General features: G+C 62.1%; 1 protein-coding gene across 1 annotated transcript; it reads right to left on the bottom strand.

The window, feature by feature from the left end:
• Positions 1-4,845: 4,845 nt before the first annotated feature.
• On the bottom strand, positions 4,846-49,374 carry JPH3 (junctophilin 3; the record flags this gene model as incomplete). The annotated part of the gene is made up of 5 exons (XM_081275676.1): positions 4,846-5,181; positions 9,326-10,206; positions 13,956-14,080; positions 32,914-33,691; positions 48,993-49,374. 5 exons carry the CDS (start codon positions 49,372-49,374, stop codon positions 5,101-5,103), a joined length of 2,247 nt encoding a protein of 748 aa, XP_081131802.1. The 3' UTR covers positions 4,846-5,100.
• Positions 49,375-65,323: the final 15,949 nt, after the last annotated feature.

Here is a 65,323-nt window from a genome sequence, read left to right as displayed (position 1 = left end):
AGCAGACGTTACCTTTGGCTGTGTGTGTGGGGGTGCAGTAAGCAAGGGGTTTACCTGCACCAGGGAAAGAACTGAATAAAAGAAAATGCAGACTAAGACGGTTCTAGGTCAGAGTTCACAAAGAGGCATCTACACTGCGGCCAGCAGTTTCTCGTCTGCAGCAAGGGTCACTGGCCATGCAAGGCTCACCACGCCATGTGGGTCGGGGCAGCTCAGTAGAAAGGTGGGATAGCCTTTCAGGGTCAGGCACTCCCAGCCCCCAGGGAGCTTCTGTCTGCAGGCTGGGTGGACGGCACCTGGCCCCGATGGCTGCCCACAGCCTGTGGCATGCGGGCTGCATCTGCTGGGGTGTGGCATGCTCCGGAGGGTGGGTCTTACACAGGGACCTGCATGCAAATAACTGGGGACTCCTGGGCACTTGGCCTCAGATGGAGGGACTGACAGAGGGTGCCCTGCACACCACCCCACCCTACTGTGCCTTCACACCTGTCTCCTCCCTCCAGCCTAAGTCCACATCTGAGGAGCCACCCTGGGCAGTGGAGATCAGCCCTGCTTGCTGACCAGCAGCCGCTAAATGGACTCAGCTGTGGAAGGGTCATTTGTGAATGAGGGGTGGATGGCATTCTAGAGGGAGACAACCCATTGGTGTGAGTGACATTGGCGGGTGAGGTTGAGCACAGTGCTCTGTGGAAAGCCTCGCCTGTTACATCCCGCCACACGGAGGGCTGCGGGGCGTGCCTCCGGCCTCCGTGTGGTCTGACCTTCGTCCCAGGTGAGGCAAGGTCACCAGAGCAGGCAGAACGTGGTGTGCTTCCTGCAGGGAAGATGAGCAGCATCCAGCAGAGACCCTGCCTTAGCCACCATGGGTCTAGGAGGCTTTCCTGGTTTGGGCTGCAACTGTCACCAAGCAGTGGTGGCAGCTGGAGGCGCATGTCCCCATGTGGCGGTGGGTGCAGACCTGAGGGAGCCCACTGGAGCCCGCAGCCAAGGTGGGATGTTGGTTCCTGAGCCAGGGCAGGGCAAGGGCGTGCGGGCCGGGCATGGCCAGAGTGAGGTAGTGTGACGGTACCGCCTGCCCTGCCCTCCCAGAACCCAGCACCCAGGCTCCACACGCAGCTTACCGCCCCAGTGGACTGCTTACTCTTGCATCTTAGAGCTCCTCTGGGCTTTCACAGAGCAGCACAGCAAGCCTTTGTACCTGGCCGGGCTGAGGTTCCCGTGTTCCAGCCTTCCTCCGGGGGCCTTACCCGTCCTGCCACACACTGCCCCCTCCTACCTGCATCTCTTCAGGTGCCATTGTCCTGCAGCTCCCCAGGAAGGGCCAGCACAGGGGCTTGGGGCTGCAGGCTGTTTTCCTGCCTTTCAGACATCTCTGTCCCCGAGTTGTACCTCAGGCATGCTGCTACACTGGGAAAATGCAGATCAGCTTTTTTCTCCGAAACAAAGGCAACTTTACTGTTTCTTGCTTCTTTTAAGGCTGAGTTGGCGACACGTCTTGGCACTTGGGGACAGATTGTTTTCTCAGTCTGCACGACCTGCCTGGCAGGCCTGGGCAAGGGGACAGAGCTGGGTGCACACCTGAGTTCCTGGGCAGCAGAGCTCAGACTCACTCCCTCCTCTGCCTGGAGTCCAGGAGGCGGTCCTCGTCCTGCGCAAGGTGGAGGGGGACCTCCTGAGAACAGTCTGTTCACTCTGCTTTGTGAGGCGCAGGTGCGTCAGCTGTGCCTTCCGGTCGGCAGGGAAGCCAGGAGCCACATAGCACGACAAAGGAGGGTCTCGTAGGCACCTTTATGCTGATTTTCTGAGACCAAAGGCAAGAAGGGCGGAAGACGAGACCTGTGAAGAGTTAAAGAAACTGAGCTTTATCTAGAAGAGAGAGGTGCCCCTGGCGCTGTTGTCGTGAAGTGTTTTATTGCACAGGTGAAGTGACATGAGTAACCATCCCGTGATGTTTTGGAGCAGATCAGAGGTCCTGGCCTGTGGTGCTGTTAGCCCTGGAGGGCAGCCCTGGCCGCTGCAGCCCGCAGGTCCACGTGGGTACAGGCCTGCCAGAGAAGTAATACTGGTGCTGACTCAAAAGTGTTGGACAGCCCCAAACCCAAACTAAACAAGCACCCAAAGCCGAAATGTTTCTTGTGTCTCCCAGATGCTCTTCTCGGCACCCAGGTACCTCAGGCTTGGCACCTGCAGGCTCGGGACCACGTCCTTCCGTCTTCATGTGGGGTGCCCTGTAGTCTGTCTAAACTGGAGCCATTTTGCAGGTGAAGAGGAGCAGGGAGGTTGGGGCCAGGGTGTGTGGCACCCTGTCCAAGTGCCACAGCCTGAGGGAGGTGTGGTGGGGGGAGCCAGCGCAGCCTGGCCTGAGACTTCACTGAGGAATCCTGGGCTTAGTGCATCCAGGGAGGAGTGTCTGCTCACACCTCGTGCAGCAGGGTTTCAAAAAAGAGCAGTTTATTGGCTGGGCGATGGACTGGGCTGTGCAGAAGGAGCATCAGGCTGTGTCCCTGTGGGCCCCACCCCCGAAGAGTCTGGGCAGTGAGCACTGCCTGGGGCACCATGCAGAACTTCCTGTGCCACTGTCTTCCCCTTCAGTTACATCGGGCTCTGTGCTGCAGGCTTCATCTTTATCTTTGGGGAACCTGTGTGCTAGCAGTTACAAAACCTAGAATCCAAAAGAATGGATGAGCGTTTTCTGGAATGACCCATGCGTGTTACATGACTGACAGAAGTCCAGTGTGCAGGGAGTCCTCAAAGTCTCCATGAAGGACACTGCTCAGCTGTGGGAACACAGCGTCATTCTCACTCCTGGCAGCCCGGTAGCAGGGTCTCAGGAAAGACACGAGGTTCCTCTCTGCATCTGGTTTCCCCTCCTGGAGCAGGCAAGAGGCTGACAGGAAGAAAATGGTTCTTAGGATGTGGCTCTGTGCACTGGGAGTCAGAGTGGGACCTGGTGCTTGGCCCTGCCTGCTGCCGTCCTCAACTGGCCCCACAGTGGCCCACCAGGACCTTGTGGGGGAAGTGGGGGTTCTGGACAGGTGCAGCCACCGGTGCATGCACCAGCTGGAAACCAGCTGTCTAGACGCCAGACCCAGTGGATCTTGGCCTTGCTCAGATCCTCGGACTGCACCAGGAACAGGGGAGATGGCTTCCCCTCTGCAGTTGCTGCAGACTGCAGACAAAGCTCTGGGCAGGGTCTGGTCTTGTCGGTGGTGTCACTGGCAGCAGAGAGTGCTGTGCTGGCCAAGCATCTGCAAGCATGGGTGTGGAGGCACATGTGCCCCTGCCCAGCCTCAGGTTTGTGCTCTGCTTCTCACATACCTGTGGCATGGCCTGAAGGAACCACCTACGTTTGTAGGTCCCCTTTGTGTCATGCAGTTACTGGAATGTACAAAAGAAGTCTCATTGTTTTTACAAAGAGTTGCAAACAATTACAAAACACATCCCCACATGGATGATTCTTAGAGCTGCAAAGAGCAGGAATCTTTATTTGGTTCACTTCAGGTCTGCAGCAACCACTTGATATTAAAAAAGAGGAACGGAAAGATGTACAAAAGATGTAATATCCCTTTAGAAAGGAACATTGTCAGAAATGGATCATCTGCTGAGCATCCCTCCCTCTCCTGTGCCCCCCAAACCAAACTGTGAGAAGGAACGGGGAGTGAATGGATAACGGAAAACAATAGAAACTGAATGTGACTGCAACATGCTCTAATCTTTAGTTTATTTCTGGTTAAAAATATAGCAATCCAGTGCAGTGTAGTAAAGAAGCTCTGCTCGAAAGGCAGCAGAGACGGCTAACGTAAGCAAAGCAAGGCAGGGTCCATGAGACGGACGAGCGCCGGCCTCCCAGGCATGCGCGCAGGCTCCTGCCTACGGACACGCCTGGGCTGCCCTTGGCCACCAGGCGGTCTGGCATCCCTCGTTTGTTTGGATAATGGAACGACCCTGATAGAGAAGGCAGAAACGTAAGGAACCTGTTTTTGTTTGACCAAAACGAGTTGAACATTGCACATTGGGGAGGTGTCAGGTATGCAACAACGTCTAGGAAAGTCAAGCCACTGGGTTTCAATGACATTCCTGTCCCGGGGCCAGAACTGCGCTGGAGTAGCACTGAGGCATCTGGAAGGAATATGCATATCTGTTGGGGAAGTGGAGGCAGGCACAGTACAGAGATGTGAGAACCGTGGAGGTAACAGCAAGAGGTGACAGCTTCTGGGGCGTCACTGCCAGGGACGGAAGCCTGAATATACATCCTGCATACTAAGTGCAAAAGTGCCACATGCTCAGAGCCCAGGCATGATGTCAGACTGTCCATGGCACAGTGGGCCCCAGCCCTCACGCCTGGGGCACAGCCCCGCAGCACTTGGCTGTGCCAGCCAGATCTGGGTCACCCCGGACGCCTGCAGCACAGCCTCCCTGTGTGTGCTGAGCGGACGGCCGGCGGTGACGGTGAGTGAGTGGGGTGGGGCAGGGAGGACTCTGTGTTAAGACTCGGTGTGGGGAGGTGGCCTCACAAGGAGGCCATGGGGCAGTGCCAAGAGGAGGGAGGCCGTGGTCTGGTGTGTGGGAGAAGAGAAGCGTGGTTCTCCTTCCCCTTGAGGATGCAGCACAGATTTGAAGTAGAAAAAGGCCTGGGCTGCTCCCAGCAGGACAGGACACCCTACTCCCCATGCTTGGCGCCCATGCTCAAGGCCAGCTGTTCAGACAGAGGAAAGCAAAGTCACTCGGCCTTCCGTGTTAGCCTGGCAGCTGGGTACCCTGTGAGCGCTTCCTCCACCGCCACCTCTGTCCACACCCAGCGGGAAGGGCGAGGACCACGACTCCTCTGCCGCTGGTGTGCCGGATCCCTTCTCTTTCCACGTCAAGCGGGAGGGTCGGCGTGCTGGCCTCCTTCTGCCATGCCACACAGCATAGTGTTACACAAGCAAAGAATCTGGCTAAAATCCAAAAAACATTACCCAGAAAAAAAGGCAAACTGTGAGTAATACCCAACCGTGGTGTTCTTCTGTGAAAAGACTGGAAGTCCTGGGGCTGTCCGAGCGGGCGTTCCCTTTCCAGTTCCCCTTTGCATACCGTTGCTTCTGCGAGCGGGACAGTCTCTCAGATGAAGAAGTTGATGAACAGGATGGCGACTCCAATGTTGAGCAGGATCACCATGGCCACCAGGATGGGAGCTGAGCCCTGGAAGAGAGCACAGGTGGGTCACCATGTGTGCCAGCATGGAGGGCCAGGACACTGAGGGCCCTTTTCAAAAGCATGGTTTCACAGCACCCGCCCGTCCGCGGTGGCCAGCCACCACCAGCTGTGCTCCCACGCCGAGTGGCCCTCAAGTTCAGAGCCCTTCAGCAGTCCTCCGCGAAGTCACCTTCCCATTAATTCACTCACACTCACAAGCCACCGCCCCTGAGCAACTGCAGCAGCTGACTTCAAAGCCACCGGACTCTTCTAGGAGCCCAGCTTCCAGGCTCCATTCAGGGTGCTTGTCTCAGGTGCAGCCCAGGCCCTGCGTCAGTGCCTGGTCCTGGCCCCTAAATTGCAGGCTGCCCCTGTTGGGCAGGGACAGGTGGAGGCAAGGCCTCTGAGGTAGACCTCAGGAGAGGATGCTGGCAGCTCTGTCCTGTGAGGCTGCTCCTCAAGACCAAGTGTCACCGCAGTGCTGAAGGCACAGTGACCTGCTGCACCGGGGAGGGGCGGGCCACCTCCTGGAGGGGGGCACAGCAGCCCAGCCCCGGGTGTGCCCATAGTGGTGGCCTGATCCCAGAAGACCTCTGCCCCCCGCCACACACACACTGGCTACACCCAAGTAAAGAAGTGGCTGGGAGCCTCCACATCTCCTGGAGTGGAGATGACCTGCGCTAGGGTCCCAAGCTGCTTCCCTGCCCCTCTCCTCCCCTTGTGTCCAAATGTCAGAGCCATGATGAGGTTGGCTTTCCCAGACTGAGCAGGCCCTGGTGGCATCAGGCTTGCAATACAGGCGAGGGAGGGAGCTGGAATGCCTCTCCCCAGAAAGGAAACGCCTGCTCCTCTCCTCTCTCAGAGGAGGCTGGAGGAGTCTGGCAGTTCCCCCAGGGGTTCCCTCCTAGGTGAGGACCCAAGAGAAATGAAAACGAAACGCATCCATGCAGAAGCCTCACGGCTGCTCGTGGCAACAGCACACTGGCCAGAAAGTGGCAGCACACCATGCGTCCCAGACGTGAGCAGCCATGGCAGATGTGGCTGCCCGTGCAGAGGGTATCCACAGGAAGGAGTGCAGCTGGCGTGTGCCCCAACAGTGGGCCGGGTCTTGATGCTGGGTGAGGCGAGCCCAGCAAAAAGCTGCTCACCATATGATCCCATCAGTGTGAAACGCCCAGCAGAGGCAAGTCCGAGTGGGGACAGAGGGACGGCCCAGTGGTCCTCTGCAGTGTCTTTACAGAGGATGGCAGTAGTCTAGAGTCAGTCAGTTGTGATGGGTACACAGCCTAAATACACCAAAACCACCAAACTGCCTGCCCTGGACAGGTGAGCCGTATGGCGCGAGAACTCTCAACATAGCTGTCAGTGAAAACGATGGGTACCCCTTCCTGGAGGAGGTGGCTCCTTCAGAGTCCTCTAGATGCAGCCTCACAGGGCCACCTGAACCCTGGGGTATCCTGGAGGCACAGCTGCAGCCCCTCCCCATGCACATGTGGGCTCCCCACACCCAGCTGCAGAGGAGCAGCCTGATCTTGCCCTCGCCTTCCTCCTATCTGGCTGCCAGCCAGCCTGTAGCTCTTTCTGTCCCCAAGTCAGGCAGTTCTCCCAGCTGCATGGCCAGCTGAGTGACATGGTTGTCCTTGTGGTCAAGGAAGGTCCATCCCTGCCCCGGCTCCCAGTGCTCACCTTTCCAATGCCTGGTGGCCAGGCCCTCGCCCTCCCTCTCCTGGCTCACAGGGCTGGGTGTGCACTGTTATCCTGTCGAAAGGCTGCCAAATGCTGCTGGCTGTCACCCTGTGGTGACACAGCTCTTGCAGGGCCTGGGACGCTCTGTGAGGCAGGGTGCTGATGGAGAGCATGCCACCACGCCGCTCCTCACGAAGGGTCTTTGAGAGCTGGACAGCGGGCAGCCATCTCACCCACGATGGCAAAAGATGCCCTCAGAACCCAGCCTCAGGTCTCCGGCCCACTTAGCTCTGGAGCTGGGCCTGCGTGGCCCCCAGATCCACTGGCCCACTGGGCTCTATCTGCATTGTAGGCAGGGGCACCCTGGTCTGGCCGCCTACCCTGCCCTGCAGCTTACAGCCTGGCATTGAGTTTGCTCATTGGACTCCGGGCAGCAGAGATTTGCTGGGGGGGGGGGGTGTTGGGAATCAACCAGGTTGCTGAACCTTAGCTGTCCCCTGCCATGGGGGAGTCCAGAGCTGGCACCTGTGCCACAGCCTTTCTTCTACAGGGAATCAGGCCCAGAAACACTCAAGGGTCTAGTGGAGGCTGTGGAGTTCACTTGCTGCCAGAGCCGGAGGGAAAGCCTGGACATTCCTGCCCACGGTAACTTCACCCTGAATTGCCAGGACCTGGGGCCTTGCATGGCCAGGTTCCTTTCCACCCCTGCTGCCCTCACAGCAAGGAACCCTGGACAGCCCCAGAGAAGCCGGTAGATCAGATGCTTTCATGAGGGCGGGGACTGCCGTTCTGCCCACTTACCCTGACTGTGGTAAGGGGTAGAGTCCCTGGATGAGGGGAATGCTGCTGGACAGGACATCCCACCTCTGGCCCTGCTGCCAGCCCAGAGCAGCCTGAACTGTGGAGAGCTGTGCCCCAGGGAGGGGATGCAGCAGGCCTCAAGGACCTCAGCACCCACGTCACCCCAACAGCCACTCACTTCCCCACCATGAATGTTGGTGGAGCAGGCCACCTCCCCTCAGACCCAGTGACAGCCCCCAGAATATGTCCCCAGGTTGTGGGAGCAAGTGAACAAGACCCTGCCTGCTTTGGGCAGGAAGCTGGGGCCCCAGGGTGGGCCCTGGAGTCTCCATCTTGGCTCCTGGGGCTGAGGGGGAATACCAACCATGGCTGGGCTGCAGCCCCTGCCTCTGCCGGCAGCCACCCCACTCCAGAGCTGGCCGAGGCTGGCCCCACGTTGGCACGCCAACCAGAGGGGGCTTAATGTCGAAAGCACCCAAAAGAGCCAGTGGGGCTCAGTGGGCTAAATATAGCGTCGATCCGCACCTCCCACCCCTGCCCATCACTCCTCCATCCCAAAATAGCCCCGCGCAGGCACCCTGGCTGCTGCGACAGGGAGGATGAGCGTGAGTGCCAGCAGGAGCCACAGGGGCTGCTGTGGGTGTCTCAGGAGGGGAGGCGCTTTAGGGACCTGCGGAAGTGGCCTCGCAGGCCGCAGTACCTTTGGAGGTACCAGAGACTATCGCTCAGGAGCCCTGCTGTAGCCACGGCAACACACCTGCAGGGGGCCCCCTCCTGAGCCCACACTGTGGGTCCCACCCCCTCCTGGGTGAGCCCATCTCCTGTCTGCCCTGTGGAGCAGCAGCCTTTAGAATTTTTTTTTACCATTGAAGAAAGAAACCAAGAGGTCTGGGCATTGCCTGTGCCTATGGGCAGGCAAGCTGGGGTCCTGCCGAAGACCTCTGGCCTTCTCCATTTTACCTACCCTGCATCCACATGGCCCTCAGCCAAGGAAGCAGGTCCTGGCTCCCCTCTGGGTATAACCTGTGCAAGATCCTGAGACCCCCAGCCCCGTCTGGCTCTGAGGCAGGGGCTATTTCCCCCAAAATGCCCACCCTCCCAGGGAACTCAGGTGGGGAAGATCTGCCCGGATGAAGCATGAGTCTCATGTGAGGTCCTCAAATGGGAGCACGCCCCGGCCTCCCACAGGGTGTGAGCAACCTGGGTGGTCTGAGCCTGACCCCAAGGGTCAGGATGGGGCCCGAGAACCTATGGGGGACAACGGGCACTGCACTCTGGGACCATGCTGGGAGAATGGGGAGAGCCGTGGCTGCAGGGTGAAGGAGGTCAGGAGCGAGGGGGACACCCAGGGGCTGTCCTTGGACTCTGGCTTCCTGGGAGCAGCACAGACATCTGCTTCCTCCCATGGCCCAGTGAGTGCCTGGCCCTGCGTCCAGCACAGATGAAAGGTCTTCAGGGCCAGCCCACTGAGGCACTCTGTCCTGGTCCTCTGCCTTCCTCTCGCCACTGACCCAGAGCAATAGGAGACCCACCCCTGGAGAGGCACTCGAGAGAGACCTACCCCTGGAGAGGCACTCGAGAGAGACCTTCAGGGGGCCACAGGTCAGGAGCTGGGGGACAACCCTGGATTCCCGCCCCTGGGGCTCGGGAGCCCGCCACTTACTGTGCTGGACTTGAGGTCATCCCCGTTCTCCTCATCGGACTCCAGTGCGACAGGCAAAGACTTCTGGGGTGGGGAGAAGGTCAAGTCCCAGCGCAGCAGCCGGGGCTCAGGCCGGTCCCCCAGCCGCAGGCTCTCCAGCTTCTGCACGGTAGGCTCCACGCAGGAGGCCGGCCGCAGGTTCTCCTTGTTCTGGGACTTGGACCTCAGTCTCTGCAGCCCGAAGCCCCGGTCCTCGGAGCGCCAGTCGCCCCCCGCGCCCCGGCCGTGGCGTCTCCTCTGGGGGTGCGGCTCTGGTGTGCAGGAGTCCATCCTCAGCAGGGGCTTCATCTCCAGCTTGTAGTTGCTCAGCTGCTCCTCGTCGGGCTCCTGCAGCTTGGCACCCCCGGAGCCAGGGTTGCCCACCCGGTGGTGGGAAGTCCACGAGAATGTTGGGGGGGACTCCGTCCGCCGCTCCCGGGGCTTGGGGTTCCCGGGCTGCTTGTGGCCCGCACCCCGGGTGCGGAAGTCCTCGGTGCCTTGGCTGCTGCGCAGGGCGCTGCTGCGAACGCCCCTGCAGCCCCCTGCCTTCTCCTCACCCCAGCTGTTCCGGGTGTAGTCCCCTCCCCGGCCCTCCAGGAGCATCTGGATGTCCCCGCCTCTCTCCTCGTCCACTGAGACCTGTCGTGAGAAGTGGGCCGCCCTGCTCCTGGAGGGGGCCGGCGGAGGCGTAGCTGCAGGACTGGCGGGGAAGCTCTGCAGCGGGCTGTCATCCGGGGTCAGGTCTGAAGGGGTGGTGCCCTTGCGGTACAGCTCGGGGCTCTCCTGTTGCAGCGGTGTGCCGGTGGACAGCACCTCGAGGTCATCGCAGGAGCCCTGGTGCTTCGGCCTCTGGTACTCCAGCCCTTGGTGAGGAGAAAGGCACAGTGGGGGTCACCCTGAGCCTGCTCCTCCAAGGCCCCGGCTCAGGAAGGTCCCGGGGCAGGGTGCTCCCTGCTCAGGGGAGGCGCAGGGGCAGAGGGAGAGACTGGTCACAGTGGCTCCCAGGGCCCTTTGGTGGGGCACGCTACCCAGTGTGCACTCTAAGGATGCCTGGGCGGCCCCAGGTCACAGCAATGGCAGTGGACAGCCCTCAGCCTGGTCCCTCATCACACACTGGCTGGCCTCCTACAGGTCCTGAGGCTTGGTGAGGCCAGGCGTGTCATGGCGTGACTACCAACCCCACCTGCCTCAGGCCTGTGCCTTCCCCTGGGATCAGGACCAGCATGGGGCCAGCATGAGGCCAGGTCCGGCCCCTCCCTGCATTGCTCAGGCCTCCATCGTGAACAGACATCTGCCTCAGTCGAGTCCCAGCCCGAGCCTGGAGGCTCAGACAGCCAGGCACCCACACTTCTTTGGCCAGCAGACCTCCGCAGGGCTGGCACCCCGCCTCTGATCGCTGTCCTCAGCCCCGCACAGGCCAGGCCCCAGTGACCGTGGCACAGTCACTTCACATATCAACACAAGACTGTCCCTGATCTCATCTCAGGTGCCCAAGCAGCAGTGAGCAGGGCAGGGTGGTGACCCTGGCATGTGGCCCTGGGCCAGGGACAGCCCCCTAAATTGGTGTCCCCGGGAGTCATGGGGATGTGGGCCAGGCAGTCTCAGAGCCCCTTCCAGTGACTGGTCTTCTGTGGTCACAGGGCTGGGGCTACCCTGGTATCCACACAGAGAGCCAGGCTGGGGATGGGTCCATGCAGAACCACACTAGACCCATGTGTCCACCTCCCAGCCTGGGTTCCCACCTCGCCTGCTTCCCTTCAGGGCCCCACGCTCAGAGCCCCCATAATCGTGCCTCACCACGCCACCCCCTTGGTTGGGGTTGGGCTTCTGAGGGCCACCATCCTTTGCCCAAACACCAGGGGTCTGGCAAGCTGGGACACTGAGCCTGCAAGTGGCCCTGTGGCCTTTCCTGTGAGCCCTGGAGGAAGGCTGGCACCCCAACTGCCAGTACTGCCGTGTGGGGAGGCGGCGCTCAGCTCAAGCTGATGGCACAGAGCTGTGGCTCCTGGAGACGTCATGAAAGGATCGAGGCCAAACCTGGAGCGTGTGCAGCTCAAGGCCAGAGCCTTCATCTTGTGTCCTGCTCTTGGGCTCTGGAGCATGGGCAGCATCACAGGAGTGTTGTGGGCACTGGACACTGCCCGGCAGAAAAGCAGGCTCCTGGTTTGGATGTCCCCACTTCCCCAGTGAAGGCTGCAGGTCCTCCAGGTGCAGGCGGCTTATACGGGGTGGCCCTCTCCCCGGCTGAAACTCTGGGATTTGCTGTCAGAGCAGGTGCAGCTCAGGGTGGGGAGTCAGGCCCTGCTCTGCTTCCTGGCTTCCGGGACCTCGGGCAACCTACTGCTCCCAACCTTGGCTTCATCTGCCAAGAGGAGATGCAGCTTCTGGTTGTGAGGAGTAGCTGCAAGATGCCCAGTGGCCTCAGTGGCCCCCAGTCCCTGGTCTGGGCTCATTTGCCTGTAGTACTCTCTACACAGAAGGCTCAGCACTAATCAGAGATGCAGGATCCAACTCCTGGCAGGAGGCACAGCCAAGAACCCCAGAGGCTCCTGGAAGCAGGACCCGGTGGACAGGTCCCTGGGCCAAGGCTGGGCAGTGTCCAGTGCCCACAGTGCTCCTGTGATGCTGCCCATGCTCCAGAGCCCAAGAGCAGGACACAAGATGAAGGCTCTGGACTTGAGCTGCACGTGCTCCAAGTCTGGCCTCGATCCTTTCATGCTGTCTGCGTGGAGCCAGGCTCAAGCTGCCTCAGCAGCCCGAGCTTCAGTTCTGTCCTGAGGAAGAGGGATGCTTCTAGGAGCCAGCTTCTGGACCAAAACAGCAGCCAAGGCCTGGCCAGCCAGACCCATGGTCCTGGGCCCAGCATCCGCCTCCCAGGGCTCCACGGGGCCACACACTAGGCATAAAACAGCAGACGTTCTCTCTTGGGGGTCCGAGGGGTGGGGTTCTGAAGCCAAGCTGCGGTGGGGCTCTGCCAGGGCTCTAGGGGAATCTGCTCCTGGCCTCTCTGCAGCTTCTGGTGAGCACTCCTGGGCTGTGGCCACACCCTCCTGGCTTGGGTGTCTCTGGGCGGTATTTTAAGAAAACTCCAGGCTGGATTTAGAGCTTTACTGATCCAGGATGATCCCACCTCCCCATCTTGGCCTTAACTGCATCTAGGTAGCCCTTCCTCCCAACAAGCCGCAGGTGGACGATGCTCCTGGGCCATTCAGCGCACCCAGGAGCCTCAGACACTGTGGCCCTCCCTTTCCCTCACAGATGGAGAAACCGAGGCTCTGAGAGGCTAAGAACAGGCCCCAGCAGTGGAGTCAGCTCGCGACCTGTGCATGGGACCTGGGCAACCCATGGGTGGGGACTGTGCACTAAGTCCTCCAGGCTTCTTCGTGTGGCTGGTGTCACCAGGCGCCTAATGGTCTGAGCACAGGGCTGGTGGCCTGTGTCCACCTGGCTCACACACCTGGGCCCAATGTGTCCAGAGAAGAGGCTGGGGTTGGAGGACGAGGGGTGGGCAACTCACAAGAATGCAGACCTGTTAGGACGCCACTTCCTAGCCCAAGGTCACAGCTGAGGTCCCATCAAGGACAAAGCAGAGTCCACTGACTCAGCCACAGGCAGTGGGGACCAGGGGTGCTCTGTGTTCCTGACTGTACCTCTAGCTAGGAGCAGCAGGCTCAGCCAGGACCCTGGACCCACCAGGGAAGAGTGCGGAAGGATGACGGCCACATTCCAGGTCTGGGCCGGGAACACCTGGGGGAGGCGCCCTGGGGCCAGTACAGGCAGGACACCAGAGAAAACAGATAGTGAGGACCAATTTGTCTGCTGGCCCAGCACTGACCCCTGGCTCCATCCCTGCCCCAAGGCCAGGAGGCAGCTCAGGGCTGCAGGGTTGGATCCATCCCCAGACGCCAGCAGCTTTCCACTCAGCCCTCCCGTGTGCTGGTCAGAGGTGCAGACAGGAGGGAGCCCTGTCCCCTGGGCTTTCCAGAGAGGCCAGGTTGGGAGCCAGTGGGCCATGACTCTGACCTCTGCCAGCACAGCCCCTCCACCACACTCCACAGCAGGCCTTCATGACCCTGGGGCCTGTCGTATGGAGTGCAGAAGAGAACACACGGTCCCCATGGGCCCCTGCAGGGAAGGCTGAGGTTCCTGAACCTGATGGGACATGGAAGGAGTTGCTGTCCAGTACTCAGAGCCTCACCTGCCAATGCAGCAACCAGTGGCCACACAAGGCCATTTGCATCTAAAAGCAGACAAGTTAAGACTGAATGAAACTAGGGCCAGCTCCTTAGTCTCACCACGCAAGGCTAGTGGCTGCCATGTTACAGCAAACAGATGGAAATATCCATTATCACAGAATGTTCTAGAAAGACGGCAGCAGACAGGGAGAGGCAGCACACCTGGAAACAGACACATGGACCCTGGGGCCACCTGAAATTTTGAGGAGGCCCTGCCGGGACATGCAGCTCCAGTAAAAGCGGTGACCACCAGTAGGATGTCAGCTTCTGGGGCAGAACCCATGTGAGGCCAGCTGGCTTGTGGCACGGGACACACCTGATGCCCTGACCACCCGGCAGGCACCCAGCCTTTGAAGCCTGGGGGGCAGCAGACTCACCGTTCTCCCGGTGCTGGAAGGAAGGAGAGAACTCTTTGGCAGTGATCCTGGCGATCCGGGCTTCCTCCTGCGCTTTCTGAGCCGCGGTGAGGGCGGCCTCGGCCTTGGCCCGCGAGTGGGAGGTCCTGGGGGAATACGGGAGGAATGAGAAGGGGGACGGGAAGCAGAGGTGGTGGGGTTGAGGCCTCGTGGGTTGAGGCCTCGTGCCCACGATCCTGCACACCCAGTAAGACCAAGAGCGGAGGCTGGTGCACTGCGGCTGCCTTCGGCCCTCCGGACCTTTCTCATTCATTCAACAAACATCACTGGTACCCATCCCCCAGCCCCGGCGTGTCAGATGTGCTGCAGAACGTGTGTGTTCTCGTTATCGACCAGCGTCCTGCATGTGTGCACAGGGAGCCCAGGCCAGGGTGGTGCCACACCCCAGGGGTGCCATGACAGGGGACACCAATGAGTCCGGCGGCAGGAGTGCCCCGATGCCCTCCTGTCAGCACCCCCCATCAACTCTGGCCCAGGACGACCCGAGGTGTGGGTGGGCGGGCTCCCCGCTGACAGAAGGAGACGCCAGTGCCCGTGTGACGGCAAGCGAGCTGGGCGGCTGTGGGCTGCCCCCAGCTCTGCTCTGGTGGCCTCGTCCCACTCATTCCTGCAGGCTGGCCAAGGCCACAGTGGCCAAGGCACCCCGGCCCCAGTCTGGGGACTGCAGGTCTAAGATCCAGGTGCCAGCAGGGAGAACCCGCTTTCTAGCGCAGGGATGACACCTTCCCACTGTGTCCTTGCATGGAGAAAGGGGCAGGGAACTCTCTGAGGCCTCCTCTCAGAAGGCGCTGATCCCATTGTGGGGTCTGCACCCTCGTGACCTGGTCACCTGCCAAAGGCCCTGCCCCAGACACCAGCATGCTCAGGACTGGGTTGGACGCCTGTTGGGGACACTCTGAGTCCTCTGTAGCCCTAAGCTGCCTGATCCCTCTCCCTGCAGCACCTGTCACTAGGGGTCCACGGGCTAAGCCTGGAAACCCTCGAATCTTGGGAGGGACCGGGTTTGCTCTCTTCAAAATCCCTCGGTGCTAACAGGAACAACTTTCCTGGAGAAGGTGACTCGGTCATGGATGCAGACACAGAAATATAAACCGCCACCAGACATGCTTCCAGGAAGTGAAGCAAGGCAGAGGAGCCCGTGGCTCCCAGGCTCCTGCCCTGGCTCCGCCATACTGCTGGGAGGAAGCCCCAGAGACCCGGGAGGAAGCCCTGGGCCGGAATTTAGCGTTGGCAAGATTCTGTCCTCGCATAGTTTTATTTCTTGGAAATGGGAGAATCTGTAATTTCTCAACATAGTTATGGCTGCATGTCCCATGGAATATGAGGACCACCTTCTAGAAGATTCCTTGAAAATCTGGTGTTTGTAATCACACAAAATAGGGGCAGGGAGTCAGAGATAAACCTGTTAATAAAGCACTCATCAATACCTGACTTACTATCTCTGACGAGCCGGTGTCAGCTGTTGCTGCAGGCCGCTGGGCGCAGATGATCAGCATGTGAGCTAATCCTGGGGCTCTCTGCTGCAGTCCCCACCTGGGGACTTTGCGGGACATCTACACTCACCCTAGTCTGGCAGCCTCAGGGTGGCCACCCCTGCCTGCCGCTGCTCAGTGCCTCCTCTGATGCCCAGATGGACAGCCCCACTAACCAGCAAGAGCAGCGGGGTGCCCTGAGGTCTGCAAGGTTGCAAAGTTGACAACGCATTGGTCCAACATGGCCTGCCCTTGTGGAGACACCAGGCCTGGCTGCAGCCTCAGGGAGCCTGGGTGGCCAAGGACCCAAGGCAAGCGACGCACCCCCCCAGTTCACTGACCGCCCAGCCAGGCAGCCTCTCCCTGCCATGGTCCCTGGGTCTCCTTGGCCACAGTGGTTTCACTGAGAAAGAACCCACAGGCCTGCACCCGCCTCAGGGTGGCTCCCAGGCACGCAGAGCTGTGCCACTGTCCAAGGTGCTCCTGCCCCAAGGGGACCTGTGGCCTCTATCAGTCACCCCCTCCCAGCCAACAGTCCATTTTGTCTCCACTCATTCTGGAAACCTCATGCCAAACAGACTTTTTAAGGTTTTCTTTCTTTTTACTTTTCCCTCACCAAGTGGAAGTCACATGACATGGAGGGACACCACCCACTGGCCTTCAGCGCGGGTGCAGCCATCACCTCCAACATTGCATCACCCCCAAGGGAGACCCTGTGCCCTTACCTTTCCCTCCAGTCCCACCAGCGACCTGTGAGGTTCTAAGCCACCATTCAATGCGGACAAAACACCTGCCACTGTCTCAGGACCCAGCCCCTTTGCTGCGGGTGAAATGCTGGCACTGGGCCAGGGCTGACCTCAGGCTGCACCACACGGCTGCTGGGCAGCTGGGCCCGGTCCCCTCCACTCCCGGGTGCTTGCTGGGAACTCCTGCCTCACAGGGTTGTCAGTTGGTAAGGGAGACTTGAATCTGCCCAGGCGAGTGTTCCTGAGGCCTCCACCCAGAGACTGAGCGTCTCAACTTCCCCCAGGAAGCTCCCGGTCACCTTTGTCCCAGGGTCTGGGGTAGGCCCCCAGCAGGAGGCACACAGTGATCAAGAGATTGAGTACTGGGGAGGCGAGGCTGGGGACTCCGAGCCCAGGCTGGAGAGCAGAGGAGGCCCTTCTGGAAGAGCCAGGGCTCGCTGTCCTCGGGCTGCTCACCCTGCACTTGGCTCAGAAGAGGGGGCAGCCCAGGCTCTGACCTGGAGGAAGCTCCCCCCCCACAGGACTCCGGGGCTTCCTCACTGTTACTGATGCACACTCACTGTACAAACGATGGGCTCTGGGGGTTTCTGCGAAGACCCTGATGGGGGCTGCTGCGGCCACAGAAAGTGAGTGCAGCAGAGTCCACGCAGCAGGGCCCAGTGTGGCTCACGGCGGCCCTTTCCCAGGTGGACCTGGATGGTGTGGGGCAGGTGGCGTCCAGCGTCTTCTCTGACAAGAGGCAGGGCGAGCCACTCCATGTGGCTGTGTTGACAACTCTTCCTGCTCTTCGAGCCCTGCACACAGGCTGATCATCTGCGCCCAGCAGGCCCTATGGGTGTGGCCCCCAGGACCAGCTCTGCAACCTGGAGCAGAGGTGGCCGCCAAAAACTTGGATGAGCTCCGTGACCCCGCTCTCTCTGAGCCACACTGTGGGAGGAGATGTGCCTGGGACAGGTCTCCCTGCCCAGCTGGGATGGTGTGGGCTGACGTCCACAGCCAGGAGGAGGCACTTTACTGGCAGAGGCCAGCCGGGGCCAGGCACCCAGTGGGCAAAGGCAGCTGGGTCCTCCTGCAGGGCGCTGCACACACAGGCCAGAACAGGGAGTTCCCAGGCACAGGCTGGCCAGCCGGGAGGCCATGCAACCGAAGGAAGGCGAGGATGGACGATCGGAATGGTGCCCAGCTCGGACCAGAGCCAGAGGACCTGCACCCCAAGAGGAAGGCGTGTGTCCGCACAGCGGGTGTCAGTGAGTGCCAGCACCTCCTGCGCCTGCACTGGGTGCCCTGTGCACACAGGCACGAGGCGTGTGACCACAGACGCGGGCACCATGAGGAGGACAGAGACAGAAACAGCCACGCAGCCCCAGAAAGGTGCCAGGGCACCAACGTCCGTCAGACACAGACTCGATAAAACTGCTGCTGGAGACGCGGGTGCCCCGGCAGGTGAGGGACGGTCGACCCCAGAGCTGGGCTGCGTGCACCCGGGGTCACCTGCCGTCTGCAGATCTTGCTTGTTCCTGAGGGGAGCCTGTTGGGAGGCTGGGAGGAAAGGAGCCCCCAAGAGGGAGCAACCCTGCCTCCACCCTGCTGATGGTCCAGAGAGACAGTTTTGACTCTTGTGCATGTGGTGCTGGGGACGGAACCCAAGGCCTTGCGCCCGTGAGGCAGGCACCCTACCGTAGCTACACCCAGCCCTTTTCATTGTGGGAGTGTGCTAAGTTGCCTAGGCTCAGAGAACCCAGGATTCCCCTCCTCGGCCTCCCAAGTAGCTGGATGACAGGCTGTGCCGCTGTGCCCTACAGAACACGGGAGAACAAGTGTGAGCCCAGCCCTTGGTAAGTGGCCGTCTGTCAGCACCCAGGAAACTTGGGCGCCCTGCACCTTGGCTCTGCCTGGCTCTCCTCCTGGGGCCAGGCTCGCTGTGTCCTGGACTCCAGGACACCCGCCCAGGCTTTTAGGATGGGCAGAGGGGCTTCTGCCTCCAGTGCCTGCCAGGACGGGGAGCAGGTACTACTCGGGGGCCAGGGCAGGACCTGGGGGTCTCTGGCAGAGGAAGGCCCCGGAGCCACAGCGAGGCTCCAGAGGCAGGAAGTCTGCTCCAGGTGCCTTCAGAATGGCCTTTTCACCTCTGGCCCGTCTCCTGAGCCTGCAGGGAAGGGGCTTCCTGGTGGGAGAGGAAGGCATTCTGCCATGTCTGTTCTGCACCTCTGACTCTGCTGCCACGGGCAGCACTGGCAGCTGAGCCTGGGTTCAGGACCCGGACCCACTAGCTCTTTTCCACAACAGCTTTACCCCCGGGACTTTAGAGGAGGGCACACCGTGGCAGGTGTGCGGCCAGGTCCTGCCTTCCTCTGACCACGGCAGGCCTTGCTAGTCAACCGCAGCACTTGGGAGCCCACAGACCCCTGAGTCACGCTCCACGGACAGATGCCTTCGTCCTCATAGATTTGGCCCAGGCCTCCCGCCGAGGGCTGGCTTCGTCACACAGCGCGTGTACCCTGCAGGCCGGTGGCTCTTCCTGGACCCACTGCTCTCTCCCCCTCTCTGTCCCCCTCACCTGACCTGACTCAGCTCTCCCTAAGACCCCAGGTGCCACGGCCCCACCCCAAAGCCTTCCTGCGTGCACCTGCAGTTGAGGTGAGATCCCTGCCAAGAGCTTCGAGAAGCCTCAGATCTGCCTTGAGACAGAACCGTCCTCTCCGTCAACTGCTGGCGTGCCGAGCCGTCTCCTGCTAACCCTGAGTCCCAGGAAAGCAGGGCCACCCTGTCTGCGTCCCCATCATCTAGACAGTGGAGGGACAAAGCATCTCTGGGCAGCATAGATACGCCTTTCCCTTGAAGAAAAGCTGGCGGGCGAGAGCCAGATCTAGGTGAGACAAGGCAGGGGCCAGTCCCTGAGCAGGGTCCTCTGCACGGCACTGGCGGAGCCATCCACCCTCTCGCGGGCTTTAGTCAACACCGAGGAGCTGCTTCCAGCTAAAGAGACGAGGGCGCTAAGTGGAGGGGGAGCCAGCACCACTGCCTCACAGACACGCTCCACCCAGGCTCCACCCAGGCTCCCGCGGAGGCCCAAGGACCAGTGGTGGCCTCGGCAAGTTAACAAACACCAGCATCCCTCACTCTCTCCTCATGTCACTGTCCTGCTTCAACCTCCTGGCCAAGGACTGCAGGGGACACTCGGGGGACCCCCTCCCTGAGGCTGCGGGGGGCCACCTGCTCGGCTCAGCCCCTCCCACGCAGCCCCCCATGGGCTCAGGAAGGCCCACATTTTGCAGATGAGGTTAAGCTGCTTGCTGGGGGCCCAGGAAGAGTCCAGGACACAGGGCAGGTGAGGGGCCAGAGCTGGACAGTAACGGGGCCACCTGGAGGCCAGGCAGGGAGCCTCTGACAGTGCCCTGGATCCAGGTTCTCCCTCCCTCCCCATCCCCCGCATCTGTCCCCCTCGTCCACACCCATCTGGGTGAACACGTGCCGTGACATCAGAGACAGGGCTGGTGGGGGACAGCCGTGGACAGAGCATCAGGGGCTGACTGGGGGCCCAGCTACGAGGGCACACCAGGAACAGGGCCACGGGGCACAGGCAGGGTGTGGAGTCCCCACAGCTCCCCGGGCGAGGAAACCGAGGCCCGTGGAAGTGAAGAGACGCAGCGGGTAGGCAGGAGGTCAGGCTGCAAGCAGAGGGACTCGTGCCCGTCACTGCAGGCCCAGCTCACCCCGGGAGGACGGGCTCCCTCTGCCTGCCTGTGGCTGCTCTCAGGTGGTACGAAGGCGGGCGAGAATCCCAGGGGTTGAACTGTGCCCTGGGACAGACACCCTGGGGCCCAAGCCCACGTCCCCACATGGGGACCTGGCTCGGGGGTCGCGCGGCTATCAGGGCAGATGCTGACCCTGCGTGACTGGCGTCCTCATGGAAAGCGGGGTTTGGACCCAGGGTCAGACCTGATAGGGCAGGCAGAGGACACGGAGCCAGCCGCCACCTGGGAGGAAGGTCAGAGGCTCTCCCCGGCCACTTATTTCCTGTTTGGTTCTGGCCGGGGATGGGCTGTGTGAGCCTGCAGGGGCTCACCAGCCGTGGCAGCAAGACTGAGGTGCTACACACTGGCCCGAAGCAGAACTCCTGGGCAGCCCACACGAGTGGCCCCAGGCCCTTAGCACAGCAGCCAGGTCCCAGCCCTCCACAGCCAACGCCCCTCACGGGCAACCCACAGCACATGTGCCCTCACCCTGGATGGCACCTCATGGCCCACCACAGTGGGCCCTTCCCACCCCTGCCCAGCTGGTCCACAAGGACAGGCGGGGGGGGGGGGAATTGTGGTGGAGGGACTGAGGATGAGGCCAGGTGCGCCTTGCACCAGACCTTTTCATGTCTATTTCGACACAGGACCAAACCAACTTGTCCTGGCTGGCCTGGAACTGCCCCTGCTGCCTCAGCTCCCAGCTGGTAGGGGTCACAGGCGTGGCCACCTCATACAGTGACGGGCAGGATTTTCAGAATATTAGGAAAGTAGAACCTGTCTCAGAGCAAAAGGGGCAGAACAGAAACACAGGTCCCTGTGCCATTACTGTGACGGCATTTCCCCATGCGCATCCCGGGGCTCCTGTGTCCATCCCCGAGGGGCTCCTGTGTCCATCCCGAGGGGCTCCTGTGTCCATCCCGAGGGGCTCCTGTGTCCATCGCTGAGGGGCTCCTGTGTCCATCCCGAGGGGCTCCTGCGTCCATCGCTGAGGGGCTCCTGTGTCCATCCCCGAGGGGCTCCTGTGTCCATCCCGAGGGGCTCCTGTGTCCATCGCTGAGGGGCTCCTGTGTCCATCCCCGAGGGGCTCCTGTGTCCATCCCGAGGGGCTCCTGTGTCCATCCCGAGGGGCTCCTGTGTCCATCGCTGAGGGGCTCCTGTGTCCATCCCGAGGGGCTCCTGCGTCCATCGCTGAGGGGCTCCTGTGTCCATCCCCGAGGGGCTCCTGTGTCCATCCCGAGGGGCTCCTGTGTGCATCCCGAGGGGCTCCTGTGTCCATCCTGAGGGGCTCCTGTGTCCATCCCCGAGGGGCTCCTGTGTCCATCCTGAGGGGCTCCTGTGTCCATCCCGAGGGGCTCCTGCGTCCATCGCTGAGGGGCTCCTGTGTCCATCGCTGAGGGGCTCCTGTGTCCATCCTGAGGGTCTCCTGTGTCCATCCTGAGGGGCTCCTGCGTCCATCGCTGAGGGGCTCCTGTGTCCATCGCTGAGGGGCTCCTGTGTCCATCCTGAGGGTCTCCTGTGTCCATCCTGAGGGGCTCCTGTGTCCATCGCTGAGGGGCTCCTGTGTCCATCCTGAGGGGCTCCTGTGTCCATCCCCGAGGGGCTCCTGTGTCCATCCTGAGGGGCTCCTGTGTCCATCCCCGAGGGGCTCCTGTGTCCATCGCTGAGGGGCTCCTGCGTCCATCCTGAGGGGCTCCTGTGTCCATCCCCGAGGGGCTCCTGTGTCCATCCTGAGGGGCTCCTGTGTCCATCCCCGAGGGGCTCCTGTGTCCATCGCTGAGGGGCTCCTGTGTCCATCCTGAGGGGCTCCTGTGTCCATCCCCGAGGGGCTCCTGTGTCCATCCTGAGGGGCTCCTGTGTCCATCGCTGAGGGGCTCCTGTGTCCATCCCGAGGGGCTCCTGTGTCCATCCTGAGGGGCTCCTGTGTCCATCGCTGAGGGGCTCCTGTGTCCATCCCCGAGGGGCTCCTGTGTCCATCCCCGAGGGGCTCCTGTGTCCATCGCTGAGGGGTCCCACTTGACACCAGCCCGAATGCTCCTGGTGCTCTGTGCCTGCCCTGGGTGAGCTGAGCTCCCAGTCTAACAACCTGGAGCCCAGAACCTGCTGTCTGAGTGCTGGCCGGCTGATGGATCAGCACAGTGGGAATGTCCACACTGCACTCACGTGCCGCGTGGCTGTGACGACACGGCTCCTATAGGGGACCCCCTTCAGGCCACGCGGAGCTGCGCATTTCAATCGCCTTATCTCCAGAGCATCTCGTTGTGCGTGTGAATATTTAAAAATCTGACAGAATCTGAATGAGTGCGGTCAAGGACCTCCGGATGAGGAAGCTCAGCCTCCCCCACCCCATCACGCTGAGGGCCCCAGGTCTCCCGCCCCCAAATAGCTGAGGAACTTGGGGCACGAACGCCACCCACCGAGATGTCCCTCGGCCTGCCCTTTGCTGGAGATGCCAGTGTTCTGCTGGAGACTGTGCCCATTTCCGTCCCCGGAGGGCTGTCCTCCACACTGTATCCAGTTCGGTGGACTGCGACCTTGTCTCCATCTTCCAGCGCTCCCAGGGGGACAGGAGAGTCCACCGTGGCTGCGGCTGGCCGTCCTGCGGTCCGTACGCGGTGGATTCCCTCCTGCTGACTTGCAGGTTTTCACAGTAAGGAGCCAGTCTGTGCCCTGCTTCCCGTTTAGGCACATGGTCTCTGGCGTCTGTTCCAGTGTGAGGCATGAGGTAGGGATCCGACGTCCTTTCCCCTCAGTGGGTCCCAGTCGGCCTGACACCACCTCCTGAATGTCACCCTCCTGGAGGGGCCTCTCCTGCTCCTCTCAGCCCCTCCTCCTGCAGTGCCCTCTCGCGCCCACACAGAGCCTTCCCTGCTCCACGGCCCCTGGTCAGGGACACCCAGGGCAGACTCGGGAGGCCACGGCAACTCTAAGAAAGCCACTTCTCCCACAGACAGATGTCACTGAGGGTCAGGCTCCCTCTGCCTGCCGGCTCTGCTCAGCATCCTGTCCCCGGACGTGAGGCTCACGGCCATCCTCCCCCATGCCACAGGTGGGACGCCAGGCCTCAGGAGACGGAGCCCTTGCCGACAGCTGATCACCTCTGGCTGGGAGCCCAGCAGCCCAGAGAGGAGGCCCTATTAGGGCCAGCTGCACTCTAGGGGTTGGGAGTGGGGGAGAGGGATGCATCCCAGTCGCCATGACAACCCCAGGGCTCCTGGTGCCAACACTCGTTGGTTTTCAAACAGCCTCCACCCTCCTCCCTGGGCCTCCCCTCCCTCAGCCTGCCTGGACCTAGCACCCCACTTCTCCCTCACCCCACAGCACCCCATGCACCAGGGACTGCAGGCATACTGCAGCTGCAAGGAGCCCAGGGACCCACTCAGCAAGGGGCTGTGTCCCCACTCGCCAGGCTGGACCCAGGCCACAGGAGGACAGGGTCAGCTGAGGTCTTGGGCTCGAAAGGGGAGGCTTCCCACTCACGGTAGAGCACAGGTTCAGCTAAGACAGCCCAGTCGGCCTGCCTCTCTAACGCCCGCCTGAAGCCTGAGGTTGTATGCAGGAAGAAGGGACGAGTCCCCACGGTGCCTGCAGAGGGTTCAGGGCCGTCCGGGAGGGACAGCTGTCCCACTGCCAGAACCTCTCACCAATGGCGCTCTGAGAAACCCTCCCTACGCGCCCCTCAGGCACAGTCAGACCCGGGCTTCTATCCACGTCTGTGTTCCTGGGTGAGCACGTCACACCTGACAGATTCCACACACGCGCCAAGCGCGGGCCTGGCCGGGACGGCCCCACGGAGGTTTCCACCGAGGCTGCCTCCTCTGAGGGCTTGAGACCAAGCCCTGAGGGGCTCGGTGTCCTGTCAGCAGTGTTGGACGCACAGTGGGACCCCAGCGGCCCTGTCTGGCCAGCCTGCGAACCACACAAGGCTCAGAAGGAGGACCCACAAGGCTGACCTGGGAAGGGCCCCAGGTCAAGAGCCGGCTACTCCCTGGAAGGCCAGGCTGGCTGCAGGGGCCTGGGACAGCAGGGACCTGGGACAGCAGGGACAGCAGTGAGAACCTCCCTGCCAGCCTAGAACTCTGACCTGCAGTTTGCTTCTTGGAGGGTCTCGAGCCCGGGGCAAATGGAGGTCTTCAGGTGGGCATCACCCTTCGTGCCAGAATGATGCTCCACCATGCTGGTGGCCTTGAGGAGTACCCCCGGCCACTCCTTGCTGCCCCAGCCTGTCTGCTCTTAGAGGTCTAGGAAACAGTGCCCGAGGTGGACTCCAGGGAAAGATACCCACCACGTCTCCATGCCTGGGCGGCCAGACGCGAGGAGCAAGCCTGGGCCTGGACCCAGTCCTTGGACAGCAGGCAACACGGTGCCCACACCTGGGGCTCCAGACAGCCTGGCCTGGGCTCCACCTGCTGCCCAGACACTCGCTGCGAGGCAGGCAGGGGACCCCAGCCTTGCTGGGCCCCAGCTCCCCAGACAGAGCAGCAGGTCCCCAGGGCCCCCGCCCAGGTCACCCACAGGTGGCAGCTGACTTTGTCTCACCACTGTGCCCTGCTGCTCTGCTTCCTGCCCTGAGCAGGTGGCTCTCCCACTCCTCATGCTGCCCACCACCCCTCAGTCCAGGCCTCCTCCTCCCCCTGTGGAAAAGGCGCCCAGCAGAGAGAGAGCTGGGCACACTCCTCACGCCTCCACATGTGCCACCTGTGGGTCACCCTGCCTGGCAGAAGAGCTCTGGGAGGCCCAGAGGCCAGCACTCTCCCAGGGCGCAGCCCGGGGGCCCGCAGGGGATGGGCCTCAGGCTCAAGCCCCGGGCCCTGCTCCTCCCAGCTGTGGCAGGGCTGGGCGTAAAGGTACCAAGGCCCTCTGAGGCCTGGCGTGGAGGAGAGCAGCGTGGCTCCCAGCCGGGCCCCGGGCAGCACCCTACCCCCCACCCTGCAGGCAGACACCTTGAGTCTCAAATCCCACTGACGTGACGGAAGGTCCTGCTGGAGGGGAGGGGCACCAGGGGCTGGAGACCACCCCCAGCCCAGACACAGCCGTCGCCAGGCCCCAGGCCACTGAGGCCCGAGACGGGAGCAGGAGCCGGGACAGCTAGGAGCAGCTGGGAGCCGTTCCTGGCCGGCTTTCAGTCCCTAGAGGCAGCATCGCAGCAGGCCTGAGGACCGAGGAGGGTTGTCACTGTCCGCAGCTCCCTGGGGACAGACCTCAGCTTGTGCCAGGAGCCAGCCAGAGCCTCGAGGGAACATCCCCGGGGCTCTGCCTCCCCTGGGGCCTAAGAGCAGGAGTAAACACCAACCGAAGCCAGCAGGAAGGGACTCTGTCACCCAAGAGGCTGCGGCACCCGTCAGCTCAGAGGCCCCAGTGGTACCCAGAGCAGCTGCCCCCTGAGAAAGAAGGTTAGCCACTCTGCAGGACAGGCTGGGTTCGTCCCCACAGGCAGAGGCCCTGGCTCCTCCCTCCCCAAGTCAGAGGAGCGGCTGAGGCTGGGAAGGGCGTGGGCAGCTGGTGCTGGGTTCCCCATGCAGGGAGCAGCCACCAAGTGCCAGCTGTTTGCCAGGAACGAGATAGATGGGCCAGGAAGGGGATGGTTTCTGCAGGCTAGATGCCCTGGCTCTCGGCGGTGGAGGTTTGGGGCAGGGGTCACCCTGGATACACAGCAGCAGTGGCCTGGGCCCTGAGATGCTTATGCAGGCACCCAGACGGGTCCAGCTCTGTCACTAAGCATCGGGGTAGGTCCCACATGTACCCTGCGCCTTGGCTTCCCCACATGTGGCCGCAGTACCATGAGCACAGGAGGGAGAGCCACCAGCACTCAGGGTGCCACCCAGGGCTCCCGTACACCACTGGCCGGCTGGCACAGACATCTCTCCAGTGACGGCGCGCACTGGGAGCCCCCAGGACAATCCCGTCCAGCTGCCACGATGTCCTCAGAGCATGGACCCATCCCCACTCCTCAGCCAGCCTCCAGGAAAGGATCTGTGTGGGCATGCAGAGGCCGCACCGGGCTCACACCTGGGTCAGGAGGTGGACGGCAGCCTTGGCTCTGGTGCCTGAGGCCCAAGCTGCCAGGGCACACCAGCCGTGTGGCAGGATGGCCGCGTCACACAGGGACAGCAGGGGCAGGGTGAGGTGCCTTGAGACGGTTCTGCAGGCGCTGGAGGACACCACGGTCCACTCTCCCCAGCCTGGGGCCAGGCGAGGCTCTTCAGCAGGGCTGAGGAGAGACGGATGCGCGGGAGCCAAGGGCTGCGCCTGGGACAGGGGTCTCCACCCTGCAGCAGGAGGTGGAGGCCCTGAGTCTCCGAGTCACGGTGAGACAGCACAGCTGACGTGCACTCCAGAACCAGGGCCCAGGGCCTCTCTGTGCCGTGGGTGTCGGGGGCGGGGTCCTGGAGCCTGCCTCAGGTGACTGTGAGGACGCAAGTGCCCAGGGTTACGAGAGAAACTGGTCACGTTGAGATAGTGAGTACTGAAAGTCACAGTTTCCAGGTGCAGTTGTGCACCCGATGACCCCAGAGACTCAGGAGGCTGAGGCAGGAGGACCACAAGCTACAGGCCAGCCTAGACGGTCAGCCAGGCCCACCCGGTCTCGGTGGCACAGCATCCCTGGGCTCAGTCCTCAGTGGGGGTAGGGTGGCATTTGTGAGTTGGACACCTGCATCCTGACTGGCACATGAAGTAACAGCAAGGACGGGGGCTGGCAGTGTAGGACACAGCACAGAGGTGGCCCTGCCTTCCCAACAGGGAATGGCTAGCCCAGGCTCAGAGACCCTGCAGGAGGCCCGAGGAGCTGTCCAGGGTGCTGACCCTGCAGGCTCTCCTGAGCCTCTCCACCAGGAGCAGGCGCCCTGCCCTCAGCTCCTCCGCTCCCCGGCCCTCTACCCCAGTTCTGCAAGATGCAGAGAATTCTGCATCGGATGGTGACAGCTGCACGATGCATCAGACACCATGGAACTACACGCAGATGGCTCAGGTGACGATTTCATGTCACATGGATTTACTGCAATTCCAAAAATTGGAAAAAAATTCAGACAACCAGGGCCAGAGCACATGAGAGACTCACTTTCTAGAACTTCAAATCAACAGGCTGGTCTGCTGCCCTGGGAACCGCCTGAGAGTGGCAGGATGAACACCACCAGGTGGACACACAGGGTGGACGACACACAGCCTCTCCGGCACTCACACCCATCTATGGCCATGACAGACAGCACTAATCAATGGAGGCCTGCCCCCAGCCCAGATCGACCTCAGAATCCTTCCCAACCCAGTGCACAGGCAGCCACCACCAATCAATCTGAGATGGCCGCGAGCCGGTCGCCTGGGGCCAGGCTGCTGGGGCTGCTCCTCCCAACAAGTGCAGACACAGGGTGGGGCCGTCTGGGACCTGGCGTGGGTGCTTCAGCCGAGCTGCGCTAAGTGGTAACCGAGGTCGCTGTGACTGGCACCCCGCCAGCAGTCGCTCCCCGTTCAGCACTTCACATAATTACTCCTCAGGCACCAGCCGGCCACCCCACCGGGCCAGTCACTGACGGGATCCGGGTCGGGAAGGGGAAGACGTGGCTGTGGCAGCCTGGCTGCGGCAAGAGGCCCGACTCCCCAGGTGGGGAAGCGCAGCTGCTCCCACCACCACGCCACCCGCAGGGGCCCGCCCTCCACGACCCGTGACGCGGTACCCTGGACGGCAGGCCAGCCATCCCAGGCACATCCTGGGGACCCGGGAGGGGGAGGGAGGAGGGCAGGGCAGAAAGGTGAGGAGGAGGGAAAGAGGCAGGAGTGCGAGGGAGACAGCGCGAGGGCAGACGGGAGGGCGAGGCGGGCAGGAGGGGAGCCAGGGACGGGCGAGTCCCCCACGCTGACCCTGACCTGGCAGGAGGGAGACAGGAGCCAGCTGTGGCCTGGCACAGCTCTGGCATGATCACTCAGCAGCTCTGCGGCCCACGATCCCCACGTGCTGCTCTCACCTACCCACTCAGTCTGCCAAGCGACCCCTGAGGCCAGTTTGGTGTCTGGCACCTGAGCCCCAGTGACACAGGGAAGGTCTCCCGCTCACAGGAGCGGTCTGGAGCAGGTGAGAGGCCCTGCCAGGCTGGGCAGCAGGGCAGCCGCAGCCCCAGGGTGCTCAGGGCAGACTGCAGAGGAGGGGCCACTGAGGTCCTGAAGAACGGCTCTCCTGGGAGCCACGGTACTGAAGCCACTTCCACCCCCGGTACTGAAGTCACCGGTGGTCACTTGGGCCCATGTGCCCAGGTTACTGACGCCTCCCAGGTCCCGACTGTCCTCACGGCAGGCTGCGCCCACCCTCTTTCTTCCTCCCTGGGGGACACTTCCTCCCTGGTGACTGGTCCCAGCCCGGGGACGGGGCTGCTCAGACAGAGGGGCCTGAGCACCAGTGCCCTCAGGGCGCCTTTAGCACCGGCTTCTACCTCAAGTCAGTGCCACCTGTTTAATGTCACAGTGTTTGATGTGACACAAGGCTGCCTTTCTATTTTAAAGTACAGGGTCAGGACGTGGGGTCCATTCCCTCCCAGTACTGAGCCAGGCGAGGTCCTTCCAGCACGTTCTTCACCTGGACAGAAACCTGCCCCCGGGCACTCACGGCCATGCTGCCTGCCTGGACACCCTGCTCCTCATCTCCCTGGGGCTGTGGCTCTCTGGGTCATACAGGGCCAGCCTTTTGTGCTGTCCTCCTTCCCTGGGCCCCGTGTCCTCAGGGCTCACTGTGCAGATGCCGTGACCTGGGCTCTGGTCAGTCTGCAGGTGCTGCAGGCTGACCCCGTCCCCCACACTCCAGGGGAAGAGCCAGCCGCGCCAGCTGCGTTCGGGGACTGGGCCCTTCAGCAGGTGGCAGGAGGGCCTGGGTGGCGTGTGCCCAGACAGGACGGCTGGGCCTCTAGGAGGCAGGGGAGGAAAGGCCACGAGAGGACCTGGAGCTGAGGAGACCCTGACCCTGTGTGCGCTTGGACTCCCAACTTGGGAGCCAGGAGGGAGGCGCGTCCTGTGGAATGGCCCTGGCCTGGCTCGTTTCCACACGGGAGTGAGTCAGATGACAGCAGAGAGGGTACACGGGTGGGAGGGGCGGAGCTCCAGGCCCGGGCAGGGAAGTCCTGCAGCCCTCTCTCTGCCGTCCCCGACCGCGCAGCACAGACCACAAGCCCTCCTGAGGCCCAGTATGGTGTGCAGGGAGGGGACCCAGCAAAGTCCCCTCTCCCCTGGGATGGCTGTCCATCAGGCCCTGCATCCGTCAGCTACCCCCACAGCAGTGCCGAATGGCCGCACCCCCCAACTGAAAGAGACCCTCGTGGTGCCCCACACACCGCAGCCTCCCCAAGGTTGCCCACCTGCCCTCCCTGGGGACATTCTCGTGAAATGCAAGGGGTGAGCTGAATCGCACCTGGCCTCCGGGGCCCTGGCCAGGCCCAGCTTGGCACCCCCACCTCACCAACCACACCAACCACGTGTCCAAGTGGGAGGAGCCATGGGCAGGTGGCCAAGGGCAGACTGGACACAGGAAGCAGACAGCCAGGAAGAGAAAGCAGCCTCTCCCAGCGCTGGCTAGACCCCAGGCTGGACGGGACGTCACATGAAGTTCAGCCCTCAGACCCCCAAGGGGGGTGAGCTGCACCGCGGCCAGCGCACCCCACCTCACTGTGGGAAACGGAGGCTGATCTGGTACATCCACCACAGGGGAGGACAGCGAGGGCCCCTGCACTGGGTCTCCTACAGGACAGGGACGGGGTGGGTGTTCTGGTAGGCTGCACCTGGGGCGCTGGGGGGGAGCCGCGAGACGCCATCTAACTCGGGTTAGAACTGACCCACAGGGACAGCAGCCGGAGACCCAGCTGCCCCAGGCAGGAAGTGGGGCTCCAGTACGCAGCAAGCAGGGCAGGACCCTGGCTACGAAGGCCAGACGCCCTGCGGGACTGGTGCCGAGGGCCACGGGGTCAGCTTGACCCAGTGACGTTGATGGAGCTGACAGTGACGAGGGTGCATGGCCCCAAGCCAGGAGTCCTGCTGCCTAACTCAGGAGACCACGGGGCAGCTGGTGTCAGCCCAGGCCGCTGGGTAGAGGGGAGGCCCAGGCCTGGCGCTGACCCACAGCAGCTCCGGCCATCTCCTGCTGCAACCGGTGGGCTTGGGGTCAGAATAGAGGGAACAAGGTCCCACCAGTCACCAGATCAATCCAAGCCCTGGGGCTTTTAAATGGTGATGGCTTCTCTTGGGAAGCGAGAGTCCAGGCTGTGGGTCCTGCGCTGCCCTAGGCTCCACCCCCAGGCCCAGGGCTCCCTGGACGTGGTGCCTCAGGACAGGCTCCGTCTCCGCGTCTCCCGCGGTGCCTTTCTGAGCCAGGCAAAGGCCTCTGTGAGGGGAGCAGTGGCCCTGAGCTGCTATCTGAAGCACACGGGCTCACAGGAGGGGACAGGGATGGTGACCGAGCTGACCACACCCGACAGCTGGTCCTCCTGGCCCACAGGGTGAGGACCAGGGGTGCTGAGGTGTGGGTGGGCACTGGCCCAGACTCAGGCCCCCAGACTCAGGCCCGAGGTCTAGATTTCCTGGGTGGCTGGGACGGGTCAGCCAGGAGGCGGCCAGGTCCCTGAGAGGAACCCGCCAGCCCCTCACCCACCTCCTCGTGGCCCGGGATTCTAACGTGCCCGTCTCTCTGCTTCGGTCTCTGATGGTGCCAGGCCACAGCCGCCCACTGGCAGGGCTCTGCTGGCCTGTGGCACCCTCCCTGGATTCAGGAGGCTCGGCCTGCACCACCCCAGCCCGGGCAGCACCGCTGCAGGGCATGACACCAGGGACCAGGCAAAGTGGCCTTCACAGACCCAACGAGTGCCCTGACGAAGGCCTCGCGCTCAGGCGTAAAGCAGGCGGTTCTCCTGGGTCTGAGGTCAGAGGGCAAAGTGAGCCCCAGATATAGCCTGGGCACAGTGAGCGCAGACGTTCCCCATCAAGAGAGGGGAGCGCTGGGAGGACAGGGCACTAGTGTGGCAAACGCAGGAGGCCCGGGCCACGGGAGCCGGGCCTGCGGACACTGCGCCTTCCCAGGCGTCCACGAGAAGCTCCAGGGAAAAGCGGCCACCGTCGGAGGCCAGTCCACGGCAGTAAACAGCTCTCCCCAGGAAAGCCAGGCGGCTGGACACACCGACGCCACAGCAGTCTCTGCCGACCTGGTGGCCGCTGGGTGAGCGACGGGCAGGTGGGGTTCTCCGGGTAGACACCCTGGATGAGGCCAAGTCTCCTCTGGTGGGATGGAGTGGGAGGTGCCAGAGTGGCTTGCGCCCCACAGAACGGTACCAGTTCACAACCGTAAGTCACCGATTTCTGGGGTTTCCATACAATATCCTCAGACCACAGCTGAGGGAGGAAAGAGAGACCACAGCAGGACAGGGCTGTTGTCCTGCAGACACGTGGACAAAGGTCTGAAAACGAGCTACTTCCAAGGAGGTGGACAGCTCAAGTGGCCCTTCACACAAACCCGTCACAGTCCTACTTTCACGAGGAAATGTGAGTGCGTCACTTTAGTGGGGACTAACAAAGATGCCACCCTCCCATTCCACATCTTCCAGCGTCTTAATCTCCTCCAGCCCAGTCACCAGAGAGCCCGGGCAGCGTAGGGCATGGGGAAGTCACCCTCCGCCTCTGATCCAAATGCACACACCACGCAGCGTCTGGTCAGGGACACGGGGACACCAGCTGGCCACCACTCATGGAGGGACCGTCATGGAGCTGCACTCTCTGGACCTCTGCAGCCCACCCCTGCCCCCAGACACCTGCCCACGCCAGGCTGCTCCTGTGGGAGGAGAGGCCTGGGGAAGCCGCTCCCCTGCCTGACCTCCTCGGCCCTCACCCTAAGCAAGCAGGGTCACTCCCAGGGGACAGCTGACTCCAGGCTGCAGGGTTAGTGCCAGAGAGGAGGCACGCCCCGAAGCAGAGGCACTGGGCACGACCAGGCCTCCCTGCCTGCCCTGTCCTTCTCCCCACCTGCCACGGGGACCCCAGAGAGCGTGTTGGGCAAAGCTGGATCCTCCGAGGTCTTTGTTTTAAGACAGGGCCTGGCTAAATTGCTAAGGCTGGTCTCAAACTTGCAATCCTCCGGCCTCAGCCTCCACAAGTACAGGATCTCAGGCCCGCACCACCATACCCAGCCTCCTGCAGGGTCTCTCGAGGTCCCTGCCCCAGGCTGTGTGCGCGTCACACTGTGTCATGACAAGCACTTGCCCTGCTGAGTGGTGCCCAATGGCACGCAGGCACCGCCCCACATGTCCCCTCCACGAGCCTCCAGGGGATCACCCCCATCCACCCTCTGCAGAGCAGGTGACCTGCAGCAGATGCCATTTGAGGGCCCCACTCATCAACCATGGGTGACCCCACGAGGACTAGGTCTCCCCACTGACCTTGCCAGAAGGTCCCACCTCACACCCTTTGCTATAAAGTCTGGGGGCCCACGTAGCAAATGGGCCCGCAGCTCCCCAGGAGCAGGCCCGCGTTCTCCCTGGCCCTAGGCTCCTGCTCTCTGACCACGCCGAGAGAAGCCCTGAGTCCATAAGGCACCCACCACGGCCACCTCTGGACCTGTTCCTCAGGGCCCTGCAGCCCCGCTCAGCCTGGAATTCACTGTCCCACAGCCAGGGCCAGGAAGCCGCTGGCCCAAAGCACCAAGTCTCGCCTGAGCTCCTCCTGGCTGCTCTGTCCACGGGGCCATTGCAGAGCCTATGGAGAATCTCAGGGGCCAGTCTGGGCAGCCGCACAGCAACAGGCACCCCACAGCCCCTCTCAGGCAGCCGCCGTCCCCCGACAGTCCACAGTGAACACATGTAGATGCACGGACAGACGAGAGCCCAGGGGAGGCTGGGGGCCCAGGCCCTTCCCGCCGCCTGCGTCCCGGCCCCACCCTGCCCACGGGCCCCTAGGACCTCTGAGGTCCCATGTGGCATGAGGACCGGAGCCGGGCACGAGGGCCGCCTACCTGGACGCTGCGATCTCGGCCTTCTGCTTGGCGATGGTGGCTGCCCGCTCGGCCGCCTCCACCGCCCGGTCCACCTTCTCGCGGGTCTTGCTGGCGCGCAGCGGGATGAGGTTCTTGCGCTTGCCGCTCACGAGGATGTTCTGCTTGTACTTGCCCTCCTCCTTGGTGCCGTCGGGGAAGGTCATGCAGCCGTAGCCGTGCCGCCGGTTGCTGGCCCACTCGCCCTCGTATCTGAGCCCGTCCGAGCGCTGGCTCACACCAAAGCCTGCACGCTTGTCGTTCTTCCACTCACCCACGTAGGTCTCCGTGGTGGTGGCATCGATGTCGTCCTCGATGACCGCCAGCTCGGCCTCGGCCTCGCCCAGGCTGATGGTGGAGTGGATGTCGCTGGCCGTGGAGCTGACCGTGCTCATGCCCGCCTCGCTGCGGAAGGAGCTCTGCTTGCTGCGCTGGCTGGCCAGGCTGCTCTTGGACTCCGACTTGCGCAGCTTCAGCCCACTGAGCAGTGAGCGCCGGAACAGCCCCTTCTTCTTGCTCTTGAGGGTCTCGGAGTCGCTGTGGGCCACCAGCACGAAGCCGCCCCGGGACACGGCCGGGCTGCCGGCCACCGCTGGGGAGGCGTCCGGGTGCAGCGCGGTGCCGTTGGTGTGCTCGCTGCGCAGGGAGTTGATGGACGTCCTCAGGGGCGAGCGGATCACTGCCGCCATGCCATAGGGGACGCTCTGCCGCACACCATAGCCTTGGCGCATGCCGCCGACCCACTGGCCCTGGTACGTCCCTGGGGAGACAGAGAGAGGGGTCAGTACCCAGGGCAGCGAGCGCCCCGGTTACGGGGACAGGCCAGCAGTCCCTCCACGGACGGCTCTGCCTGCACTCCCACCTTGGCTCACGTGGAGGCCCACGGAACACAGAGCGCTCACCACCTACACCCCGATGGTCACTGTCAGAGACCTGGCTCCTGCTCCCACAGGAGGGGTCCACTCCCTTAGGGACTGGGGCGGGAAAGAGGCACCACTCTGTGGCACCACCAGGCACAGGGCCCAGAGTAAGCCTGCAGCCTGCAGCGCACAGGGGGGCCCTGGAGGGGCCCACAGCCTGGGGTGGCCACAGCACCCTGCCCAGGCAGCTGCAGGGACTCTGCTGGAGGCACCCAGGAGATGTCTCAGGGGGACAGGGCAGAAGGCAGTGTGTGGGGCGGTGTGTGTCCTCAGGTGACCTCAGGCATGACAATCAGCACACCCCACAACCCCGAGGAGGCCAGGGCTGTGACATCCGTATGCCCCACTCTCAGTAGCACTGTCCCAGGAGCCGAGAGGTGGAGGCCCCCGCACGTCCAGAGGCGAGGATAAGGGAGTGCCACTTGCCCCTGCCAGGGACCCGCAGCTGTGAGGAGGGAAGCAGCCCGCGGCCTGCACCACGGGAGCCTTCGGTGTCATGCAACAGGAAGAGCCAGACACAGAAGGCCAGGGCCAGTGGGCCCAGGGACGGGTCCTGGAGGCAAGTGGTCCACAGAGGAAGTCGAAAGGGGCTGCCCAGGCTGGGTGGGGGGGCTTCTGCTGGTGGGTATGAAGTTTCTCCTGGGGCCATGGAAATCGCTGGGACGATGTGCCACACGGCGGCTGACCTAGTGCCCCGAGGCTGCACGCCCACACTGGCTGGAGACCTGGGGCAGCGAGCAGCACTGCCAGCCCGCGGAGGCTAGGAGTCCAGGCCGCCTGGGAGAAGAGGTCAAGATGGCGAACTCCATGCTGCCCAGCGCACAGTAAGAAGGCCCGGCAGGCCTGGCTCTGTGACTGCAGGCCAGTTTCCTTGTCTACACAACAGGAGCCAGCGCCCTGCACCCACAGGTCACTGGAGCACTGCCTGCCCACGCGCAGCCCGGCCGTGCTGGTCCTCAGTCATCCTCACAGCAGGGTCCCTCTGGGTCCCATGCCTGAGCAGGGCACGGCACCTGCGGTGGCCACACTCCCTGCCCCTCCCTGCTGCCTGCCACCAGAGCCACCTCCTCCATACAAACCCCCGCCCAGAGAGTAAAACCTCGAGGTTTGGGGAGACGGAGCCTGACACTGTGGCCCAGGACCCTCCCTACCTTCAGCACACCCCACCTCAGAACGCGGCCGACCTCTCCGGCTTGTCTGTCCCCGAGCCTTGTCTGCAGACTCCTCTCACCCAAGCTGCCCACCCTCGTCCAACCCGCCCGGCCAGAGCAGCTCCTGCCCCTGTTACACAACACGGGCCAACAGTGCCCCTCACCCAGTACCCACCGTCCATGGGCTGGCCGCCGTACAGGCTGAGACGGGCTGGGGACAGCAGCGGGCCCCTGGGTGTTCCAAGTGCATCCTCCCGCTCAACCAGGCCCTGATCTCCCTGAGGGCAGGGCCACGCTGCGGGTTCCTCACTCTCCAATGAGAGGTGGTCCAGACCCGGGCGAGGACAGGTGTGCACAAAGCCTCGACCTGGCCAGAGCCTCGGACAAAGGCCATGAGAGCCCTTTGCACCAAGAGGCAGTGGCACCTACCCTGCACCCCAGCTTCTGCCAAGTGGCTGGGGATGGGGGTCAGAGGTCAGCTTGCCCACACAAAGGGCCCAGGATGGGCATCCTCGTGAGTGGGACTCACCTGGAGCTGGGTACCTGCAGGAAAAGAGGGGTGTGGGGCCGGAGGAGGGCGGGGTGGCCCAGCACTGTGGGACTTGTCCCAGCTGGGGGCGGGGCTGGACATGGGCCCACCCATGCTGGTCATTTGTATCCCAAGGCTGGGTCAGGCGGGGAGTTCTGGACTCCGGACCGTGCTAACGGGGACAGAGACCTGCCAAGGGGGGACGCTGGCAGTAGGAACGGCCTTGCCCAGGGACGGGAGGGCTCCCCTGAAGGAACCAGTGGTAAAGGCCACGCCCAGAGCCTCTGGTGCCAAGGTCATCAGACATCTGGAGGAAGCCTCCACGGGCAGAGGCCACAGGCACAGCTGGATGGGAAGGGGGTACCATCAGGAAAAGCCCTGGGGGGAAGACATCAAGGGACCAGGACCGAACCCTCGAGAGAAAGAGGCTGCAGCCCCAAACGAGAAGACGCAGAGAGCAGGTCAGAGAGAGAAGCCCCCAGGACCCATGAGAGGGTGGCCGGAGTCCAGCCCCGGTGAGCAAGCTGGAGGATGAGTTCTAGATCTTTCAGAAACCAAAACGAAAGGGAAGAGGTGGAAGATGCCAAGGAAGTTCGAGAACCACCCAGGAGGCCTGCGTAGGGGTCTCAGAGAGCAAAGGTGCAAAGGACCAGAGACACCAATAGGACTCAGGGGTCCACGGACACCGGCACGAGCAGGGGAGAGAGCCCCAGCAAGACACGCAGCACAAGGCTGTGGGCCGTCCCACATAGACTCCACAGACGTCCGAGGCCAGGAAAGCAGGCGGCAGGTGCTGGACTGAGCAGCGAGTGGCAGAGGACAGCCGACCCCAACCCAGCGGTGCCCGTGGAAAGCCGCCCACGCGGGCTCCGAGAAGTGACTTCCAGTCCCAATGCTACGCCCATCCATCAACCAAGTCACCAAGTCACACCAATTCACCTTCCATAGTCCTTTCTCAGAAGCCACTGCAGGTGGACTCCACCAACATGAGGGCGGAAAGCGAGAGAAAGGGGAGACGTGAAACCAGCACAGCCCAGGCCAGGGGCTTCCGGAAGAGCCACGGGGAGGGGCGGCCAACCATAAAGGCGCATCCATGCGGGAGTTCCAGGCGGGGATCTGGAGGGTGGTCTCTGGGAGCTGCACTGAGAGGAAGCACGGGAAAACGCAGCTGTCAGGGACATTGCATGACGGGACAGCGCAGGCGAGGCCGGCCCGGGTGTTGGCCATGATGGCGCAGTGTGACCGCCAACACAGCGGATCTCATCTCTGATTTTGTGATCTAACAATACTGAGAAGGCCAAGGAAGGGGGTTCTCAGCAGCTGAGTGTCCCCCTGCCTCAGCAGAAGTCACAGGGGACAAGCCGCCCGCTCCACGCCCGCGGCAGAGGCACCCACCTCTGACGGGCTGAAACTCTGGTCCTGGAAGGGGAGCTGCAGGAGTCCCAGGCCGCCTGCCTCCGAGCACCACCCTGTTTTCAGCTCGTCCTTCACCGTAAACTCTGGGCACATGGCCCTGTTAAGGGCTGAAGGTCTCAGTGGACAGGGACAAAGGACACTTTCGCCAGAGCATCCCCAATGACACTTCTCCTCAGCTGCAGAAACCAAGTGTCAGGGTCTGCACCTGGCCGGGGACTGGGGACCTGAGCCTGGCTGGCAGTGTGAAGGCCTGCACACCTGGAGGCCACTGGGCCTGGGGCCAGCACCCTGTGTCTAGAAGGCCAGGGGAGAAAGCCAGAAAGAGCAGGCCAAGAGAGCAGGCCCGGGTCCCAGAGGAACCACAGTGGGAGCCACCACCGCAGGCCAGAGGAGGCGGGGAGGGGCCAGGGGAGGGCGGCCACTCCAGGAGCCATAGCCTGCTGTCCAGATACCACCACCGCAGGGCCAGCGGGCGTCAAAGGCAAGACCAGACCCCAGTGAGCAGCACACGGGACCCCCACGATCACCCCATGCCACCTGGCATTGGGAACCAGAGACGTGAGGAGCCACACAGGTGAGGCCTGACCAAGGACCACAGCCTCAGAGGCCCCGGCGGCCATGAGTGTCGGCCCGTCCCACATGCCCCATGTGATCCTGGCAAAGCCTCCATCCTGCCCTCCGCTTCTTCTTCTTTAACCAATACTTTTAGAGCAGCTTCGATCCAGGGAAGACGAGCAGGCGACAGGGTCCCCCACACACAGGCTCTGAACCCTGCCTCACCGTCACCTGGCACAGTGAGGCTCCGGCCAGGGGCCCAGACACTGCCTGGGGACCTCCCAGGACACTGAGGCCCAAGCCATAGGGAGGTTGAGGCTGTGGGGGGTGCGGGAGGAGGAAGGCCAGCCCTCGAGGGTCCAGCCAGCCAGCAGGGTCCTGGGCGGCCACTGAGGCCCCTTTTGCTGACCCAGCACCCCAGGGGAGGGGCACTTGCTGGTCCTGGTGCCCCCAGCCACAGCCAGCCCCTGTGGGGAGGTGGGCTGGACAGGGGGCCTCCCGAGGGTCCTGTCCTCCTGGGAGCTCGTGGCCGCCTGCCGCCTGTTGGCATGAGCACCTCATGGAACCCCAAGACAAAGTCACTCCGAGGTCAGCACTGAGATGAAAGCAGGTCACTGTGCCACCCGCAAACACCAGCCATGCCCTTCTGGTTAAGAGGAGGGCACTGCTCCTTGACCAGTCACGGCCTGGCCCTGGGCTCCCTCTCTAGAGGCGACGGAGACACCCATCAGAGAACTGCCCCTTCCTGCAGCACGTCTGGGTGAACCCCACTGGCCCAAGGCCTGGCCCTTCCCACACCAGGAGTGCTGGGTGGTTCCACGGAAGTGCCCACTCTGGAGGCTGTGGGCAGACTCAGGGGAAGCCTGGGCAGGCGCTGACCATCCTGGGGCAGGAGGCACTGAAGGGCTGCAGAGGCCTGGGGCCCAGCAGGCTGGCCTCCGACTCCCACAAGACCAGCCACTGCAGCCCTTCCTGAGACATGCCGACAGGGCCACCTGCAGGACTAGGGTGACCATCCCCCCCAGCACCGAGTGGACGGAACTCCAGGCCAAACTGAGGCCTGGAGCTGCAGTCCCACCCAGTGTCCACTGTCCAGGCGGGAGAAGGCCCTGCTGAGTCAGTTCCAGGTCCCAGAGCCGGGGACCCAGCTTCCACAGAGGCCCTCAGAGCCCAAGGGCCTCCAGGGCTGGAGAGGCAGGCGGGGTGCCCCGTGCTGCAGGACAGCCAGGGTCCAGCCAAGCCCTGGGGCTCGAGGGGCCTGCGGTGGGCCACCTGGGTGTGCGGGCTGCAGGCCAGCGGCTGCTTCTCTCCCCTCAGCGTCCCCCCAGGACGGGCACCAGGACTTCCCAGGGTCACTACACAGCTTCAAAGTCGAGACGGGAGCCCTCAGTGCGGCCTCCCCCCAGGAGACGGGGGCTCTGCACCCTCCACACGGCCTCCTGGCCTCCTCCTGTCCCCCACCGTCCCCGTCTCCCGGCTCTGCCTCCATCCTGCCTCTCCCAGGACTCACACGTCCCTCCCTTTGCCTCTCAGCTGACAGGACACTGCTCCTGTGAGGGCCTCACGTCACGGCCACCAAGCCACCTCCAGCCCCGAAAGAACCCTGACCTCTGCTACGTTTCCGCTGCATTCTCCTGGGGGTACAGGTAATGTCCTCAGACCAGGTCCCGCAGCCTGGATGCAGTCCCCGACCGGAGATGGCCAGTCCTCACGCTGGCCAGTTCTCGCGCTGGCCACAACATGGCTGGTTTGGTGCAGCCCGAAGGGGAAGGTCTGAGGGTCTGCCCCCATGCACCTGGGTTCTGTCCCACCTCCATGGGGGTGCATGAAGGCCCCTCCTGCCACCTGGGCTGCCCGTCCTTCCTTCCACCCACGCCTCGCCCCCTGCCAACTTCTCCTGTCACCCTCAGCCCAGTGTCACTCCTCAGGTGGCTTTCTCCAGGCCCCAGACACCCCAGCCTCTGGCCCCCTACTCTGCCCTATCAGCACTGAACGGGGACAGGCACGGCCCCCGCCAGTCCAACCCCAAGCGGCCCTGGGCCCTATATTTACCACGGTCCCAGACCCAGTTTGACGCGGACACACAGCTGGCGCTCAATAAAACGCCCTTCTTCCCCGACACCACGGCTCTCTGAACGCCAGCTGCGACCTCCACAGAACTGAGCTGTGCAGCAGCGCACTGAGCCCGGCCTCCCTGTGAGTGGAGGGCAGTGAGCCCAGCTCTGTCCTGACACTCTCTGAGCACCTACTGTGTGTGCAGCCCCTGCCAGACAAGAAGGGCCCCAGCACAGCTGAGCTCAGTGCCCTGTGGCACTCACATGGCTCTGCCACCTGCAGAGAACCCCTCGACTCAACAGTAAGACTGAATGGACGCCGTCCCCGTGGGAGCTGCCCATTTGAGGGCACACTGGCAAGGAAGGTGGCCGGGCCGCAGCGCACTGCAGGCGGGGCCGGAAGGGCACAGCCGCTGAGCGAACACGGGTCCACATCCCCACGGGGCCTGGCAGGTCCAGGGCCCCGAGGAGCAGAGGCTGCCAGGTGTTCGCCCAGCCAGAAGGCGGAATCCACCCGAATGTCCAGGGAGACAGACATCCGTCGGCACAGAAGGGGTGGTTCCAGTTGCCCTGCTCAGGAAAGAACCAGACACCCAGGGCTGTGGCCGCAGGACTCCGTCCCGTGAAGGGTCAAATGGGAAACCTCAGACACCCACATCCCGAGGGGCAGAGACGGGGAGCAGCTGTTGGCACAGGTGTGACTCTCAAGACCGACCCCGTCCTGCTGTGTGCCAGGCCAGGGACAGAAGGCCTCACACAGAGCTGGGCAGGCGCTCTACCACTGAGCCACCCTCCCAGCCCTGAGCTGTACATTTCAAAGGGACCTGTTTTATTATATGTGAATTACATTTTACTAAAGATGTCATCAAAAAATGTCACCAAGATACCAGCTGTCCGGGTGTGGGCCTCACAGGTCACAACCAGCCCAGCCTCAGAGCCCCCTGGGAGGGCTTCCTGGCCTCCCTCAGCACCAGGCCCTCCATTGAAACCCTCCTGGGTCTCCCTGCAGGAAGACCCCTGCCGCCTCCGCCTTGGGCACCCAGTTCTCATTTCCGGAAGCAGACTTGGGGGGAGACTGCACTTCTCTGGGGCTGGGGGTCCCCAGGACGGCAGCGGCACAGCATCCGAGTGGCCCTCTGTGGATCCTACGGCAGCCCAGGTCAGGGGCTGGAAGTGCAGGGATCTGACCTGCGACCATGTGCTGTTGGTCCCAGGCTCCCCTCGCCCCGCTGCCACTCCCTCCCTGAGCCTCCGTTTCCCACCAGTGACACGGGGGTCTGCCTCCTCCCTGGGAGAGGGCCACCTGAGAAGGGGCGGCCCCTGCGGGACAGGGCGGCAACCAAGTCCACATTCACACGCAGGCCGCTGTGCTGGGCGGTGCAGGAGGGAGAAGGAGGCCCGACTGCGGAAGGCTGGCGGGCAGTGGGGTGCCCGGGTGCAGGCCGTGCGGGAGGGGCCAGCAGAGGTGCCTCACCCCAGGAATCTGGCTTCCCACCTGGCCTTCCGCTTGCTGTGCACACTGAGATGGACCTGGGCAGGGTCAAGGCACTCGCGGAAAACACAGGGTGCCACTGGGGGTCGTGGAGGGGCCTCAACTAGTCGAACCCCCAGAAATGCACAGAACATCCCAAGTCTGCAGGGACGTGCTCTCTCCTGGAAGAGAAGGAACAGCTCTGCTGAGACTCCTTGAGCTCAGAGGACCCAGGCTCAGACGCTGCCAGGCAGCAGCCCACCAGAGACCTCAAATTTCTTTTCTCTTTTTGGTACCAGAGATTGAACCCAGAGGCATTAACCACTGAGCCACATCCCAGCCCTTTTGATTTTTCATTTTGGGACAGGGTCTTACTAAGTTGCTTAGGGCCTCACTAAGTTGCTGAGGCTGGCTTTGAACTTGAATCCTCCTGTCTCAGCCTCCTTGAGCTGCTGGGGTTATAGGCAAGCGTCACCGTGCCTGGCTCAAATTCCTTTTCTTTTCCTTCTTTCTCTCTCTCTCTCTCTTTTTTTTTTTTTTTTTGATATATATTTTTGGTTTTGGTTTGGTGTACCAGGGATCGAACCCAGGGGAGCTTAACCACTGAGCCACCTCCCCAATTCTTTCTATTCTTTTTTTAGTTATAGATGGACACAATACCTTTATTTATTTTTATGTGGTGCTGAGGATCGAACCCAGTGCCTCACACGTGCCAGGCACGCACTCTACCACTGAACTACAACCCCAGCCCCTTTCTATTTTTCATTTTGAGAAAGAGTCTCACTAAGTTGCTGAGGGACGTGCTAAGGTGCCAAGGCTGGTCTCTCACCTGCGATCCTCCTGCCTCAGCCTCTGGAGCCACTGGAATTACAGGTGTGTGCCACCATGCCTGGCCTTTTAGATTTTATTTTGGTACTGGGGATGGAAAGGAGGCTCTGCACATGCTAAGCGAGTGCTCTACCTCTGAGCCACACTCCAACTCTTATAATGAATTTATTTTCAGATGGGCCCTTGATAAGTTGCCCAGGCTGGCCCTGAACTGCCACCCTCTGCCTCGGCCTCCCCAGTCTGGGATCACGGGCATGGCCACGACGCTCTGCAGAAACTCTGTGTGCATGTGTGGTGCTGGGGACTCGACGCTGACCTCCGCTCAGCCAGACGAGCCTCCACCACTGAGCTCCGCCGCGGTCCTCCTGACTCCAGGATTTCCTGCGTGCACCCCAGTGACGCACACCTGGGGTTCACGTCAACGTCATCGTACTTTTGTGAAGGAAGCACTGTGTCCACCGCCTGAGTCACTTTTAAAACTCTACCGAAAGCAACGGGAAATCAAATCCTGGGACGGGGACACCTTCTCTCTGCGTCTGGCTTCAGAGGTCCTGGATGGACCCCAGGGCTGAGGGCGCCAATGTGCAGAAACCACGCCCAGAAACAGAGGTCCTCCGTCTGCACTGAACCTCAGCCTCACCAGGAGAGTCAGAAAAGAACCCAGCTCCTGGCTGCACCTGGACCACCTCAGTCAGTACCTGTGGGTGGGCCCCGTGTGAGCACCACCTGTGTGTGGCCAAGACCAACACTAGCATGCTGTCACAGACCTGTCCCCAACCACTGGGCAGCTCAGGGGCACGCAGTGGCGCCTGCCCTGGAGCCCGGGACTCTGCACCCTTGACGGCTCCCCAGGGGCCATAGGTGGTGACTCCCACACGCAGCTGGCGTTGGGAGGCACTGGCCAAGAGCCAGGGTGCTAAAGGTGGGGTACCCAGGCCAGCAGCAGCAGCACCTGAAACATGCAAAAATACAAATTTGGGGGCGACATCCCAGGCCCAGAAAGTCAGAGGCAGGTCCGCAATCGGTGTCCTGACGCTCACTCACCTCCCAGCAGCTGATACACACTCAAGTGTGACAAGCACTGGCCTAGGTAATGACCACGGTGGGCGCTCCACCTGCCCAAGCTCTGCACGGCGCCGCGGCGGAGGCCAGGACAGTCTTCGCCAGGGAGCCTCCCAGTGAACACCCGCGGCGTTCCTGGGAAGGTTTTAGCGCTCCATCACAGACGCCAGAAAACAGGCAGAGAGCAAAGGCCTTCAAAAGGTCAGCGGCCTGGGCCTGGGGATGACCGTTGCCATGCCCATCCTTCCAGACTGGACTTGGGCTTCCCCTGCCCTGGGCACGGCTGCTGCTCCTGCAGGACATGCAGAGCTCTCCCCTGTGGAGCGTCCTACAGATCCTCAAAGTCCAGCAAGGAGACCCCTCGCCACTTAGGAAGTGACAACTCCTGGTTCTGGTATCTGTTTCTTCTTTCCCCATCAATGGTTGCAGCCAGCCAGGGACCACGCGCCACCGAGCTCAGCCAGGAGGACTCTGAGTCCCAGGAGGACTCTCGGCTGGGCCCAGGTTCCCCAGCTGTGTGACCTGAACCCAGGAGGACTCTGGAGCCCTTCTCGGATGCCTGGACACACCACATGGAGGACAGGGGAGAGGACATGGTGGGCAGCAGGCCACCTGTGCACCTGCACAGAAGGCCACTCACTCAGCAGCATCAGAAGCCCCCCTCCCTCCACCACTGCCCACACCAGGAGCGCCTGGCCGCAGCCCTCGCTGCTCAGCCGGCCCTGTGCAGAACACGGGGTCTCTCCCGGGCAACCACAGAGCCCACGACAAAACAGGGACTTCACGAGAATGCCAAAGTGAGGCTGTGACATCCATCTCACGGTGACCTGGACGTGTGCAGTGACGGTGGTGAGAGAAGTGGCCAGATACGGCCACGTCCACTTGCATGTCCACTCACTCCACAAATCCCGTGAGTGACTGCTCTGTGCTAGCTCCACGTCAGTAGTTGGTCTCACAGCAGGGACCAGCCACACGCACGCCCCCTGCATGCCATGTTCACTCCAGGCCAGGGCTGTCCAACGGGCCTTTCTGGAATGATGGAAGGGGTCAGTGTCTGTGAGTGGCAGCACTCATCACAGAGGCTCCCAAGCACCTGAAATGTGGCCACTGAGCCGACTCCTTAAACTTCACTTTGATTAATCTGGATTTAAATCCACAGCCACGTGTGGCTGGGGGCGCGTGCTGAATGGCCCTCTGTGACGGGCGATGCCCTCTCCCTGGCTGCCTCCCCGGCCAGCCGGGCACCTGCTTCCCCGCAGGGCCCTGCACATACCCGCGGAGGCCGCCCAGGGCCCTGGAGGGCCTCCAGCCCCCAAGCCTGCTGCGGCCGGGACACTCTCTCAGTCCACCAGGAGGTGGCGGCACCTGGCAGGCGCCCCGCCCCCTCAGAACAGACTGACAGTCGGGGACACAGGCAAACTCCTTGGAACGGAACCCACACGCGGACAGAGCAGGGCCGGGCACACTTCTGAGCCCCGCCCGCGGGAAGCCCTGGCCAGGTGGTCCTCAGCGAGGAGTGCCCAGGGTCCAGGTGGTCCCCAGTGAGGACGTCTGTGGGCTCCAGGAGGTCACCTGCAGAGAACCGCACGGCGCAGGCCTGGAACGGCGCTCTCCAAGGTCCTGAAGATCCCGCCGCCGAGGCACCAGAGCCCCGAGGCGGTGGCCTCTCCCAGCAGGACCCTGCGCCCTGGGCAAGGCGACCCACCAGGGTCTACCGTGGACACTCCGCAGGAGTCCCTCCTAGCACTCACAGACCTGGACGTACTTGTCATTTAAAGGCACAAAAGTTCCACAAAAATCACCAGCTCGAGGCGGATGGCTGTTTAGACTCGGGAACTGAGGAAGGCAAGGCCCCAGCCTCCCAGGTCTCCCTCTCCCCAGGCCCCGAGAGCACGCGGCTGGGGCCCGCTCCTGCCTCCTGCCGCCCTGAAGGCTGGCATCAGCCGGGACTCCCACCAGCACCCTGCCACTCACTGCCTCTGGGTCTCGGCGGGCCCCTGCAGAGGAGCTGGTAGAGGGGACGCTGTCACCTGCTCACCTTCCCCCCTCAGCCATGGAGCCTCTCAACACCCCACCCGTGGCTGAAAGAGCATCACTGAGAATCGCCGTCCCCCCAGCCTGCGGGAGGGCTCTCGCGCTCTGCTCTGGGACGAGCATCTACTGGTGCAGTGTCTGTGTCCAGGGGTCGCTTCCTGCTGACCTGGGTGTCTAGACTTCAACAAGCACCAATACTACACCCGTGGGCAGTTCATGTTGGGTGGAGGAGAGGACGGGGCTCTGTCCACAGGCACTAGCCGCGCGCTGAGTTTCCCACGGAAGCGAGGCGTGCCACCCGGGAGCCGGCGGAACTCCCCGGGCAGGCGGCAGGGAGCAGAGCAGGGGTGAGGGTGCAGCCACGGGGAGGGGGCACATGGCCGCTGGGGGCTGTGGCAGGTGTGTTGTGCGCGTGTGTGCGCAGGCGCCTGGGTGGCTCGTCGGGCTGTGGGTGGGTGTGATTTGTGTGGGTGAGGAGTCTGGGCCAGGGAGCGGCCCTGCGCAGGAGGGCGAGAGGCCGGGTGTGAGTGACTCATACCTTTCAGGATGTGGGCGGGATTATCAGAGGGGGTGACTTTTAGTCCAAGGGTTCTGCGTCCACAGTGCCCAGGAGACACATCTACCTGCACAGAAAGCACAGCATCCAGCAAGCGGGGAGGCACGGGGGGGGGGGGACTCAGGGCCCCAGGGACAGGTGGGGTAGCCGGCCTGCACTTGGGCACTGCACCCAGAGGGAAGGAGAGATGGGAAAGAACAGGAATTCCACACGAGCGAGTGGACAGAGGTGGCCTGAGCCACCCTGAGCGTGGACCCGGCCCTCCCTCCCCCACATTCCTCACTGCAAGCGCTGGCTCCCCCGCCAGGATGGGACCTGCGGGGTCACCTCTGCAGGTGTGGAGCCGGGAGCCTGACACGGCACAGGCACTGCAGCCCGCTCATGTGTGCACGGGCACCCCGTCATGCCTGGCCAGTGGCTCTAATGGCCATCACGGTGGCACCAAGGACGGCCCACAACAGGCGCCTGCTGCATTCCTGCAGGTCCACCTGCACACAAACGGCCACTCCTGGCCACTCACAGCTCTGCCACCAGCCCTCTGCAAACCGAGGAAACCAGCTCAGAGAGGTTAAGTGACTTGCCCAAGGCCACAGCACGGAGCTCCAGCAGGGTAAGGCTCCAAGGCCAGGTGGCAGATTCTGCGGGAGCGTCTGCCCTGCCGCCCAGGCTCAGGCACACCACGCAGGCAGGCGGTGGGAGCTGCTCGGCTCACTTAAGAGCAGCGCCTGCCTGAGCCGGGGGAGGGTGAGCCGGAGGAGGAGCTGGCACAAGTGTCCCCAGCTGAAGCGCAGTCCACACCAGCCCCAGCTCGATGTGGGAGACGTTCGCCACTGCTGCGTTCTCCATGAGGCTGCGTTTCCCCAAGTCAGCACTGGAGCTGGGCTAAAGTTCGGGAGCTCTGCAGTTGCTGCCCCCAAATTCCCACCTCCTGGACAAAAGCCAAGTGGACTGGCGGTGGAACCTTCCCTCCTGAAGGCTCCGTCTGCCCCTGACACAGGAGGGAGAAGGCGGCAAGACCCCTGCCCTACTCTGGCAGGTGACCACACCCCACTGTGGACACAAACAGACTGCCCAGGCATGCAAGTCCTGAGTGGTCGCTCCATTCCTGTGAGAAGCTAGGACTACATTCAGAGAACTAGCCCCAGATGCCTGAGCCTGGTCATCCCTGAGCAGAGGGTCAACTCAATGTTCCCTCATGCTATGTGGCCAGCCAAGAGGGAGGACCCTCCCTGAAGCTGGCACCTGTGCTAGCCTCAGAGTGCCTACAGGAGACCCGAGGACCACAGTCCCTTGAGACAAGGTGGATATGCCCGGCAGCTGGCAGGCAGGTGGGGTGGGAACAAGGGGGCGTGGCCCCGGGCGAACAGAGCCTCTGCTGCCCCAGACTGGAACCCAGGACTCCAGCTAGTGTGGACGGGTAGGCTCACTGGCCTGGCCTGTACAATGGGCAGGACAAAGCAGGACACACAGGAAGCACTCTGGGGACTGGCTGGGCGCAGGGCTGGAAAGCCCAAGGAGGTGGCCCCGAGAACCTGCCCACATCAACCTCGAAGGGACGAGCTCACAGCCAGCCCAGCAGATGCTCCCTCCCTGCAGAATCGCCAGGGAGTCTCCACTCTTCTCCCCAAACAGAAGCTTCCTGAGGGCAGGGATGCCAGCCGCTGGCTTACTGCTGTGTTCCCACAGCCGGAGCACCTGGTCACAGCAAGTGCCCAAGAGGTATTTGTTCAATGAGGGAAAGAATTTCTCAGGCCACCGGAGCTGCTCAAGGCCTGGGGACATGACTTCCCCCCAAGAAATTCCTACCAGCGTCACAGGCCAGGAGAGGCCAAGGCCTCCTCCCACCTTCCCAGTGCACCTGGCCTGCCCCAGGACATGGAGCACACTCTGGAGCAGTCACCACTCACTGGGAGCCCCTCTGGAGGACAGTTTTGCAGAGCAGTCCAGCCGGAGTCCTGGGGGCGACAACTGCCCTGGGCTCCCCCAGAGCCCAGCTGGGAGCGCCAGGCTGCCTGCCTGCCTGCCTGCCTCTGCCACCCACAACTGCTGCCAGGCCTGCGTGTGCAAGCGCGCGCACGCACACACACACAGGCCCACGCCTGGCTCCGAAGCCTGGCTCCGAAGCAGGGCTGCCCGCTCCCTCCTGGCCCTCAGGCCCAGGGGCCGTGGGGCTCCATGAAAACAAGAGCACGGGCCTCCTGGGACCGGGCTGGGCCTGGAGCCGGCAGGCGGGAGCATTATATAATTAACTGCCCAGACTCCGCCTCCTCTTTGGGTAATAACGAGCCCTGCCTTTCAGTTGCATAAGCCAAAATAATAATTACTCTCCAGCCCTCCATCACTCCTGGATGAGGAGGAGCAGAGCTCTGGGCTTCCTGCAGGAGACTCGGGCACAGGCAGGCAGGGCGAGCACAGACGCTCACGCTCATGATTTTATCCCCAGCAGAAGCACAAGTCATTGCTGCGTCTCACTCCCTTCCCAGGCATCCAGGCCTGCAAAACAGCAGAGCCGCCCTGAGGGAGGCGGGAGCCACCTCGGGGCAAGAGCTCTCAGTGGGGGAGGGGTCGTGGGCCCGCCTGGGCTTGGGTCTGGCTTCTGAGACCAGTCGCTATGGCTCCCTGCTTCTCAGAGGCATGGAGTTGTGGGTACTGGAGAGTCCAGGCAAGAGGGCAGCTGCCAAGCCAGCCAAGGCTTCCTGCACAGAAACCATCTTACAGGCAGTTCACTGGCTTCCGGCACCTGGCTCTGTCCGGGATGTGGTGGCATCTAGAATGAAGACCCAGAGCCATCCCCCAACTAACGGTAAAAATGGTTCAGCCACTGAAAGGAGAGATTCCTGGGTTCTCGCTAAGCAGATGGCCTCCCTCCTCCCTCCAGCAGCCAGCTTCAACAGCGCTAGCCCGCGTCCAACCACCTAGAAGTTTACTGCCTGGCTGTTTTGGTTGGGGTTGGCATCCCCCCCTCTCGCGCTCCCGGTCTCCCTCTCCGTTTGCTAGGGTTGATTCAGGACTGAGGGAGGCCCTGGGCACCGCAGGAAAACAAGCAGAGAAGCTGTTACCTGGCTCCAGCCACACCAGGGGGGCGACCGTGTTGGAGGAAAGTGGGCCCTCTCCACCACCCCCTCCGCCCCTAGTGGGTCCCAGAGGTGGCCACCGGCCCAGCCTGGCCTTGCCAGCAGGTCTCTGGCCTGCTCTTGGGTGATGCGCTCATCCACTGCTCAGGCAGCAGCCCTCAGCCTGGCTCTGCTGCTGGAGAGCCCCCGACACCATGGAGTTGGCACCCCGGCGCTGCCCCCCACCAGGCCTGGGGCAACCTGTAGCCAGGGCCACTGAGGCCTCCAGAGAACCCAAGAAATACCCTGAGCGCCCACAGTCCAAGGGGAGGGAGAGGCTCAACTTCCCCGCAGATAAACAGAGGGAGGATTGGGGAGGGTCCCTCCTCCGACCCGACCCACCCGGCCCCATCCCGACCCGCGGGCACCTACCTCCATCCGAGTAGGTCTCCGTGCCATAGCCGTCCTGCAGCCCGTTGCTCCAGGTCCCTTCGTATTTGGCCCCGTTGCCCGTGCACTCCCGCACCCCGTAGCGCCCCTTAAATCCGTGCGTCCACTCGCCCTTGTACACCCACTTCCCCTTGCTCTCCAGGCCGATGCCGTGGCGCTTGCCCTGCGCCCAAGTGCCCTGGTACGTGTTGCCGCTGGGCCAGGTGTAGACGCCCAGCACCTCGAAGCCGTGGCTCCACGAGCCGGTGTATTCGCCTTGGCCCTTGGGGCCGGTGCAGACGCCATGGCCGTGCGCCTTGCCGTCCTCCCAGCCTCCGCAGTAGGACCCTCCATCGTCAAAATTAAACCTACCCCCACTGGACATGCATGTAACGCGGCTCGCGAATCCCGCAGGCGGTGAAAAAAACAAGGCGAGCGACGAGCCGGAGTCTTGGTTGGCTGCTGGCTTTTTGTTTTGACTCGCTTTTCGGGGAGCAATGGAGAAGGCAGCGCGGCGCGGCCGGCGCGGCGACTCGAGTCAACGGGGGCGAGTGCTCATTTTCCGCGGCGCCGCGGAGCCTGACCAGCGTCTCGCGCTCCCGCTGGAGACAGGACCGGAGGGGCGGGGGAGGGGAGGGGAGCGGGCGCGGGGGGGCCGCGGGCGGCGGCGGCCCGGCTCCACCTCGGCGCGAGCCCCTCGCCGCGCCCGCCCGCGCTCAGCCCCGGGCCGCAGCCCCCCGCCCGCCCCTGCCGCGCTGCGGGCGCCCGAGGGCGGCGGCGGGGCCCGCGGGCGGCGGCGCGGGCGGCTGCACCATCGCGGGCCGCGGGCCGCCGGGCGGCGGCGGCAGCAGCAATGCGGCGGGTCCGGGGCGGCGGCGGCGTGCGCGCCCGCCCGGCCCCGCCCCGCGCCCCCTCCCGCGGCCCGCGGCCGCCGCCCGAGCGGGGGTCCCGCGCGGCGCCCCGGCCCCCGGCCCCGGCCTGCGTGCGGAGGGCGGCGACCGCGTGACGGGAAGGCGCCCTGGGCCACCGCCCGAGCCGGCGCAGCGGGCCCTGCCACCGCCAGGCGCCCGAGCCCGGCCCGCGTGGGTGCCGCGATCCGCCACTCGGACCCGCGAGGCTCGCCGCGAACCACAGGTGGCTTTTGCCTGTGGCAAACAATCCTGCCCTTTTCCTTCCAGCCGCTGCGGTCCCGTGTAGGCGAGGGGCGCGCGATGACCTCCAGAAAACTGCACTTGGTGGGCTCCTTCCCCCCACGAGTTAGGGAAAGTCGGGCCACACGAACAGTTTTGGAGCAGAATCACCCAAATCCCGTGCGCCCTTGCCACAGGTACCCCCCACCCCAGGGCCGAGCGCTTAGGGAGGCTCCCTGGGTCTCCACTCTGGCTCTCTACACTGGCTCTCCACTGGCTCCCCCCACCGAGAGATGGTGCCTGATTCTTGGATCTGAGCTTCCTGGGGTGGATTTAAAGCGCATTTCCTGGACCATGAATTCGCAGGCAGGAGTCCAGGTCCCCAGCTCTGCTAGTAAGGGCAAGGCAAATGGCAGCGGTGGGTGCAGTGGGCTGCAGAAGCAGAGGCGCTAAGGTTGGGCAGCCTCAGGTGAGCCAGGCCAACCAGGGCTCCCTGACCAGGCAGTGGACCCTGAGACCCAGAGCAGGAGAGGAGGCTGTTCCAAGCCTCTTTAGCCAGGGACCCTGCACCCAGCTTCCCAATGGGGGGCATCACCTTTGGTTAAGAAGCTTTGGAGAAAACCAGCCCCTAGACTTCCACCTCGGCCTCTAGTCCTGGCACAGAGCCCTTCCCTAAAGACCACCAGGCAGGCGGGGACAGGGCCTCCCTCCCTGGCTGGGGCTGTGTGAGGAGCACTCTCTTCTGCCATTTATGCACTTTCTAGCTGGCTCTTCTGGTTCTCAGGAGTCCCTCTAAGTGCTGGTAGGCAGACATGTGGGGTCCTGTGCCCTTGGATCTTCTTGGAAGTGACCAGACTGCTCCCCAGTCCACCCAGAACCTTTTACCTCTCACCCACGGTGTAACTGTCCAGTTCTGCACTTTAACTGGCTGACGTTGGAGATGATCTCTTATTTTGTTTCAGCTTACTTTATCTAAATGGGTATGGAATAGTATTTCAGGGCTGTTTGCTACTCATTAAAAATCATATGTTGTGACTATGTGGGCAACAGGCTAAATACTTGTCCGAGCAAAATTTAGGTTTGAGTCCTGATCTCAGAGCCCTCCAGCTGTATGGCTTTGGACAGTCACTGAACATCTCCAAGTTCAGTTTTCTTGTCTATAAAATGGTGATAACACGGATTCCCTCAGGGTTGCCGTGACAATTCAAGGAGCAGGCTATGGGCACCTAGGAAGCCTTGGGGAGCAGGGTGCTGTTGTTGCTAGGAGGTGGAGGATTCCTCCAGGGGTGCCCAGCCTCAGCCTGCTCCCCAGGCCCTGTTGAGATAAAGGCTTCCATCTTCCTCAGTTCACTCTGCATTTCCTTCCTTCCATTTCATCCCCAACCTTTTTTGCTGATGCGACAGCCTTTCCTCACACAGCCGTGGACTGCAACTGAGATCCCGGTGAGAAGTGGCGATCAGTTCCAAGCAAGTACTGGCCAGCATCCGGCGGTGTGCACGCTCCCTGCTTGCAGTCCCCATCTTGCCCCACCTCCAAAGACCCTCCCTCATCCCCTCTGGTCAGAGGAACCCCAGCGTGGCGGGCTCCCTTCTCTGGAATGCAGATCTGAGAGGCACTTGTGCAATCAGGAAATCGTTCTCCGTAGAACAGGGCTGGCAGCATTGATCTCATTCCGGAGGAGACTCTCAGGGCTGTAAACACAGAACCACCCAGCAACCAGAAAACAGTCAGGAGCAAGAAAAACCTCGCCCCATGCAGGGCTCCGCGGGCTCCGAGCCTGGGCCCGGTGACAGCCGGGCAGCAGCACTTCACACAAGTGATGGGGACTACAGTCTCCTTTCCTAGGCCCAGAGGGACCCACCTGGCTGGGAAAAGGGCCCCTTTCCAGCAGTGGATGGCCATGCAGAGGACGTACACTAGCTGCCGGGGTCCCAACCGCGCCTCTCTGGCCTCAGCTTTCTGGCTGCAGCTCCAGTCACCCAAGGCCTTCCTGTCTGCACTGTCTACCGCGAGGAAGCGGACTCCAGGCAGGACCTCCTGCAGTGTGGTGTTGACCCTCATTCCACCACCAGGTGAATCTGGGCTGGCTGTGAGGAGGGCAGAGGTGGCACAGTGTGATTTCAAATGATAACTCATGAGCAGTGACAGCCTCTACCTCGCGCTCCTGGACACTTGAACTTAGAAGAGTCCGCGGTGAAAGGAAGCCCAAGCAGCCACGGACAGGCCCACCGGGAGAGAAGGCAGCTCCAGCCCACAGCTGGATGCACCAAGTATGGGCACTGCCTGGGGCAGTCCTCCAGCCCCGGCCAGCACTCCAGCTAAGCCACGAAGCAGCCCCCACCACACCTGTCACAATTGAAGTTTCTGAACAAAATAAATGTTTGTTGTTGCTGTAAGCCAGGGATCGCAAACTGCAGCCTGTTCAGCAGATCTGGCCCTGCCTGTCTGTACCAGTGAAGCTTGGCTAGAGTGTGGCTATGCCTTCTCATGGCTGTGGTCTCACTCTGACAGCAGAGTGACCGTTGAGAGGGGCCATAGAGCCATAGGCCCAATCACTTACACACTTACCTCTTGCTCTTTTCGGAGAGCATTTGGAAGCCCTGTGTGCTGGTCTGCAAGGGCTGCCGCAGCAACTCCACAAAGCAGGGTTTAGACGGCAGACATTCACTACCCACGGTTCTGGGGACTGGAAGTCCAGGTCAGCGTCCCAGCTGGCTGGGTTTCTGGTAAGCACCCTTCTCCTGGCTGGCAGATGCATCAGGACTAAGGCTCCCCTCCTGGCCCCTCAGCCTCTCCTCTGCCAGGCTGCCTTAGGTCTCTGTCCTCCAGGACCGGCTCTCTCTGCTCCACCACTGTGTGCTCTCTCCATCCTGACTGTCCCTTGCCTGATTCCTGACTCCTGGAAGAGGCTCGGCTGGGGTCAGCTGGGGCCAGGCCTCCACTCCTGGTGAAGCCAGCTGTGGTCCAGGCGTGGGGTCCCACTGTGACAGCAGGACAGCGGGAGGAAGACAGGATCGGCTTTTCTAGTGCAAGGAGAGGAAGCTCACTCTGAGCCAAGAGTCGGGACGTGTGTTCTGTCGATGGGACAGATGGTTTGAAACTGAGAGTGAAAAAGCTTTGGGAAAATGGGAGGCTGATTTCACTTCTTACTTAGCGAGAACTAGAACCTTCCAGAATCCCAGAGAGCACTGTCATCAGGCATTCAATTTCAAGATGAAGATGGTGAAAAGAGAAGTGGAGGGAGGGAGGAAGAGGAAGATAATGTAGAAGAGATTTGGATGGGTGAACAAGAAGGAAAGGCTGTAATGGTGGTGAAGGGAATGGCAATGATGGTGACGATGATGACGGTTGTGATGATGGTGATGGTGATGGTGGTGACAGTGGTGAAGTGATGGTGAGGGTGATGACAGATGTGATGATGGTCATGGTGATGGTGATGATGGTGATGGTGGTAAAGATGATGGTGATGGTGATGACAGATGTGATGATGGTCATGGTCATGTCATGGTGATGATGATGATGAGATGGTGATGGTGATGGTGGTGATGATGGTGATGGAGGTGATGATGGTGGTGATGGTGATTGTGGTGATGGTGTTGATGATGGTGATGATGGTGATGGTGGTGATGGTGATATTGATGGTGGTGATGGTGGTGGTGATGGTGGTGATGATGATGGTGGTGATGATGATGATGGTGATGGTGATGGTGATGGTGGTGATGGTGTTGATGATGGTGATGGTGGTGATGGTGATATTGATGGTGGTGATGGTGGTGGTGATGGTGGTGATGATGATGGTGGTGATGATGATGATGGTGGTGGTGATGGTGATGGTGGTGATGGTGTTGATGATGGTGATGATGGTGATGGTGGTGATGGTGATGGTGGTGATGATGGTGATGGTGATGATGATGATGATAGTGATGGTGGTGATGGTGGTGATGGTGGTAATGGTGATATTAATGGTGGTGATGGTGATGGTGATGGTGGTGATGATGGTGATGGTGATGATGATGATAGTGATGGTGGTGATGGTGGTGATGGTGGTAATGGTGATATTAATGGTGGTGATGGTGATGGTGATGGTGGTGATGATGGTGATGGTGATGATGATGATAGTGATGGTGGTGATGGTGGTGATGGTGGTAATGGTGATATTAATGGTGGTGATGGTGATGGTGATGGTGGTGATGATGGTAATGGTGATGGTGATGATGGCAATGATAATAAGGAAGGTGAAATGGCGATAATCATGACAATGATATGATGATGGTGAGGACAATGACGACAATGGTAAAGAATCATGTCTATGTGCTGGCTGGACTGAGCACTTAACACTTATTATCCTACTTAATCCTAAAACAACTTTATGAGACAGGTATTATTATTATCATTGTTTTTAAAAATAGAAAACTGAGGCTTAGACAGGTCAAGTCACTTGCTCAAGGTGGAAATGCGCAGGCAGTTAAGTCTAGAGCACAAGTTTTAAAAACATGTTTTAGTGGTAGGTGAACACAATACCTTTATTTTGTTTTATGTGATGCTGAGGATCGAACCAGTGCCTCACGCATGCCAGGTGAGCGCTCTGCCACTGACCCCAACCTCAGCCAAGGTCAGAGCACATTTTTGCAGCCACTATACTCTTCTGTCTCAAGTGTGTAGATGCCCCTTCTGCCTTAGCTTTTTCATTGCTGTGACTAAAGGATGGGACCACAACAACAGTCAGGAGGAAGGTTTATTTGAGCGCTCTCAGTTCAGAGGTCCTAGTCCACAGAAGCCCAGCTCCATTCCTCAGAGCTTGAGGTGAGGCTGAGCATCCTGGCCGGACAGTGTGGTGGAGGGAGCAGCTCACATCATGGTGATCCGGGAGCAGGAGAGACTCCACTCTCCAGATACAAATATGTACCCAAAGCCACGCCCACTTCCCCCTCCTCCAGCCACACCCACCATGCAGTCGCCACCAGCTGATCCCTGGCAGGGGTTAATCACTGACTGGTGAGACTGTCACAAGCCCTTGCTTCTCCCCTGGACCGTCTTGCAGGGTCTCATGTGGGAGCTGGGGGACACCTCCCAGCTGAACCCTAACACCTTCCTAGGAAGTTCGAGGCGCTGTCTGTGGTCAAGCTGCACATTTGTCCAAATAGTGAGTCACTATATGGTGAATGTCCATGTCATGACCACTGAGTTGGGAATCAAGTGTTGTCTGCATCCCAGACCCGCCGTGCCTCCCACCCACAGCCTCCTCCTCCCAGGGGAACAGTTCTCCTGCTGGTGGCTGTGCAGCCTGGCCACCGTGGTTAGCTGCACTGTTTCTGAACATGGCGTAACTGGAATCGTCCATTATGGATGGTCTTCTGTCCAGCAACGCGGTTGAGACCCTTCTCTGTGGGTTCGCTCACTCTCTTCGCTGTGTGGTCTTCCATTGGCACGTTCGTGCCAAACATCACTCTCGATGCCACTGCAAGGTGACATCTGTGGCTGGGTCACGGCCTCTACAGCAAGCTCACCAAGATGGAGTTCAAGGGTATGATCTGCACTGGCTCAGTTCCAGCAAGAGGCACCCTGGGCTGCATCCTGCCAGGCAGACGCCCGTGGGTGGGGACGAGCTTGCACAGCCAAACAGAAATCAGAGAGAGAGACTGGGTTCCCACAGTGCCCTCCGAGGACACGCCCCCAGTGACCCAAGAACTTTCCACAGACCCGCCTCTCGAAGGTCCGCCACCTGGGGACCACGCCTTCAGTCACATTGGCCCTTGGGGGACACAAACGCATTCAGTGTGTTTGTGTGGCCATTCACGCCTCGCCTGTGTGGTCTGGAAGGTGCCCGCATTTCACCGAGGCCCCTCCGGACTCACCTGCAGCACCTCTCTCCAGGGCCCAGGCCAGGTGGGCCTCTCTCCTCAGAGCCCCCTCAGCACCCCGTTCCCTCCCCGAGCTACAGCACCTGTCACTCTTCCATGTGCTAGCTTCACTCTGGGGTCCTGGGAGGACCTCTCCCCCTCGGCACCCGGCACCGAGACGGGGGCAGAGGACGCAGCCTTGCATTCTGTCTGATTGATCGTGAGCGGTGAAGAGGTGAGGAAGCCGCTGCCATCTCCAGGGGCTTATTGAATCTGAGCTCATTGCGTACAGCAAAGGGCACGCCCCGGGTGCCTTTGGGACCCTCGCCCGTGGCTCCTTCTGACCTATGTTTTGACCTTGTTGGACACCAGCTGAAATCACCAGCACGGCTCTCAGGGACACAGCCTGTGGGCTCTGGGGAGAGCTACAGAGGCCTCACTCGCCCTCCAGCTCAGCACGTGTCTGGTGAGCACCCAAAGACATCTGAGAATCACTTTGCCCACGGTGGCTTCTACTCGTTCCCCCTGATCTTCCTCCAGAGCTTGTGTGTGAGCAGACTCTAGGACGAGGTGGCCCGTGGCTTCCTGGTGCCGTTTTCCCTAAACCGCCTCTCCAACCCGCTCATCCCATGGGGGACCCCTGGGCAGGTGGGAGGCCAGGAGAGGCTGGGGAGGCTGTGGGTTCGTCCGAGGTGCAGAAGTCAGAGGCTGGGCAAGGGCTGTGTCCAACGGTGACACAGTGACCAGGCTCCAAGGCTGGGGAGAGGCAGGCAAAAGTCACAGTAGTGGGCTGGGCCCTGGCACACCTGTGCCATCAGGGACGTGGTCCTCGGGGCTCCCTGGTCAGTGCTCCCTGGCCTCGGGGCAGTGCTCTACCTCCTGAATCTCAAGGCCCTGCCGCCGGCGACTGCTGAGCCCTCCGCACTCCACCCTCTCAGCCCCTGCACCCACGGGCTTGGGCTGCATTCTGCCTTCCCATGCCATGCTCCAGCCGTGGCCTCAGCTGGGTGACCCCTGCCTTCCTTCAGGAAGGCCGCTGGCCCTCCAAAGTCAGAACGGGTGCTCCTGCCCTGGGCTCTGTGGCCCGGGGCCGTCCAGATCTCAGCACCTGTCTCATCCTGCAGGCCTGGCTGACCCCTGCCTGCCGAGTCCACTTGCAGCCCCACCTCAGCATCTCTGTGCCCTGGACACTGGAGACACGTGCTGGGTGAAGAGTGGAGGGAGAGGTGGTGAGGAACCATCTAGGACACAGAGCCCGTGATGGGGGCTGGCTCCTCTTCCAGGCCTCCCCCAACGGCTCCCTCTGCCTACCCAGGCAGGAGAGCCCCTTTCCACCCCACCAGTGCCCACCTCACGCCTCCTCCAACTGCAGTGGACAGTGGTGCTAGGACCCACTGCCCTTGGTGCAAGCCGCAGGCTTCCTCCTCTCTTCCCAGCCGGGGTGTCGGATGAGCTTTGCCCAGGCGCTGACCACCTGTTTCAGACCCTGTCGGGTCAACCAGAGCTCTGACCCACTCACCTACCAAGGAGAGATCAGCAGATTCCCTTTTGGCCTAAATCCCTTTGAGTTTTTCACAAGTGTCTTTGAGGAAAAAAGTTTTATTGAGATAAAATTCACAAACCGGACCCTTCACCCCCCTGAAGCCTACAATTCGACGTCCTTGGTAATCCGTCCTCAAGCTGTGAGCTACCGTCCCGTGACCCACCTTCTCAGCACCCGGAAATCTCCCTCCCCCGCGCCACCCCCAGCCCTAGGACCACCGATGGCTCTTTCCCCGTGGGTCTGTGTGTCCTGGAACCCTGAGGCAGTGGCCTTCCGTGCCTGGCTGCCCTCACTCAGGCTCTGTCTGGGGTGGGTCCAGTCGTGGCGTGTCTGCTCCGGCCCTTCTGAGGCCTGTGCCGACGCGGACGGACCACGAGTTACTTGCTCATCAGCGAGTGGCCGGGGTGTCTGCACTCTGGCTGTTGCGAACCTTGTGCAAGGTTTTGGATGGACCTAAATAAACATTGACCCTCTCTGGTGTGTGCCCAGGAGAGGAGTCGCGGGGTCCTCAGTTGCTGCTGCTGTGTAGCCCAGCTGGGCACGAGGCTCGTCCCTCTGCGTCCTCCTGGACACTTGCTGTCCCTGTCTCTGACGACGGCACCTGGCGAAGGCAGTGCTCCCTCCGGGCGGTTGTGCTTTGTGTTGCCCTGGCGACCAGGGGTGCTGGGCGTCGTCCCCGGGGCTTGCTGTTTGACTCGGAGCCTCTTTGGAGGACCATCTGCTCAGCCCCATCACCCACTTGACAGTCCGCGCCTCACTGTGGAGCACAGGGGTTTCCTACATGTCGGGTCTGAGTCCAGGCCAGGCCCACGAGGGAAGCACCTTTGTCCTTCTGAGAGTTTTCCCTCTTTCTTTGTTTGGAGGTCCTGGGGATTGAACCCAGGGCCTTGTGCACGCAAGGCAAGCGCTTTACCAACCAAGCCCTCCCCAGCCCGGAGCTCTTTCCTTTCTCCAGTGTTGTTCCCAGCACAGCGTTTGATATATATGTATACATATATATTTTTTTCTTTTTGGAGGGAGGGCACCAGGGATTGAACTCAGAGACGCTCGACCACTGAGCCACGCCCCAGCCTTATTTGTACGTTATTTAGAGACAGAATCTCATTGAGTGGCTTAGGGCCTTGCTGTTGCTGAGGCTGGCTTTGAGCTCGCGATCCTCTGGCCTCAGCCTCCCGAGCTGCTGGGATTGCAGGCGAGCACCACCGCTCTCGGCCAGCATTTGATTTTGAGGTCTCTCTTTCCCTAGGTTGCTGGTTCTTCTGCTGTGTTGCCCAGGGACTGCCCAGCCTCCGCGTGGACAGTCCTGCCTGCCCTTCCCTTCTGCCCCTGCACTACCGCCTCTCAGTCCTTGTAAGACCAAACACCACATGTGACAGCCATGCCCTTCAGGTGGCCTCCACACTCTGAGGATGGGGTGTGTGAGAACAAGGATATCAGGATCATCCCACCCCACGAAGCGCCTGTGGCCAGGAGTGACCGGCTCTGAGCCAGGCCATCCTGTCCCCACTGTGGCCAGAGCTGAAAGGACAGGCAAGGGCTTCCCAGAGAAAGGGCCCATCCCAAGATGCAGGATGGCCCTCAGGAGGCTGGAGGTGGGCAGCAGAATCACAGCAGGCCTCAGGTCAGCTCCAGCCTCTGGTGGCCAAAGACTCTGGTGTTTCCTTAAATCTCCGCCCATGTCAGCCCGGCGAGCGCCTGTCCCCCTGGAGCGGGCAGAAGCTGGCCTGCCTGGGGCCCACTAGGTTCTCGGTGCTCTGCCTCTGCCCCCAGACCCTTCACCCCAACACCAGCCACTGAACGTCCCTGAGAAACACGAAGCCGAGCTGGTGACCCAGACCACAGGCCTCGGCCAGCGGGGCTGAGTTAGGGCTCTGAGAAGCTCAGCAGGTCAGCAGCCAGTGCCGATGCTGGTGATGGGGAGGCGGTCAGCAGAGGAATCCCTGGGTCACTGGGGGCTCCTGAATGTCCCAACTCTGTGCCTTGTGGCTGTGTGGCTGTGGGCAAGTTGCTTGGCCTTTCTGAGTCAGCACTTGTCCAATGGGAAGAGGAAATCTCCTGCTCCCTGCCCGGGGTGAGGCCAGGCACACTGCCACTGCCACTGTGGCTGCTCACCTGGTGGCGAGTGATGACAGTTGCCATTGCCAGACGGACATGATGTGCAGGGACCACCCTGACCCTCGCCCCGTGTGGAGGCAGCCAGGAGGTGGGGGCGGAGCCGAGACAGGGAGCCTGGCCAGCCTCCCATCCTGACCCCTTCGCCCCAGGGGCCAGGGCCCCGAGACCACGGCTCTCAACTCTGCGGAACAGCGTTCACAACACAGGGGCTCGTGTTGTGACCAGGCGTCATCATAGAGATTGAGCCGAACAAGACGGTCACAGCAAAGGACAGGCCATCGTCCACTGTCGAGCGGCAGTGACAGCGGGCGGCAGTGGTCTGGTTGGCCCAGCCACTTTTCCGATGCCACTGGAATGTCTTACCATGTCAGGACAAGCTGCGGTGGCTGCCCTGTGTCCCGGGCTCCTGCCACTTCATCCAGTTGCCTTCAGGAGCCCCACTCAAGGGTGGCGCGTGTCTGTCTGTAACTGTGAATGACAGCAAGCGTTCGTGGGCTCATACCCTTTGTGCAATGTCCCAGAGTCACCTCCTATCTGGGCTGTCGAAGGCAGAGGTGGCAGAAGGCCCACCAGCCCTGGGGCCCGAGTCCCAGCCACCTTGGGTGTCCTGCTTCTCTGCATGGATGTGGGCGTCAGGAGCTCTGGGACACACCGATGCCAAGTCCCCACGGCGAGTCACCCAGGGCAGGGGGAGAGCCTCGATTCCTATTCCGATCCCTGCCCTGGGTCCCCAGCAGCACATCTGGAGTGAGGGCCTCCCGGCTGCCCACAGGGATGCCAGCTGAGGGGCACACAGGTTCCACCTCGATGGCAGCAGAAACACTAGCAGCAAGCCGAGCGGAGGGACCCAGGCAGCAGCCTTGCAGCCAGACAGGCCCCAGGGCTACCCTGGAGCCCGAGGCGCCCCTGGGGTCTGGCACTCTGCAGCCAGGGAAGGTGCCACTCCGTGTGGCCAGGCACTGCTGGGCTGCTGCAGCTGCAGTGTGGGCACCGGATCTGTGGCTGGCCATACCTGGCCACAGCCACTCCGGCCAGCCCACTGGGATGGACAGGTTCACCTGAAGGCGAGGAAGGTGGCTGCTGGCACAGGGCCAGGAGCTGCCTGTCTGGGTCTGGCTCTGAACTCTGCCTCATCCTGGGGGGTGGCTGGGGCCATTGGGAAGGCAGGAGGCAAAGCCAGCAGGCACAGCCGCTAGGACACCGAGTCACCATTCCACATGTCCCCACGGGGGTCTCTGGTCCTTCCTTCAACAGACGCCAGAACGTGCAGGGGCGCTTTTCATGCCTGCCGCCGTGGGGGGGCTCCCCCTGCCGTGGCTCAGCCCAGCCTGCCCCAGCGGGGTCACCTGGACTCCCACTCCAGGTCTGGGGGGCCAGCTCTGCACTTCTCAGGCACACCGCCTCTGCTGGCCCACAGACCCCACCTGAGCAGCCAAGGCCCTCCCTGGACCTACGGCCCCTCCCTGGACCCCTCTCAGGAGGCCTGCGGCAGGCCAGGCGGGACGCCTGTGGCCGGCCAGTCTCGGGCCTGGCTCCTGCCCTCTCTGCAGTACCTGAATCAGCCCTGGTCCTGCATCCAGCTGGGCTGTTTCTGTAGCCAGTTCTTGCCAACCTGATCCCCCTCCCCCCAGAAAGGATCAAGGAGGAGACTGTCCTCAGGGAGGCCCGGTGGCCGAGGACCAGCGGAGGTGGCCCTGGTGAGGGCTCCAGGGCTGGCCTGCGGCCTCGGTTCCCCTGGTGGCTGCGGACTGTGGATGGAGGGAGACCCCGTCTGGCTGCGAGCGACTGTGCAGCTCTGTGCTGGGAATGGAGCCGGTGCCGCACCAGCCTGCAGATGCCCGCACGGCCTGGAGCCTGGCAGGCGGTGGCTTTCCCCTGGGTGAGTGGGGAGCTTTGGTTCCCACGGAAACATGAGGTCACGAAGTTTGGGCACAGTTCACGCTCTCAGAGGCAGGTGGGTGTGGTTTGAGTTGGTCCTCACTCAAACCTGCAGGGCAGTTTCTGCACTGCCCAGTGCCAGGACAGGACGCTGGCGAGTCCCCTCGCCGCTGTGCTGCTCACCGTGTCCCAGGGCATCTAGTGCCCCAGCAGGATGGCTGGGCCCTCGTCCCACCTGGGGCAGAGCATCTCCTGAGGGTGCCTGGTCCTTCCGAAGGGCCTCCAGGTGACCTTCGGGAGCTGCTGTGCCTCGTGAGCAGGCTCCAGGACCACGAGCCCTGAGGACCAAGAGCCAGCCCAGGGGAAACAGCCCTGGGCACAGAGTCGGTCTCCTGTGGGGGTGGGTCCTGGGGAGGAGCCATGGGGTGGGGCGGGGAGGACAGGCCAGACTGAGAGCTCCCAGAGGAGGAGAGGGCTGGCCCCGTGCGAGAGGGCACACCCACCCCAGGAGACAGACAGCGTGCAACACGGAGCCGCCCAGCCTTTCGGGTCAGGAGGAGCAGCCCAGCGCCTGGCCCCACATCTGGCCCCGCATCCAGCGTTGCAGCCCCTCTGAGGAGTCCGATGGGGCCCATCAGGGGGTTCCGGTGAGGAGCGTTGGCGCCACACACCAAGAAGGTGGGGGAGGGACCTAGGATGAGACATCTGGGGAGCAGGTCGGGCCTCCGTGGCCAAGGAATTGGCCTGAGGGGTCCAGGAGGGAGAGCAGCGTGGGCCTCCCCGTGGCAGGGGTTCAGGGCGGCACGGGAAAGAGTGGGTGTGGGAAGGAGTCGGGGCTTCGGGCCTCCTGCAGCACCCAGGGAGGGTTCCAGCCTCGGGGCAGCTGGTCCTGCAGCAGAGGGAGGCCGAGGCTGGGAGCTGCCGCCACCCCACCCCAGGAGCGCACAGTCAGGCTCTTTTGCACATCTGCAAGTCCTCGTCCCTGTTCCAGGTCAGTGCTGGGACCTTGAGCGTCTGACACGATGCTCAGAGGCACCCGTGACAGCAGCACTTCCCCTGTGTGCACCTGCCACCCAGGGAGCGTGCCAGGCTGCGGGGGAGTTCAGCCAGGCCCCAGAGTGTCCTCCTGTCCCCCTGCCAGAGCACACTGGAGATGTCACACTGTGAGCAGCTGGGCACGTACCAGACTGCAGGTACCACCCGATTAACAGATGCGCATCTCTCCTGGGTTTGCTTGGAGCGTTTTTGAAGATCAGAGTTGGAGAGAACTGATCTCTCCCCAAATCCTTCCCTCCCCACTCCCCAAGGAGACTTGTGCTCATCACTGCACACTGCCCTTCCTGGACACCTGCCCACCCTGTTCTGTGCGCTGACCCCGCAGCTCCGTCCTGGGGGCTCCAGGAGCCAGTGGAGGCCCAGGTGTGCGAGCGGCTCACTCCCTGGGCTCCCAGGCTTCCCCTGTCCTCTCTCCATGGAAACGCCTCAGGTGGTGGACCACACTGTCCCCACCAGCCTGCGAGGCCTGGGGCTGGACAGGCCTCAGACTCTAGACCCACTGATCCAGGGCAGAGGCAGCGTGGCACCTGTGCCCACCAGGGCCCACTGAGGTGCATGCCTGGCTGGGGCCCCTGTTCTGGCCTCTCCCTCCTCCCTGCCTCCCTGCTCCCTGCTCTGGGATCGCCCACTGTGGGAAGCCAGCTGCCTGCTGCAGTTCCCATGGACTCCCACAGAGAGCCGGTGAGGAGCCAGGCCCGCCAGCAGCCCGGAGGGCCTGGGGGTGCAGCCTCCGCTGGGGGCGCCGCCCCCCGCCTGCCCAGGGACCCCAGCCAGGCAGCTCAGGAAGAAGCTTGGATCCTAACCCACAAAAACCGTGAGGTGCTCATCGATTGCTGTGGTGAGCCCCAGGGTTTGGGTAGCTGACACACCCACTGAGCGTCCGCAGTCCCCTGAAATAAACTCAGGGGCAGCCCCCATCCATCACAGACTGCCCGGGGCCCTGGAGTTGTGCCTGTCCTGGATCTGCCCCCACCCCTGCTTCTGTGTCCAGCTGAAATTCCCTTAGTGTAAAATTTACCATTTTCACCACTTGAAAGTGGACACTGGTGACATTCAGTACAGTCAGTGTTGTCAACCACCGTGTCTGTCTGGGTCAGGATCTCGCCCTCCTCCCAGGAAACCCGACCCGTGAGAAGTCACTGCCACCCCACCTCTGCCCCCACCCCCAGGAAGACTCAGGTCAGGTGAGGCTGAGCCGGGCAAGGCCTCTGGACCTCAGGCAGGGCCAGTGCTGGGTGGGCCTGGGTGAGCCCGTCCTGTCCTGAAGGTCCTGGTGCACACTTTATGAGGTCCACGTGTATGACGGGTGCCAGCACGTGCGTCTGTGTGTCTGACTCATGTCGACTTGTGCATCTGTGTGTCATACATGCATGTATGTTGTGCACACATGTGTGTCACGTGCCCGTGTGCTGGCACAGGTGCTTGTGCACACATGTGTGTGTGCACATCTTACAGATATGGAGAGCTTATTTTGGGCTCACCGATATTGTAAAAGCTTTTTTATTTATTGACCCATTCAATCCTCACAGTGACCCTATATGGACTCCTACCACTATCCCCACTTTACAGATGAGGAGCTGAGGCTCAGAGAGGCAGAGTAGCTTTCCTGGAGCCCCACAGTGGTTTGACAGTGGCCAGCAAAGCCCGGGGGCCTGAGTCTGGAGCCCCTGCTCTGGACTGAGCCATCTGATCTATTTGAAGGTTAAACAGCCTCTGATCCAAACCCCCCTCCTGCCTAGTCCACGTGCTCTTAGCACTCAAGGAAGGGAAGAGGGGGAGGTATCTTGTGAAGGGGCTTTGGGGACAGGTCTGGTGGGGCCTCCCCTTCCCTGGCTGCCTGGGGTAGGGGACCCGGAGTCCTGCAGACCTTTCCGTTCGGTGCAGGTGCAGGGAGCTCTGAGCTTCTCTGGTGGCTCTGGCCAGCCCTTGCATCTGACTGGAGCCCCGCCTGTGGTCAGGGCTGTGGCCACTCCCAGGCCACTCCAGCCTGGCTGCTCGTTCCTCAGGAGGGCGGTGGCCTTTGCTGTGGAGTGCCAGTGGAAAGCAGAGAGCCAGAGTGACCAGAAGGCTCATCCTGCAGGGGAGCAGGCCCCTGGGGTGCCGCACTCAGGCCTCCCTGGGTGGCTGGACAGGTCCAGGGCTCCTCCTGCACCAGAGCGGGGGATGGGGCTGCTTTGAGTTCTCCTTGGATCAACCTGCTTTCCCCCAGGAGTCTTAGAAAATGGTTCCGGTGTGTGACATATTCACAGGAGGCAGCGAGCAGATACAGATCTGGCCCCCTCCCTGGTCCCGCCACAGCAGGAGAGGGCTCCGTCGTGGTCCTCAGAGCTGAAATGGGGCAGCTAAAATGACTCTTGCAACAGCTGCCCTTGCAGCAGGAGTCCAGGCTGGAGGTGGACGGGAATGTTCTACGGCTGAACCCGCTGCTGGTCACACGGCGGTCTTCAGGTGTGCCTCAGTGGTGAGCCCTGGGCTCCATCCCCAGCGCAGCAAAAACAAACAAGACCCCCTCTCTGAGCTGCACATGTGGGTGTTCAGCAGTACCAACCTTCACCCGCCACCCCCTCCCCACCCTGCTCCCAAGCCATGGCCCTCACCGACATTTGGGGGTTCCTTACTGATATCTCCAATTTCCCAGGAGATAATAAGTCCTGAAGCTGGATGTGGGGGCCCCACCCTGCACCCTCCTACCAAGCAGCCCCCTCCCAAGTCGTTGAAGCTCAGGTCTCAACTTAGTCTTTAGCTTGTTTTTCCAATTGGTTTAATGCAAA

Source organism: Spermophilus citellus (assembly GCF_964194105.1).
Source record: "Spermophilus citellus genome assembly, chromosome: 18".
Lineage (NCBI taxonomy): Eukaryota > Metazoa > Chordata > Mammalia > Rodentia > Sciuridae > Spermophilus > Spermophilus citellus.
The sequence above is the reverse complement of the archived record's forward strand: the minus strand, read 5'-3'. Positions and strand labels throughout refer to the sequence as shown.